Consider the following 63,939-nt stretch of genomic DNA (forward strand, 5'->3'; position numbering starts at 1 on the left):
AACTTATGCTCTGAAACATCGTCCGGATGATCGTCTCGGTTGCCGGTGGCACAAACATTTACCACCCAACCGGGCAACTTGTGGGTGACGGTCACTCCAGCCACTGATTCAATGAACTGCCAACTATCTCTCGAGCCGGCCTCGGGCTGGGCTGGGCTCGGGGAAACAGTCAACAAACAATAGCAAATCATGGACAAGGACTGTCATTTTCCTTGATTCCACAGAAAACGTGCGGAACGGCATCGGCTTTGCCTGTCGACCGTCGACCGGAGGACAATGTACTCGAATCGCTTACGATGCCAATGCACTAAGAGCATTATCGTGCTTTCATTACATTCTGCTCCAGGGTGCATTCCGGTAACTCGTCCCGTCACGGAACCATCAGCGCCATCGCAGGACAGTATTACGGTTGACGGTAGACGCTGGTTGTTGAACTCTTATCCTTCATCGGTGCAATATCCGGGATGCATTCGTTTCGCGTTGAAGCGTCTGTTCGCTTGGTCTCTGAGTTTCATTATATTATTATCAAGGATTTAAGGATACTTTATTGAACTCGAATTATCTAAAAAACATGGTCGCATCGTGTTGCAACTTCGTGCGAAATGTTGCAGAAAATCGATAACCAAAAATAGCTTATCTTTTTTCCACCGCTATACGATTTTTCACTGGCTTGTTAATAAAATATTCCGTTTTATTGGTATGCATAAAAATAATATTCCTGCTCCAGCCCTCGGCGGCGCGGCCCCATGACGGTCATTCGCCGGATGTGCCACTTCGGTTCCCACGAGTCGATTCAACACGATACTCGCTGAAAGACGATTGCATGACACGGCAACCACCGGAGAACGAAGGACCCCCCCACCCACACACAAACCACGGCCACGGTGGCTGGATCGCTTTCCCGCCGCACCTAAATCCGGCATTCGACGGCATTGTTGGGCGCCCTCGTCCCGGTGCCTCGGCGATGTCGCCGTTTAGGAGAGGCGACGTTGTTTTTACGGATCCATTAAAGCGGTTTATGGCCGTGTTCGGGGTGGTGGATGCAGTTAAGCTCGTATCGAACAGTGCTTAAGCCAAGTCCAGTGTGATTGCCGTTTAAAGCGTGCAGCGGAGGGATTTGTTGTTCTTGCGGTGGGTGCGAAACTATCGAAATAAAATGGTCCGCATTTTCTGGCCCATTTCTGGCCCATTAAAGAACATAAAGACGGGGCACCCTTCGGTTGCCTTTTCGACAAGTTGTTAACGTGGAATTTTACAGTAAATTTTAATGCCTAACTTCTTACTATTTTGGCCCGTGTTGGCTTTAAAAAAAAAGGGCCAACCACCATCAAGCAACGCCCCGAAGGTCGTAAGCTTTTTGGGATAAGTCTCTGGCCGTGTTTGGACCTTTTTTCCGCACACACACACCCCGTTGAACCCCCCGTTTTAATGCCACCGTCGTCGTTTCTTGAGTCGCAGGCACAACCTTAACAATGTTGTGGTTATTTTTAACCTCTGGCCAGCCCGCCAGAGGTAACGAGCAATCACCTACCCACCAGCAATTCGGAGGAAAAAGTGTAAATTCTTTCCCTACCTTCCGCTTGCCCTGGCCCGAGATCGTATCTATTTTCCTAAAGAGAGCGGAAGGACCTCGCTTTCGAGAGCGTCCACCGTTATTTAGTAGCGTTAAACCCTTGCCCGCCCCGGCGCTCCAAACAGTGTCGTGGACGTCATCGCCTCCCCGCATCTTCATCGCACTGTGTTAAATGTCGATTTTCAGGAAGGATGTAGCTCAACCGGAGCGCCGTTTGCGCCCAAAAACCAGGCCTAAACCCACAGGGAAAAGGATGGCCGACCGGAGCAAACGAACGATAGGAAGCAGGCGGCTGGCTATGCCTCTTGCCGCTTAATGCAAGATACATTTCAATTAAACTCGCATTTTGGGGTGTACTGAAAATAAACTTTCCGCCACAATGGAACGAAAAATTAATCGAATCTCTCTCCCGCACCTCGTTCTCGTGCCTCCGCCTTGGCCACCGCGGGGCCACTCTTCGTTTTGTTTCATCACCCAATTCATCTTATTTCCATTTCCACTTTCTGGTGGGTTTCGAATTTTTAAGGATTCACTTGCTGCTAAGAATCCGTCCATTGTCTGGCAAACGATTGACTTACCGTTTAGGACTTTGATGTGGACTCAGGTTTCCGGTTTTTTCATGGGCACCGCACCTGGTGCCCTCGGCCTATTTCGGCCACGTTCCGAAGAAACAAATCTGGAGCCGAATCTCTGCGAAAACTCAATATTGGTATTGGTCGCTTGACTGCCCATGGTCGGTTGGTTACTTCCGACCAATTCTGACGTTCACGGAACGCTATAAATAAAACCCATACCCCAAACTAATGGCTGGTAAATCAAATCATTGACATCACGCGCCATCTCCCTAGACGTTCCTCACTCTCTTTCTGTCTCTTTTACTCGACTCTCTATAGATATTTTCTAATCTTCTCTCGGGGCTTTCACTCTTGTCAGAATCGCCCAAATTCCTTACATCTCCTTCTTGATGGATCGGTTCTCGATCGTCACATTATTAACGATGTTCGTTTGTCTCAAAGGGTCCTCCTCGGGAGGTCCTGATTGAAACTTTGAAAGCAAAGCAATTTTTTGTAAAAATATTATTACAGTTGATGGCTGATGAGCTTATTATTTCTCCGCAAAATTACTCTGGTCCACTTGTCAGCCCCAAGGACAATTCGAGATGCTCTTGCACCATAACCTTGGTAACCCTTGGTAACCGGCCTTGTAATATATGGAAAAGTAGGCCACTGACTGTTAAACGCCTACTTCATAGCCGACCTGCGCTTCGCTGGGTAACTTGGCACCGTCCTTCAATCAAGACCGGATTGTCGTCTTTTATGATTTCCTCAGCTGGGATTTTTGAACGACTCTCGAAACAAATTATTTTCCCAAACTCAACGCCACCTAAACGCTCTCTAAATGGGCCTCACTTTCTGCCTGCCATCCGCGCTGTTTGATTTCCCACACCCGCCGTAACACGATACACCCAACGGACGTCAACGGCGTGGCGTTTGGCCGGGGGATTGAAACTGAGATTCGGCCTCAAACACTCAAAGTTTCACTCGCCCGCCAGAACCAGCCCTGGCAGTGGATGGAGTGATAATTACTACTTCAAAAACAACGAGCAACAGTTGGGACGACGATTATTCTCCGTTCGTTTGATAGCTCCCGAGGCCTCGGGATGCTCGGTGAGCGTGGGCGACGCCCGTTTCTACCACCCTCCCAGAGACTCCCAGAGTGGAGCTGACGGTTGAAATAAGTATGAAATCAGAAGCTTCTAATTACGATCGACAGGTGGTTTGCGGCGTCATGTGACAGCGCGCCCGGCCACGATTATCGTTTCCCGTGGGAAATTTAGAAATCGGAACCTGTGCCCGAGGCTACTGCAGCTGCATACTAGTGACGTAGAAGTAGTGGATACTTGCGGTGCAGAGCTACTTTACCCTTCGGAGCGCTTCGAACGTGACACCTGCTCTTCGACCCTCAGACACACTTCACGGCCATGTGCAGCATCTTAATCGACACGGGTTGGAACATCATGGCCCCGTTCACAATGAAACTCGCACACACTCAAGCACTTAACTGATACACGCCAGAACGGGACGGGGAGGCGGAATGAAACGGGAAAGGGTTTAACGTGTTGTACTTCCGTTCCCGGGAAAAAAGGCTCAACACGCGTCGCACGCACTTCAAATGTTACTGGGACACTCGAAACCAACTAACCGAGAGGGACAAATTCAAATAATCCTTGCTACAACAGCCATGCGGCCACCTGCCAGAGGATGAACGGGTGCTACACACCACGCAGTGGTGGTGCGCTCGAAGGATGACTTACGACTGGAAGAGGAAAATTTTCACTTTCCACCAAAAAGGACTCGCGCTCGCGTTCTCGGGCTTCGAATTCGGGCTTCGGGCCGCTCGTTCGAACCACGTTCGGTTCTCTCTCTCAATCGTGCTCTCGATTTGGCTCTCGTACGCCCTCCGATCGTGGCCCTCCCTTGACCAACGGGCCTACGGGCGGCAGAGGTACATTACATATTTATGTTTTATGCTACACTCTAACCGAAGAATCGACCGTTATGCTGATTCTGTTCGGTGCTGTGTAGCAGGCCGCATCCCGAACTATGGGGACATGCACCGCAATGGCTCCAAATTAACATATTAGATCCGGCTTGAGTCCGGCGTGGAGTTGGATTTCGAAAAACTTACTGGACTTTGGGTTCGAACCCAATTCATGATAAGTTTTCGTTAGGGACCATTGTAAATGCTTTGCTAAGTTCTATTAGAGTTTCGAAAAAAGGCGGTAAGTAAAGTATTCTAAAGTCTTTAAAATCATTATAGAATTTCCGTCATCTCAAAGCTTGATGGAACGGTCAGCACAACCATATCCAGAGCGACGCACCATTTGCATCCAGTGTGCCCAAACGCCTTGGGAACGTCCTTGGGTTTGGTCCTGGTCATTTACGAGTTATCTGCGAGCAGCAGAAGCAGCTGCTCATTTGCTCAATCTCAACACATTTCATCGAGCGGTAGGCCGACGCGGGCTGGCGAAGCTGGTGGTCCTTGGCCGAGGCCGAGCGGTTCGGGCCTTACTAACTGTTGCTTCGCCTGTTGCTGCTATTGTTGAGCCCACCGGCCACACGCAGAGCCTGTCGTGTTCCCGAGCGCAGAGGCGGAAACCCACTTCACAGGTTATTCGCTCGGCTTCGGTTGTCGCCGCGCCAGAAAAGCGGGTTCTATTCTATGGCACTACCACGCGGCGGCACTGCGATGTTGCGACACTACGAGGACGAAAATAGAATTTCCTCGAGCTCGGAATGTTTAAGGCTTCGGCCCGAAACGGCCAGCATAGAAAGAGAGAGCGGAACCTGCAGCGACACACACCGCGAGAGAGAGTCCGTCCCCGAGCGCGCCAGGCGAGAGTCAAGAGCCAATGTCCTTTGAAAGTGCGGAGAAATCATTTCCGTCGTTGCGGGCTTCGACGCGAACCCGTCCGCCCGTGGTCTGCCTTCTGGGAGTAAGCAACAGTTTTCCGCATTTTACGTTTACGGTTCTTTGCCTTCATTTGCCGCTTTCAAGCGCAAAGTTTGAAGTAATCATTTGAAAAATTTATTACAAACTACTTTGCTGCTGACGAAATTTAACTGAACTTTGGTAATCGACCGCAAAGAAACGGCCCAATGCAGTATCCGTATCCTGACAGAAGGATATGCTTAAATATGAATCCGATGTTCGATTTGTCTCGAACAGCAAATTTCGATGGTCAATCTTGAGCCAATTACATTTAATGACTCCATACCACATCCCAGACATCGAATGGTCCGCTCCGATGATGGGCGCTTCGCTGCCACGTGCCACGTACATGGTAAATCTACATAAATCATGCGAAATCATGTCAATTGGCATGATTGATGTAAGGTGAGAAGCCCGATTTCCCCAACAATCACCACTACTTCGCCGTTGACGAAAATTTTGGGCGAAACGCAAGGCTTAGAGACGAAAAAGTGAAATCGATACCCGAACGAGACGATATCCGTCTCCCGAAGGATTCCGTCGGATGACGTCAATGTGAGACTCTAGCGATGCGAAGGGTTTTCGTACGGTTTTCCTACCGCTTCACGGAATCTGTGAAACTGCCGACAAACATTAGACGATTGAAACCAAAGTGTTCCAAGTATTCCGGTCAAAGCCTGAAACCTTGTTATAGATTGCTCAGCCCAGGCCGAACCAGGATCATGCCGAACTATGTTCATGGAATTGCTGACACAACTCTTTAAAACACCCATCAGCAATGTGTTGGTAAAATCATGTTTGTAACCTTCGTAATTTTTGGGAGTGCATATCGTGCCAAAGTCCATAAAAGCGTTGTCTTCCATCACACGCAATGTCCGAGTCATTTCAGCGACGTTCTTACCAATTTTCATACAACACTAATTAAATTTTTTCATCACTGTCGGAATGTGGCTTTACTCGGGTTGCTTGAATTAAGAATTAAATTAATTTATGTACCATTTTCCCGCCGTTTTCTATGAGTTTCCGAAGAAGGAAGACGCTCTATAAAGCCATCATAACGACCGTACGAACCACGATTGATTTGTAACGTTCTTTCGTTCCAAATCGCTCCAAACGACCGGAAGTGGTAGTTGTACAGGGTGGTCAAAAACGCGTGCACATTTTGAACTACCCATTATTTCACGTTTAAAACGTCAAACTTGATTCTAAAAAATGTAGACATTTAGTAAACACTTCCAAGTTTACGAAATGGGTCACTTTACGCTCGAAGAAAGCTGGGAAATATTAAAAACTTACTTCCAAAGTGGTAGGTCTAATCTCAAACTGTACGATATTTGAAAAGCACATTTCATGTAAGCTTATTCCCAACTCGGTGGTTATGTTAACAAGCAGAATTGTCGTTTTTGGGGTTCGGAAAACCCACACGTCGTGCAAAAGAAGCCAATGCACTCCCTACGTGTGACTGTTCGGTGCAGATTTTGGTCTTGCGGCATCATCGGCCGCCGTATGAAAGAATGAAGAAAGAACCGTCGTAACCGTCGATGGCGAACGCCACCGAGAAATGTTGGTTAATTGTTTCTTTGGCGAAATTGATGCTGAGAACTTAGCCGAGATTTGGCTTCAACAGGATGGCGCTAGGTGCCCTACAACGACAGCCACGATCGGTTGTTAGCGCCGCATCTTCGACAATCGAACATTCACCGGAAATGGTGATGTGAATTGGCCTCCAAGAATCTGCGATTTGACGCATTTGGATTATTATCTTTGGGGAGCGGTGAACGATAAATGTAATGCGAACAAACCAGCAACTATTGACGACCTCAAGGCCCAAATTAATGTTGCTATTGCCGAGATAGGACAACAGACAGTCGAAAATGTGCTCAAAAATGGGGTCGACCAAATGGGCTGCTTTTAATATTTCCCAGCTTTCTTCAAGCGTAAAGCGACCCATTTCGTAAACTTGGAAGTGTTTACTAAATGTCTACATTTTTTAGAATCAAGTTTGACGTTTTAAACGTGAAATAATGGGTAGTTCAAAATGTGCACGCGTTTTTGACCACCCTGTATAAGGTCGTCCATCTGAGCTGCCTTTAAAATACGGTTAAACCGTGTCCTACCATCGGAGAGCAATGTGTTAGAGGCGAGAAGAGAAATTAGATTCGCAGACAAGGCAGATCCGCAGATGCGGGATGTGTGTGAGTGCACAATAAAAGAGAGCAACAACGCTCGCGCGCCTCAAAACAGGCCGATCTAAATCTACATTTCCTTTTTTCCGTAACAATATTTCCCCCTAACCGGGGGATGCCGAAGCCCCACGCTATCGCCGAAGCCAGCCAGAGAGTAAAACGTTGCCGCGGACGAGATCGGCATTGCTGTCCGTGGCCTCGCGGTCGGAAGGCGGGCCTAGGGTGAGGGAAACGGGGTTGATGTAGGACGCCCGTGCCGGGTGCCGGGATCAAGGTCGCGAGCGCTTCCACGCTGTGAAGGCGCACAGCAGGTGAGAATAGTAGGCCTACTATGATACAATGGCGGCCAGGCTGGTTGCGTACGGCGTAGTGTCCTGTGAGAGCGAAAAAGGATGGGTTGCGCGTACAGAGAGCAGGCCAGCGATTCGGGACTCAGGTGGCCGGGAAGAGCTAACAACAACAATCGGCACAGACCACAAGGGCGCCACGCAGCACGGAAAGCTGTGCCCAGATGAGGTCCTGTTTGCAAAGGACACACGTTACATTGACCCAATTTTACCGATGCGCTCCCGTTGGCATTGGAAACATGTCACCGGAACTGAGTATCGGTTTCCCGTAGCAGAGATGAGCTCCCAGGCGAAAGACGTCTTCCCCGCACGATGTGCATGTCGTGATTCGTGTATATTTTCTAACAATGGCCATCAAGTTGTGTCGACTGAGTGAGGGTTGTTAATACTCAAGCAATGCAACTGTTGCTTCTTCACTTATTGGCTTCGAAAAGGGAACTGCTCTGATTCAAAAGCTAGTAAATTTGATCAGCGCTATGTCTCTAAATAGCACAATTGGCCTGTAATGTACCACAAATGCTTTTGCTGGCCACTGTTTTCTCAATACACTGTTATGTTTCACCTTTTCCTTTTTCTCGTGTTCTTTCCCGCTCCCTCCTTTTCTGTTCTATCTATTGCTCTATCTTTTTTGACTCGATGAACAAATGGAGAGTTTAACCTGAAAGCTTTCGCGTAATTAGAATAATAAGCGTAATTCTATTCATGACAGTGGCCGCCGCCGCATAGGAACGACATTAGCATAGAATCGAAATATGTAAATTTCGAAGCACCGTCCTTTGTTTAACATCGTTTCAGTACCACAACGAAAACCGTAAACAGAAGGATGGTAGAACCTTGTGCTATTCATTGCTCTGGTATGTCGCAATTGGTTGGTTCCGAAACCTTTAATGGCTTCTGAACAAATTCTTTAACAACCATTCGTTTTTTTTGCAATTTTTCTCAACCTTAAAAAACTTTAGTGCCAATATGTGAACGAAACGGCCACTCTCCTGTGTGTCTACAAATTTATGGGAAAGAAACAAACGAGATCCGCTTTAACCGTAACGGATCAAATTCAAAGCAAACTGTTTGGCCGGCGTTACCAAACAGCACGCAGCCTTCTCAGTGTAACTCTGCGAACGCAGCCGTTTGACGGAATCGGTTTGACATTTGTTTGTTTACAAAAGTTTCTGTGTTTGTTGTTCGTAAATCTTTGTTCTTCGTTCTTTGGGTTAACATTTTGCTTAGGAAAGTGATCGAAAACGGATTCGAAATGATGAACCAAATGAGTATGATGATGCAACAGCAGGGCGTTGGCGTTCCTGGTGGTCCCGGTGTTGTCGGCGGAGTGGGAATGGCCGGCCCCGGAGGTGTTGGCGTTCCGCAAGGGATGGTACGAAACGTCCTTGCGGCTTTAACATCAAACAGCAACTTTCAATCGCAATCATATAGTCTCCGCAGATGCAGCAAGCCCAGCAACAGCAGCAAGTTCAGCAGCAACAACACGTCCAGCAGCAGCAGCAAGTGCAACAGCAACAGCAGCAGCAACACAGCCAAACGGCACAGCAGCAAGCCCAACAGACGGAGAAAGTCGACAACATATCGAAGGTGAAGGGGTTGGTTGGTCCGCTGCGTGACGCTCTATCGACCACCATCAAAACGGCCGCCCAGCTGATTCAACAGAACAACCTAACCGACGCAGGATCGTAAGTGGCCGAACTTGCTGGCATCATTACTCCCTTAACTTTTCGCTTTCCCTCGGTACTCCCCAGAAAAACGGTGGACCATAACAATGCAACCCCGCGGTTTGATAAGCATTTAGAAGAGTTTTACTCCATTTGCGATCAAATCGAGCTCAATCTGGTAAGTCAGTACCGCCCATGGCCTTGCCTCAGCGTTTCAAACAGAATCGTTCGTTTCGTTTGCAGAAAACAGCAAAACTCTGCATGCAGCAGTGTTCCTCGTCGCAGCAGTACCTTCCGATTCCGGTGGCCACCAGTCAACAGCCGCCGCCTGATACCAGCGCCCTGACTTACAACCAGTACCTGGAGGTGGTGAAGCTTCAGATCGGCTACGCGAAGGACATCCACGATACGCTAATCTGTGCCGCCCAGAATATCTCTCCGAGCGACTGATAAACAATTGTCTGTATTTGTTCTCTTTTATTCCTGTGTATGGCGTGTATGCGTAAATATAAACATTGAGATTGAAATCCTTCTTTTGTCGAAGACGATTCCCAACAATCACGAGTATAGTGAGTACCATCAACTGCGATTACTTATCGCTCTCGGTGAAGGCGGTATTGTCGATGCCTTGCTTCTCCTTTTCTTTCGCCGCCATGGTCGACACAACCGCCACCGTTTCCGCGTCCACCTTCTGCCGCCGGGGAATGTAGATGTCCGTCAGCTTGCGCTTGTTGTCGGAGAAGTAAAGCTCGATATCTTCCAGGGTGCGTTTCTCCGTCTCCGGCAGGAAAAAGTACACAAAGCAAAGACCGATCAGTCCCATCACTCCGTAGAACAGTATCACTCCCGGAAGCGATAGGGCACTCTCCAGATTGAAGTATGTCTTGGTCGTCACGAACGACATCACGTAATGGAGGGCCGCGGTGATCCCGCAGGCAAGGCTTCGATTCCTGCGAAATGATTCATTGGCATCGTGAACGTGTTTTTCTGCGAATTGTTCTAGAGAAACGTACCTGAACGGGAACACCTCGCTGAGTAGAATCCAGGGAACGGGCAGGACACCGACGCTCGTAAAGAACGCCAGCATGAAGAACAAAACCATTGGAATGTAGCCCTTACTGGACACGTGGCTCATGTCGGTGTGCACGTCGAACGATGTCCATCCGGCCGGAAGTGCGTTGAATGCATAAACTGCTAGGCATAGGCACGACAACGCCGTCACGGACATCGAAGTAATGGCAAGTCTCCGTTTGCCTACGAACTTGATGCTCACCATGCACACGATATTGGCCATCAGTCCCAGCAGCCCCGTCGAAACGGTGGCCCAGTTCGCATCCAGCGGTACACCGTAAGCTTGGAAAATCTGTACCAAATACGGTCGCATACCGGTCAACCCGCTCAGTTGGCCAAACACGAAGAACAGCATCACGAGCACGAACGGTCGCAGATTGCGCTTGCGCATCAGCTCCTTTAGTTTCATCCACTCGGTCAGGGGCGGATGTTGGCAAGTGGTGGCCGCATCAGCCTTCTGGCAAGCGGCACATTTGGCGGCGTTCAAACTGTATCGCTTCATCTCCTGGAACTCTTGTTCGACCGCTTTCGGTGAGACCCAACCGCGAAGCCATTGGAGCGATTTCTGCGCATCATCCGCGCGATCTTTTGAGAGTAGCCACATCGGGGTCTCCGGGACGAAACAGATCGCTACCATCGTTGCGATCGGAATCGAAGCACAGATAGCTGCCGTCGTGCGCCACGTGGTCACCGTTCCCAGCAGGTACACGGTGAAAAATCCCAGCATCACCGCCACACCGGCACACGATGTTAGAATGCCACGTATCGATGGCTGACTGCGAGGGCATAGAAATCCGTAGTACTCGCCAAACTGGGGGTCGAAATCCTTTACTTACCAAATTTCTCCCACGTACGTCACGATCGGAGCTTCCATAAAGCCAACGCCCAGGCCGAGCAGAATGGCCGCGGTGTACATCTCTTCCAGCGAACCGGCATAGTGCAGCATAAACCAGCCGACAATGTGCGGGATGTTGACGAGAATCATGGACCGCTTTCGTCCGAGCGGCTCAAGGATGATCCCGGACAGCACGCTTCCGACGGGTTGGCATATGTAGGCAATACTTCCTGCAAAGCCGAACAAAAACCATACGCGGATTAAGAGGTGGAACTGAACCTGGGCGGGAAAGGCAAGTGCTTACCAAACCACGACGCTTGCTGGGGAGAAAAGTGCAGGAACTCGTCCGGGGCTCGGTTTTTGATGCCCCGCAGCGCCGGAATGACGATGGTTGGAAACGCCACCGCCATGCCCAGATCGAGGAGAAGAAAGTTTTTCGCCGTACTGGCCAATATTTGGGGTAGGATCCGACGGAACGTGCTGGCTTTGGGGGCTTCCGTTGCCGCGCGAGATGGCTTACTCTCCGCTTCGTTCGTTCCATTTCCCGTACCGTTTATGGTGTACGCCGTTTTGCTGAAGTTGAAGTTGCCAGTGTCGTAATTTGTCGGTAATACTCGATCGGAGAAGATAATGAACTTACCCCATGGTGTGCTATTACCAGTTATCTGGTCTGGAAAAAGGTTGCCAATTGAGTATTTTTGATCGATCAGGAACTGATCAGTTCCTCAGAGTACACTTCTTCAGCTACCAGTAGTTGATAGTGGCTACCGTAGTTCGATGTGGTCTTCTATGAACCCGCCGACCAGATAAGCTCCAGTGTTATTACAGCGTCGTATGCATCCTGTCCTCGGGTCTGTCGCCCTCGAAGCCTCTCGTTTGGTGCGCCATAATAGTTGGAAAGAGAAGAGGCAACGCATCAAAAGGTCATCCCTAAGGGTTGCCTGATAGTGTGGAGGCCACCGGCCGTGGCCCACCGGCCGTGGCCCACCGGCCATGATCGGCCAGGGCGTAATAGTATTTTACTACGTTCCAGTTCGGTTCCGATTACTGACTATATTTTGTGGTGACATCTGGAGCCGGGAACATCCCTGAGTTACTCACCGCCGTGCGATCTTCAAACGAACCGCGATCGTCGTATACTAGGCTTCGCAAAGTGTTTACGTGACAGGAATTGATTTAAGCACCGCGAAGGTGTTTGGAATGGCCACGTTGCTTCTTCGCATATTCGGATGACCGTGTGTTGTAGGTTCGTCGCTCCTATTTTTGTCCGGCCCCAAAGAAGGGATGCAGCTTTTGATGGTACTCGGTTCGTGCCATGTCGCGTAAGGTCGCGCACTTTCGAAAATGACCACAACTGACTGACCCTGACCCTCTAGGCCGATGAATGAAAATAGATAATGACACGGTGCGCACGGGTTGCCTCCGATTGGGCGCATGGTAGAGATCGGGTTGTGTAACTAATTTTGCGTGAAGGTTTGCTGGCCAAACGATAGAATAATGCTGTGTTGTGGTACAGCGCGGCTATTCCAAACTTATGCACGCTGGTGACACGGTGCATTACTATTGACGTCGCGAAAGTAGAGGTCATTTGGGTGGTAAAATAAATCATCGTCACGAAATCGTTCGGCTCACAACAAAATTGCAAAATGGAATGCAAAGAATATGGGCTATGCTTTCCACTAAGAGCTGAACTGCATTACTCACGTGCCTCACAACTTCCAAGGAAGGGAACCCCATCGGCTACCTTTGCACCGCCCGGAGCGTGAATTCTGCTCTCAAGGTTTTGTTTACGGTTTACGCAAACCGTAACCGGCTCGAAACATGATCGCACATTCCGAGTCGCCGGTTGACGACAACAACGCCGGTAACTTTTCTTCTCTTCGCAATGATCATCATGATCGTCGTTCAAATGCAGTGTATTAAGCGATCGTTTAGAATCACCTGCAACTGTAATTCTAATGAGCTCTCAGCGCGATCGCCACTCAGCTACGGCTTCTAACGATCCTAAGCTAAGTCATTAGTTCTATCGGTTAATATATCTGAATTGTAAAATGTCACGATCCAATGACGGAAGACTTGCTGGAGCCAGTTTTCATCGTCAGCTACAATGTGATTTCCGTATCTACGGTCGTGAAAAGCGCGGACGAGCCGCGAAAGTGATCGAGTGGGACGAGAATGGCTCACGCCTCGATTAACCCATAGGACGAATCATCTGCTCGTAATCATATCAAGGTTTCACAACAACAATGGGACCAAAATTCCCTCCCACGATGAGCAAAATGCGTGTCGATTATTCGCTCGGCACGCTCGACCACGATCGTTGATAGATTAATGTCCCGCTACGCATATGTGCCGGTGGCCAAGTATGTTTTAAATTATAAAAGAAATAACTCGTTTATGTTAATTCATCCTTCACTCTCCGGCCACATCTCTCTCCTTCGCTTCCACGCCAAGACAGGTTATTATTGAGTGTTCGTCACCCGGCCGTTATACCCACATAGCGAATCCTGTTAAATGGCACACGATTATCGAAAAAAAACCTTGATGCTGGTGCCTTCAGCGTGTCTCATCCAATCGGTCCGCCACATCAGTCCTTGGACGATGAATAGGCAGCCTCTCTAGCGGCTTCGAAGCGGGCTTCTAACAATGGGGCTGTTCGTGGTGGCCCATGAAAAAAATCACGAAAAAGCTCGCGGTTGCGATCGTTAAAACCAACAACAATCAACAAAACAACTAACGTCGCAAAACAAGCACAAAAAACAAAGCTTTCAACTGGAACCAATTTGGACGCGCCAAAGGGCCATCTTGATTCGGATGGAATTGGAAGACGCAAATTCATCACTTCCGCCAACGTGCTGGGGCTGTGATTATTTTTAGAGCCAAAAATGCAACAGTTCCCGGATTTCGTACGGCGGCAGTGAACGCAATTTGTCTCACTAAAGCCAAACCTGTTTCCACTGGCGCTTTCGCTCGTCGTTGTGGTTTCTAAGACGAGAAAGCAAGGAACCGGCCTACAGCGGTACCCGTTCGACAGTAAAGAAGTGAATAAATAAAACCGCACTTCACAAAAAATGTAATCCCGCACCGACGGGTGGAGAAATGGGTTGCACAACACAAGTCCTACACGCAATGGACGTAGGACAGGTTTTGCGTGCGCGCCGCGGCATAAAACAGCGACTTTATTTACGTAGGAGTCGTGTCACGAGTGCCGAGTTCCTGCTCATCTAACACGGTAAATGAAATGACCGTGGCAATAATCAAGTTCAGAAAGTCAGAAAGAGGCCACCGGGGTACACATTGCCCGGAGGCGATTATCCGCGCGAAAATCCAGTACACTTCACCGATCAAAACGATGCACTCGAACTTACTATTAATTAACCTGCAATCCTGCAAACCCACTCGTTTAGTTAAAACGACACTCGGTGATTGTGTTTAAGGCATATTCTATTCTCACAACGTGTGACACAATTCGGTACAATTACGCCGACAACCAATAGGGCGCTCGAACAGCGAACCGGAGCCACGTGTGAACCGTTTGATGGCGCAATCGAAACTGAGCTTCGAACTCGAGCCGCTCTGCAGATGGAGTTTCCTATTTGAACAGTAGGCGCAAACCCCGATCGGGGCACTGATCGGAGCACGACGGCGCGCACGGACCACTACACCGCAGATAAGTGTGTCGAAGCGCGGCGGTGCTTCGCCAACACGTGTACCAAACCGACCGCGCGAAGGCTTCGATCCCTCTCGTTAGGCGCTGCAAAAACAGTCCGTTAGCGAGGCTTTTGGCGTTACAATGAATTCTCGCGAGATGCTGCGGGCAGCGATGCTGAGCGCGAAATTACGGAGGGTGCAAACGGAGGGTTACGATTTTACAACGGCGGCGGCCTTGCACTGTGACTGCAGCAAATGTTGTAATGGACATCAATTATAATTCTTCATTGCAGCGCAGAGCATGTGGCAAACGGAACAAAATGGAAGTAAAAGTGCATGGAAATGACCTAAAATCAGAACAACTTTCAGTCGTGCAGTGATGGAATGCATCTGCCATGCTCGAGTGAGCGCTCGGTCGCTGCTTCCGGTAGATTAAATTTTAGTACCTCCGGTATTCAAATGTGATGCACTACGCGCGCCTGGGCTGTCTTTTGATTAGTATCGCTTCATTTCCTTTGGAAATGCCGGATCCCTTAATGGCTTAGGCAACCTCCTCAACCTTACTGAAACACCCCTTACGAAAGCATTGCAAAATTTATCTTTCTGTAATAAACTGACAATAAGCAATTTAAAAAGATTCTCGTTGGTAATAGTGCAGAAAGTATGAAAGCGTGGTCAAGAGTTACTTAACCAGAGGGATTTTCAAAATCCTTCTTCTCCTGACTATGGCTGCGTTCGTACGCGTTGGCTGCGAACGTTCGGGCTTCGTTCACCCTTCGTTCAACTACGCTACTGCGCTCCCATATGATACAAACGTCAAGCCATAATGCGTAAATTTTGTTTTCAATTCCAGTTTGATAGCAATAGCTTATGATTTGTGATGCTCCAAACGATCGCCAGTGCTTTCTATCAGCCAGATTACTTTCGTCCGTTCAGTGGAACAGTAGAGCGATCTTCTTTCGGAAGCTACCGGAGCATCCGTCGATCTGTGTCTAGAGCGGTTACTTTGTGGTGGCACCAGTTTTAAGCAGCAGCTCCTTTTAACACAGTCAACAAGGCGCAAGTGGCACTAACCGAGTGCGTAACCAGCGGACAATCAAGTGGCGGTGCAAAGGGCCCCTTGCAGAGGCACATTCTTGACCCGAATTCTTCGATCGCCTACTGCGCCCAGCGACCTTCGCAATGGCTGTGTACTTGATGCCGAAAAATCGATTGTAAGTGAAGGCCGTTTTCATATTCTGCAGAAGACAGTTTATTTCTGAATCTAGTGAATCAACATAATCCACGATCATCGCGATCGTCGTGCTCAGTCCGAAGAACAAAGGCAACACAAGCTCGTTGTGGTTATGCTGCCTCCTTCGTCGTCGCGATCGTGCGTTGGTCGATCGCCGAAAGCATAAGCGAGGAAAGAGGAACGAACTATGCTCTTCTATCGGCGCTCTCTAATCACTTTCTCATTCACGCCGCGTGGAATCTTATGTTGCGCACGCGGGTCTATGCCCTCACCGTTATTATGTTGAACAGCATTTGGACATGCCTCCAACGCATACGCCGCCGCCGCCGCCGTCGTTCATTCCCTTCGAGCCTGGATGTGAACGATCGATCGAACGATGCGCATTTGTTTCAATTTCGAAAGTTATTACCGGTAACCGAAGCAAACGGGTGATCGTGTTATTGTCAAACCTGAAGCAATATTAATCTGCTAATAAATTATCTAACTAACTTCCCGAAAGTTGCCCCGCGTGGGGTCGTAAACCGTTTTCCGAACGGGGTTAATCTATGCGCCGTTATCAGTTCGATTTCGTCTTACGGTACGGTCTCTTTTCTTCCCAAAATCATGCTGTGTTTGGTTTCGTTCGCTGTTCGATTTGTTATCTGAAATAGTAATAAAATACGATGCTTCCGCCTCGCGCTAGTTATCGGCCCGCTGCTGATAGGTGTCGTGAATTAATTCCGTTTTTCGGCACATAATGAAGTTCCCGAACCCTTCCGCAACATATTACAGCGTGCGGGAGGTATTGACGAAACGGGATAAACTGTTTGGAACTGTCTCGTTTCGATATCGATTCCCAAGGGATCCCCATTCGGCCGACAAATTAGTCACCGATGTGCCGTGTAATCACATCAACCTTGTTGCGGCCACGATAAGCTGCAAGGTGGGCTCAAATTTAGCATTTTCCAACCCGCCTGGAAAACAGTTGCCCGATAGCGCTCGTGCGAGACGGTTGTCTAGCCCGGTGGATCCGGCCAAAGAAGTAGAGGAGGACCACCTGTAGCGTGCGACAGTCGCCGAAGAAGCCATAGATCGTGTGCGTGTTGTGAAGGTAAAAAAGGGTTTTTTATGGTGCTTTACAATGTGTCCTTTTAAGAGTTGCTTCCTGCGCCAAAGGCAGTAATGCAGTCTCACTGTCGGGTTTCTTATCAAACTTCCTGCGACGTGTTTAATCTTCGCTCCACGATATCGGTGCCTTTCGGCCCACCAGCGATAAAGTTGACGCGCCAGCAACGGTGACGACAGCAGACCCCCGCGTGAGTGGGCCCCAGAAAATCAATAGACACCGGTGCCAGTGCCAGCTGGGCCGCGGTTTGGTTCCACGCGTGTCGAGTGTCCGTTGTGCGCTGACCTCGTGGAACCCAGCACGTGTTTCTCCAGACGAAGGGCGCGACACGTGACACGTTGTGCTTGGATTTACCACGGTGCGTGCCGCTTTTCTTTGGTTCTATTTTGGTTCGTCCTGCGGCCCGTGTTCTGGAGCGCCAACGGCTTTTCTCCTCCGCTCAGTCACCCGGGACACAGCCTGCACAATGGACGCCTGTGCGTTTGATTAGAGTTTCGCGATTCCGTCCAGTTCCGCCAGTGGTGTGCTCCTAAGCGCGCTGCCCTTGGCTCGGTGTGTTCGGTTTGGTGGTGCGTTGCTATTAAATTAACCAATTGAGATCCGCAAGCGACGACGACGATGGCGCGATGCGGCGTATGATTGAAACAGAACGACCACTTTAGTGAGTTTCACAGACCCATCCGGGTGGCCGCGAATTCAAATCAGTCGCGATCGGGAGAAAAGCAACCACCCGGGCCGGGCGCGGCGTCGTCGTGATGATCGGCCTGAAGCTGACGGGTTTCGGCATTTTTCCGTTCCTTTTCTCGCTCGCCAGGTTCCCGAACCCGAACCCCAAACAGTGGACTACACGATGGACTATTGTGCAGCGCACGATCTATGGTAGCCGACATCAGCAGCAGCAGCAAAGCACCTCCAGTCATCAGCACCAGCACCAGCATCAGCAGACGGCATCAGGTAAATCTCGTAGCAAATTCCGCAGAAAGTGGAGTTGGAAGGCCGGCGCCGGCTGGACTATATTATCGGTTTTGGATTGGTGGTTACTAGCAGCGGGCGGCTGGCTAACGTGGCGCGGTGTGTTCCTACGCTGGACACCAATCAGTATCTGTATGGTGGTGGCAGCCAAGTGGCACCTTCACAATCGTGAACTCGATAAGAAGGGCCTCCCGCGAACGGCCGCCAAATGGCAGGTACGTACGGTCGCGCGATCGCGAGGTTCCTTGCCCCCCGGCGCGGTACTAATCCGCCTCTGTTCCTTCCTGTGGCAGGCAAAAGTGTACTGCTCGCTGCCGTTGCGCGTCATGAGCCGGGCGTGGGGCTGGATGGCCGATCGCAAGGTACCCAAGCCAGCACGGCCCGTCCTGTACGGTCTTTACTCGCACACCTTCGGAGTGAAGATGGAAGAGGCGGCCACAGCAGATTACAAGTAAGTTCCCTTTTCCCCCTTTTCGTTATTAGTTCGCTCGAGGTCTCTTTTCCGGTCCGATCCGCGACCGACATTAATGTTTTCTAGCGAAACTGGCCGCGATTGCCACGAAAGGTAATGTGTTACGATTGTTTGATTCACACGATGCCCCCCTTCGGAGCACTTCTTTCTGTAACCGATCTCCTGGCGATCGGTGTTTTTCGGTGTTTGTGGTTCTGTGCTTCAATGGCCTTGCATTCTCTCTCTCCCTTAACTGCTTGCTGTCTCATTTGGGCTGCTGGTGATTTTGTTTGTGTGTGTCCCCAAGACTTTCAAACGGCGCATATTTGTTAAGGTTTCGCACATTTAGCGTCGCTGCTTTGTGCCGTGCCCTTCGGCCATTCCTAACGCTTCCCGTTAAGACAGCCTGCTTTGGTCGTAATCGTACTAATTATTGTTTGCTTCTGGCTAAATCTTTAACCCCCGGCAGAGACTATCGTAGTTTGGGTGAATTTTTCACTCGACCGCTCCGGGAAGATGCGCGCCCTATCGATTCCAACACCTGCATGGTGTCGCCCTGCGATGGACGAATACTACACTTCGGGGCGGCCAACTCAAGCCAGATCGAGCAAGTGAGTACACCGAAACCCGCGGCAGATCGCACCCTAACCCTAATCCCTGGTGTGCTCTCTCGCAGGTCAAAGGTGTGTCGTACAGTTTGGAAGCCTTCCTGGGACCGCCGACGTGGTGTAAAAAGGATGCCCCGGAGATGGTGGAGAAGGTGAAACGGAAGCCGTCGCCCGACAGTGTGCTGTACCAGTGTGTCATCTACCTAGCGCCCGGTGATTATCATCGCTTCCACTCGCCGACCGTGTGGAAACCGGAACTTCGGAGGCACTTTGCGGGAGAGCTGCTATCGGTGAGCCCGAAGATTGCCGGTTGGATGCCGGGGCTGTTCTGTTTGAACGAGCGGGCGGTCTACATCGGCAAGTGGAAGCACGGATTCTTCAGTTACACGGCCGTCGGTAAGCTTATGAGGGGGTTCAAACGGTGCGCTGATAAGAACCGGCCGGCCTGATGCCGTAATCATTATCATGCGGTGTGGTGCCTGTTGCAGACAGGCATCCCGGGGCATCGAGTACGATCGTTCGATCGTCCGATCGGTACGCACGATGAATGAACGGGGCTGATAACGGGCCCTGGGAATAGGGCAGATCCGGGTGACGGGTTACCGACACACCACTCCTCCTGTGCTGAACCGTTCCTCTCTTCTTTTTCTTCCCCTCGGTCCAGGGGCGACAAACGTTGGGTCGGTTGAGATTTTCATGGACGAAAAGCTGAAAACGAACCAATGGGTCGGGTTGGCGTGCGGCAGTCACAAGAAGAAGAAAAAGGAGACACCCTACGACGAGCTGGAGCTACCGAAGGATCAGTTTCTGGGCAAAGGAGAGCTCGTTGGCCAGTTCCGGATGGGCAGCACGATTGTGCTTATTTTTGAGGCACCCAAAGAGTTTAAGTACGACAGGGCACGACGATCACAATGCGAGCCGCTTCTCATCGCCTTCCATTCCACAGATTTAACTTATTCCCTGGCCAGCGGGTACGCGTTGGCGAGAAGCTCGGAACGTTCGAAGGAACCGAGGACGAGCAGGAGGAGGACCCCGAGGAAGTGAAGCGCATCATCGAATCGTTGTGCGACTCGGAGGTGACGGCATTGTGAAAGTATTCTGTGCGACCGTGACCCACCGTTTCCAGTGTGACACACAAACACACTGCCCCAGAGTGTCCCCTGTTAGTTTAAAAGCATCCTCACCTCCGTCAACACACCGTCGTCGTACCTAGTGACACCGCACCGTTTCGCTCGGTGGGTGTTTGTTCCGCACCAGATGTTGATTCTAACCCGTGTACCTCCCCCGTTTAAGTTACCCACTCATTGTTGCTCAACACGCCGAGGGCGCGCGCCAAGTTTCTCTCGGTTCCGAAACCCGGAACCGAGTGACTGTCGCGCGGACAGTAGTACATATTGTACCCGGATGGATGGGACCGAACGTCTCGAAGCCATTGTGAAGTGTAAAGACTTTTAGATTTTAGACAGTGGGAACCACCCGGAACCATAAAGTAGCGACCCGGGATGAGATTGGCCAGCATGCGCGACCATTTACCTCAAGCTTGCCGGGCAACACGAAGACTCTAGTAAGCGTACAGGTCAGCGGCCATCAACGTGCGTACCGCGGAATCGGTACGATGATTGAGAATTATGCGGTAGCCGTGGCCGGCGAGAAAAGATTTCAAATAAATAACATATTTTTACTGTTGCTGTATGAAAATAATTTATTAACCGTCGCCCCGTCGTTCTCGGAACACCATTAGCTATCAAAGCCCCCCGCAGCGCCCTCATCATCGGCGGTCGGTTCCGCTGCCCAAAAGCCCCCGTCGTCGTCCGCGAAAGACACAGTTCCTTCGGGAGGTTGCACAATCTCAAGCTGTATATTGTACTGCTGATCCAGTCCCAAGTACCCGTCAGACAGTAGGTACAGTGTGTAAATACGGCGTCCTGAAACAAAAATAAAGGCGAATCAACGAAAGGACTCTCGGACAGTTCCGCCCGACACGCCTACCTGGATTGCTTGGTGCGTAGAAGCACAACTGATGCGTGCTGCGATTGTTCCGGTAAGCGCACCGTTTGAGGGCGATCACTTCCCCTTCGTCCTGATGGCCCAACGTGAGGAACCAAGCTTCGTCCTTCCCTTTGGGGAACTTTGGACAGTGGATGCTAAGCGAATCGAGGGGCCCGAGCCGGATGAGCTGTACGAACACTACGTACTCCTGTCGGGCGTACACTTCGAGCCACTGGTCGCGCGAAGTAGGCTGTGGTACGGAGCGCTGCGCGTCCGTTTCTTTGCCCCACGGCCCCCGGATCGTGATGTGCACGTTCAGGGACGGCAAACCACCGAGCACCTTGTGTATCTGCTCGATTTCGGGCTCCTCAAACTCTTGCCGCAACGGCCCGGCAAGACACTCGTACTGTCGGTGGCACTTTTCTTTCAACGCCGGCAGCGTGAGGAATGGAAGCCTGAAGAAGGGCGAGAGGTGAATGAATGATCAGCACGGTAGAACCTTGCCGTAGACTTACTCTGTTTTTATCTGCTTGAAAACGGATGCATTGTACGGCTCGACGTTCGGTAGCGTCATGACGACGGGATCGTCGAGCCAGCGCGCTTGGATGATGCACTGCATTAGCTGCTGGACGCGCAGCGTCGTTGCTAGCCAACCGCGCTCCGCACATATGTCAATCATAGCCTACGATGATAGATAACCGATAGTTACCATCGTGATCGTGTGTAACCTCGCCCTTGTGAATTGTACCTGAATAATTCGGATCGATTGATCGAGGACCGATTTTGTGTCGGTGCTGTAATCGGTATTCGGTAGCGGTAACCGTGATAAGTGCGCTTGCAGCAGCAGGAACACTTTCGTGTGCGCATTGTCCAGCGTCAGCGGATCCACCTTCATGGGACAAAATTTCGCCAGCTCCCTAAAAGACCAGGCGGAACGGGAATAAACAAAACGCAGCCGACCCGGACTAAACCCGATAACTTACGCATTGTACAAATCTTCGTTGTGCCGCACCGGATGTTCGGCAAATTCGGACGCCTCAGCCATGATGCGCAGTAGCTCTTCAAGGGTGCAATCACGGTGCAGTTTGTCGGCAAAAAGGCGCATGGTGAGATGGGACAGATAGTAATAGGACGCGATGCGTCCCATCGTCGTTGACATGAGCGACCGGTTATCTTCTTCCACCAGCACGCACCCGGCTTGCACCAGTTTGCCGATCACGGTTTCGATCAGCTCCGAAAGGAAGTAATTTACTTGTCGCTCTTCCGTCGTCTCCAGCCCGTAGTAGGTTGGGTTGCGTAGCAACCGGCGGAATAGGTACGTCCACGTCATGTAGTCCAACACGGCCTGCTTCGAACGCAGTGTACCGGCCACAATTTCAGCGTTCACGTGATCGGGCAGAACGGCCAGCAGGCACGACTCGACCGGAAACGGATCGTACAGGAACTTTTTGTAGAAATTTTTCTTCACATCCTGCACATACACACACGCAATGCCCTCGTTGCCGAACTGAGGCCGCCCAGCACGGCCCATCATCTGCAGCACGTCCGTGATCGGCATGTCAACGTAGCGCTTCAGTTTCCCATCGTAGTACTCCGTGCCCTTGATGATGACGAGGTGCGCGGGCAAATTAACACCCCACGCCAGGGTTGCCGTGGCGACGAGAATTTGTATTTTGCGGTTCAAAAACAGCTCCTCGGACGTCTTCCGGTCACGCTCGTGCAATCCGGCGTGATGCATTCCGATGCCGAAGGCCAGCGTTAGCCGCAAGTTGCTGTCGCGCACATTCGCTATGATCTGATCCATTTCCTCCTCCGTGGTGTGCAGGAATTGTTTGGGATTATCCTCGGCCGCCAGGAACGCCATCAGATCCATCGCCGTGAGGCGTGTCTGTCGGCGTGACGCCACAAAGATGAGCGTAGGCGTATGCGGGGAGTACTGACGGATCGCTTGGAACGCCGGACGGTTCATGGTAGCCATCCGCGGACAGTAGTGTTTGCCCGGGAAACCCTGAATGTGCACGGTCAGCGGGACGGGACGCACGGAGGGTTTGAAGTTGTACAGTCCCATGTTCCCTATGCCGAGCCAATCGGCCAGATCGCGTGCATTGGCCAACGCCGTCGAAAGGCCCACGATGCGCACCTTTTGCTCGGTGTGCGAAGCGACAAAGTTCATTCGGGACACGATCACCTCCAACACCGGGCCACGATCTTCGCCCAGCAGATGAATCTCGTCGATCACGATCAGCGCTACGTCCCGCACGTAATCACGCGTCTGCCACGATCGACTGATACCGTCCCACTTTTCCGGTGTGGTCACAATCACCGAAGACTCCTTGATCGCCCGAACATCCGGGGACACATCGCCCGTCAGTTCCACCACACGCTTGGCGAGCTTTTGCTCGATCCTCAGTTTCCAATCGTCCATTCGCTCCTTAACCAGCGCCTTGAGGGGCGCAATGTATACCACCTTCGCGGTCGGACGTGTCCGGAACACCCGGAACATGGCCATCTCGGCGGCGATGGTTTTACCCGACCCCGTCGGTGCACCAAGCAACACGTTGTGGTCCGTGTGGTAGAGGCAGTGAAAGATTTGCGTCTGAATCGGATTGTAGTGCGTAAAGCTGTACAGCGCCTCGTACTGTGGGTTGCCCAGCACGGACACTGGCAGCGGCTGCAACTCGAGCAGTTCCGTGTGCGGTGGGTGTACCTCGGGCAGGATCAGGTGCTTGAACGAGAGCGGCACCAGATTGTTGCTTCCGAGCCAGCTATCACTCGCTACGCGAATGTAATACTGCGGCGGAAGCGGATCCTTCAGCGGGATCGTCATCACCAGTTCCTGCACCTCGCGGCGCATCGTTTGCCGTTTGGTCATCAGAAAGCTCTCCGAGTGGTAGATGTAATTGCTCTCCGGGTCCTCGATCCAAATCCAGAACGGTTCCGCAGTCTTCCCGTGGACGCGATCATTCCACCGGAACGATGGACTGATGAACGCGCGGATCCGCAACACGGTGCGCGTGATCGGTTGCAGGGTCGCGTCGATCTCGAGCATCGGAAACTCGGCCACACACTGCTTCACCAACCGGGCGTACCGATGGTTACGCAGCAAGTCGCCAACCTCGCGCTCATCCATATCACGCAGCGCCAGCACGCTCAGTCCCCGCTTCTCGATCTTGTCCACCACGTCGATCGGGAGGATGCCGAACTGGAACAACGGCGTCATCGATTCCCACATTTGCTTCTCGAACATTTTGCTCACGTTCAGCATCCGCCCTGCGAGGATCGGATTGTTCGCACGCAGCACGATCGTGAACAGGGCCCGCGCGATTCGGGCCGCATTCTGCGTGATGTACGTCATGTCGGACATGAGCGAAAACGACCGGACGAAGCCCTTCGACAGGTACGTCTGCATCAGGATGTTCACCTTGCCGTGAATGTTTTCGCTCCCCCCGCGGACCGACACCTCGCAGCAGATGTGCGTCAGCTCGTCCAGCTCGTCCATCTCGTCGTCGCGCACCTTCAGCTGCTGAAACTCGTGCGCATGCGACATCATCTCCAGGATCTCGGCCTCGCTCATGATCGGTTTCATCATCTCGTTAAACACCTCCACGGTGTCGTACTTGATGTAGTAATGGGACGCCGTACGGCCCAGATCCGTCACGTTCAGGTCTCCGGTACGCTCGTTGTAGCGCAGCATCCGTGCCTTGTCCAGGGCCATGGCGGCCGTGTGGATCAGCTGACGGCACTTAAGCTCCAGCGTCGGATCTTCCTGCAGATCGCTGTAGTTGAGCCCATAGCACTGCGGATTCATGCGCATCCGCACGAACAGATACGTGTAGCTGAGCCACACGATCGCCTCATCCACGTTGCTGATGGTACCGAGCGTTACCTCCGCATTGAGATTGTCCACCAGACAGGCCACAAAGTTCGACTCGATCGGAAACTGGTTCGTCAACAGCGACAAGTAGTGATTGAGCTTATCGTGCGCCGTGATTATCGTTCCGACGCCACTCTTATCAAACTGTGGCCGACCGGCACGGCCAAAAATTTGCAACACATCCAAAATGCCCAGATCCACGAACGTGCCGTGCTTGGAGTCGTAAATTTCCGTTCCCTTAATAATGACGGCGTGTGCGGGCAAATTCACACCCCAGGCCAGGGTGGCCGTACAGCAGAGCACCTTGATGAAACCCTCGGCAAAGTACTTCTCCACGAGATTACGATCCTGGCGCAACATGCCGGCGTGGTGCATGGCGAGTCCACTCTGGAACAGATCCGCAAGCTGCTTGTTCCGACTCTTTGCCATCGCCTTCAAAGCGCTCCCGTACTCCGGGTTACTCTCCGGTACGAGCAGCGGCACGTGACCCTTCTGTTGGGCCAGATCACGAATCACCGTCGCCGTCCGTGCCGTGGCATTGCGTGCGTGGACAAACACCATCACCTGGTGGCCCTGGCGCACCATATCGATGCACCGGTCGTAGCAGATCGTGTTCATGTCGTCCAGCTGCTTGAGCGGATTGAACGTCTTAACACCGACAAAATTAGTCTCCAGCGGAACGGGCCGGAAGCGGGAATCGAAGAAAAACAACCCAATCATCGGGTTAACACGCAAGAAGCGCGCCACATCGATGTAGTTCGGTAGCGTGGCCGAAAGACCCACTATGCGGATCATACTCTGGGACGATTCCACCAACCGGAGGGTACGGGCCACGAGAGCCTCCACCACCGGGCCGCGCTCACCGTGCAGCAAGTGAACCTCGTCGATAATGAGCAGCTTCACGAGGCTAATGAACCCTGCGTCACCGGCCCCTTTGCGTGTCATTACGTCCCACTTTTCCGGCGTCGTCACGATCATCTGCGTTTGCTGCAGTTCCCCCTTGGTCAGCTGCATGTCCCCGGTCAGTTCACGCACCGATATATCGAGCGATTTTAATCGACGGCCAAAATTGGCCGTCATTTCAGCGGCCAGCGCTTTCATAGGTGCCACGTACACGATCTTGAACTGATCGCGATGGATCACTCCCTGGGCGACAAACTGGCGGATCGTGTAGACGACCGTCAGCATGGCGACGTTCGTTTTACCGGCCCCGGTAGGGGCGCAGACGAGCAGGTTCTCGTTGCTATTGTAGGCAGCCGGAAAGACGACGGTCTGGATGCGGTTCAGTTCCTCGCAGCCCTTGAACGCAATCCGACCGATCTCATCCAGTGACGCGATCTGGATGCGCTCGGCTCCGATCGACAGCGGTGGTGGATCGGTCGCCGGTATCCGGACCTCCTCGTACAGTTTATTGTCCGTCCGCTCGACGTTGTCCGGCAGCAGGAGCTTGTTGCCCGCTATAAACCCGACGTGATTGCGGGCCTCACTGTAAGAATCGTACACGTTCGGGTACTTTATTGGTCGGTTCGACGTGCGGGGCCCGCCCGCCGTCACCGCCGTGCGCGGTTTATCGTCCATCAGGAGCGGTTTCATCTGCGCGGCCAGCAGCAAGCTTTGCTGGTAGTTGACCCGTAACCGGAGCGGATCTATCTCCTCGCACGTTTCCTCCTCCTGCTCGACGGTGTTTAGGAACTTTTTCAACTTCTTCTCCTCCTTGTTGACCTGTTTGCGCAGTTGCTTCTCCGACTCGGACTGAATCGTGACGGGCATCAGGAAGGCCGGAGCATGCTGCATCGCTTCCAGCCGCTTGATGGCCTTCTCCTTGAACGCCGTGACGGTTTTCTGTGCCTTTGCCGACTCAATCAGTTGCTTCCGGTTCGGGAGAATTTCCGCTATCAGATCGAAATAGTTCGGGCCCAGAAAGTCGAACAGGTCCATCTGCAGCTCATCGTTCGTTTTGCCCGATCGCAACAGCTCGATCAAGCTGTCCAACAAATCGGGCGGAACCTGTTGCGCCAACCAGGCGCGCGTGTACGTGTCCTGCTTCGACTGCTTGGGAACGGCACCCTTGGAAGTTCCCGGTTGGTCCTGGGCTATGGTTTTTTGTACGGCACCATAATCCATGGTGAAGGTTTTCGCCGCTTTCGTCTCCTCCGGTTTGGGCTTTGTGAGATCGGTTAGCTTACTATGATCGTACACCAGTGGGTCCGTCGATAGGTTGCACACTATATGATCACCCCAGAGCGGCGGCTCGCCCGGACTTTCCCCGTTCAGTGCTTCCTTCTCTTTAAGGTACTCTCGGCATTCGTCACTAAGATTGGCGCTTATATCGGACACCAGCTAAAAATCGATAAAACACACGTTCAAACGATCGATCGATCGATCGCTCCACTTGCTTACCGTGCACATCTTGTTGATCAGCGCTTTCGCTACCTGGCCAAACACTTTCTTCAGCTCGGCGGAATGTTTCATCAGCACCACTTTCTGGTCCAGAAACAGTCGTAACACCATAATCGCTGCCTCGTCGATCAGCGCGGTGTTCTCCTCGGAACCGACCATCTCCCGGCTCATCTCCCACAGATCACGCAGCTGCTTCAGCAAAACCCCGCTCCGTTTGGGATCCATTTTTTCGTTGATAAATAGCCTCAATTCTTTCCACGTTACACCGCTGCTGCCAAATTGTCAAACAAAACCGGGGTTAGTACCCACAAAGACTCGAAGAGGTGGTGCTCGGACCTTTGCGTTTCCTTCTTGCGGAACAACTCTATGGCGGCCCGTTCCTTCGCATCGTGCGTTATGTTGCGCCGTGGATCCAGATCGGTTTTGGCACGCATAGCACGAGAAACTCTCGGAAAATCCATCTTTCTGCTCTGCTGTTTGCTTGGATGAAAGAAACTGTACAATAATGCTCCGAAGGAATTCACAGAAACCGATAGCAAACGCAGAGCGGATTATCACAGCCAAGGAAAGCGAGATTTGAGGGTGCGATCTCGGAACTATCTGGTGCAGAATGATTATTGGAACCCAGCAGGAATTGCAGGAGGATTCCCGATGATTGCGAACACAGTTGCAATGTTGCAATGTTTCGTATTCACGACAACTGTCAGACGAATTTACTGTTGTTCCGAACGCCGGTTGTCCCCGGTGGTGAAACGTTCGGTGCGTGCACTCTGTGAACGAGCTCCATTTGATAGAAAAACAATTTCAAAACATCGTCCGAGGGTTACGCATTTATTACCCTCCGTAATTTTATGATCCTTTTTTGTTACTTTTCATATCGTTTTCCAATGATAAATCGGGGTTCATAAATTCTTCGAATCCGGAGATTCCAAACGTCACGGTTCGATTTGGCAGCGCATTGTTTACTTTGATCGTCCTGTTTGCAGCATCTCTTTGAAAAGCCGGCCATTCAAATAGTAGGCGTTGTCGTCGATACTTTGCTATTTTGTGTGCACGATGGAATCCAAAGATGACGACTACTGGAACGATTCGACTAATAAATCGTTCAATTTCGACGAAGAAGATGTAAGACTTTGGCCCCAGACAAACTAGTGACCGGGTGCACTCAAACCTTTAATCTAACAGGTGGCAGTGCTGGAAATACCTTCGCACAGTAGCACCAACAAACGGAGCCTTTTCGGTGAAGACACATCATCCGAGCTGGCCTACGGAAGTGCGCATACCGAGCTGCCACTGCACATGATAATTTCGGACGAGAATCTCGAGCTGGTACTGCAGGAACAATCTCGCCACATGATGACCATCCCCAAAGGAATCTCACTGGAGGACGAAGTAAAACTTCTGCGCCGAAAGATCCAAGAGTTTAACTATGCCCCATCCACCGATTCGGTGCTCCGCAAGCTGATCTTAGGTCAACCGTGTTCGCTGGAAATGTTTCGTTCCATGTGCGAAAAGGAGCAGCTGCTTGATCAAGCGATCGCTTCCGGAAGTGGAAATGCCATCTTAAGGGTGGTACTCTTTCTCGATCGTACGCTCAAAAAGAAGCTCTTCTACAGCCTACTACAAACGCGCAACGAAGCCGTGGCCCACTACATGAACTATCTGGCGCTGCGCCTGAAAGTTACCGAATGCACGGATTTGCTGGTGTAAGTAGAGATGGTTTAGGCTTTTATTTTCACGTGCTTAAATGGGTTACGGTCTTTTCAGATTCCTTGGAAGACATCATGAAGCCAGCGTAAGCCCGAGAGGTTGTTGGTAATTACTACGGAAGGTGCTCAATCGTGCTTTCGTTTCCTTTCAGCTTCTGCAATTTTCAATATTCGTATGCAGCACGTCGAACGTAGAATTTAAGAAGCAAAGGTTGAAAAAGATTTACAGTGACTATTTTTCGCAACCCGGAACGAACACTTTCTATGCCCAGCTCGTAGTTAACTATATGAATCTGCTGGGTGAGTGCCTTTACCGTGTAAGGTTGTTCCCTTCGTGACCTTTATGTTTCCCCCACAGAGTATCAAACAAATGAACTGCATGCGACCGGTGCGAGTGGCAGAGCCGTCGCCATCCAGGACAAATCGGTCCTGGAGACACTGCACTACGTGTGCGGGAAGTACAAATGGGGCGACACGGCGCTCCAAACGAACGACAATCCGTTCAAGTTGGCCGAAAACCACCAAGTGTCGCAGGCACAGTTCGAATGGATCGCTTTAAATGAGCGTGCGAAGCAACAGGCGTGGCTCGATTTCGATCACATCTTTGAACGGAAAGCTTGGCTCAATTTGAAGCAAAAGTCCTTCAAACTGAACATTCCCGTCGATCGCAGCATACTGCGTCTGCACGCGCTGCACGCTCCCGATCCGGTGCTGAGCACATTTCTGGCGAAAGTGGAGGATCCACAGCGACGGTTGGCTTTGGCACGGAAAGTCCAATGTAAGCACGGCATCGTAGATGCACTGGTATCGCTGAAGGACCGGCCGGAGCTGGAGGAGTACCGAGGCACGCTCGAAAGTGGCACCGAAGAACGGCTCTATGCCGAGAATGCCTTAAAATCGTTGGTGAGTGATTAGTCGGGGCCATCTTCGATCCTTTTCGATGCGCTTTTAACACACTGCTTTTCGTTTTAGCAGAACAACAAATGGAAAAGTGATGCAATGAAGCTCATAAAGTAGAATCTCGACCATTATTTGGAATTCTCATGACATAAAGATCAACCCGCGTCCGTTATTGGGTGCCAGTGAATTAGATTTTATTTGAGATAATTAAAAAAAACACACATCAACTACATATAAGTATGGTGCTAGTGGAGCTTTGGCGCCTCACAATTAAGGCTTTCTAACAAGCCAAATCACAAACTACTACTTCTACTAATAATTACTGACTACTGTCCATGGGCGCCAAAACACGCGTTTGGCCAGAGAGGGTTACTTGCCGCCCGGCGTATGCCGGCCAAGTCAGTCGATTTTAACGCGCCACTTGCATAGCAAATATGGGATTCCATGCGTAGCCAGCGTTCAAATGCGGGAAGCCCTGCGCCACCAGTAGGAAGGTGGACAGCGGGAAGCACCACCGATGCTATTTGTACTTTCTGTCCGTCTCGCGCTGAACCATGTCGGTGATGATGTTGTCGAGTTTGGTGCTGAACGCTTCGAACGAAAACCGTTGCTGGACGCGCTTCCGGCCCATCGCACCCATACGCTCGCCGTGCTTGTCGTCGGTCACAAGCTTGGCCATCGCGGCGGCAAACTCCTTCGGTACTGGCTCGCACAGGAATCCCGTTTGCTCGTGAATGATGGTCTCCATCGGCCCGCCACTGTTGGCCGCGATGATCGGTTTCGACAGATACATCCCCTCCAAGGGGACGATGCCAAAGTGCTCGAATTCCGGAGTGTAAAGCAATGCTTGTGCACGATGCAGGAGACACAGCTTCTGGCGATCGTTCGGGGACTTGAGCAAGCGCACCTTCGAATGAATTTTAATGTCCTCCGCCAGCTCTTCCAACTCGTCGTAGTGCTCGACGTTTTCCAGCACACGATCATCGTACCCGCCGGCCATCACAAGGTACAGCTTGTTCCACACCGATGGCGTTACTTTCTCCTGCAGCGCCTTGAAGGAGTGGAGTGCCAGCGGAAGATTCTTCTTCCGTTCGTAACGGTTGATCGAGAGAAACACGAACGCATCGGCCGGAACCTTCACGACCTGATCCGAGTCGCCGACCGGTGTTTCGTCGAAGAACCGCGTATTTAACGACGGGTACAGCACGTCCGGATCGGTGGTGATACGTTTGAATGTCTCCTTGAACACGCGGCTGGTGAACTTGCTGTTCACCAAAATGCTATCGGCTTGGGCCGTGGTGATTTCCTCCAAATAGTTGAGCGGCATTCGGTAGCACTGCTTCAGCACACTGCCCTGGCGGGACAGCAGCTGGTCGGGGTAGTGACAGTAGAAAAGGACTTTCGGATTTGGCCGCGCAAGACGGAAGATCGGAATGCCGAGCGAGATGAGATCACAGAAAATAACATCGACGGGCTCCTTCTTGGACAGGAAAAAGCTGAAGTAGAATGCGGCATAGACCATGCGTATGTACGCACAGGCGGCGTTGAACTTTCCAAAAATATCCCTAGGCAACCAGTCGCCAACGGTTTTCACCGGCAAACGACCATCCTTCGTCTCGTCGAAACAGTGCTCCGGATCGTGGTGGTTGGTCAGGAAACTGACCGAGTGGCCTTTGCTTCGCAGGGCCAGTGCCGCATCCACAACGAGCCGCTCGGCGCCACCGATGCCAAGATCCGGATGAACGAACAGTACACGCACCATGTCTCTGTCGGTAGAAGAAAACCCCCAGTTACTCAACACAATCTGCCGGAATGCCGGAAATAAAAGCGGAATCGATCCGGACTTTTAGATTTATTTTTCCGTCTGATACGTGTTGTGTGCCAGCTTCTCAGAAAAACATAACGACGAGCTGTCAACGAACTGCCAAACAGTGATGGGTTCTGTGCGAGCGTGCTCCAAACTCTGATCAGCTGTTTGCTTGGAGCGAAACGTCAGAGTGTTGCGAACGAAATTCACAACAGTCGACAAAGCAAGCAACAATGAACGATCCGGACCGCAAAATCGAAATTGATAAATCTTCGGTAAGAATTCATCGTTTCCGGAAATATTGTTTGCGTCGTCTAATGGAACCTTCACCCCTCAATTGCAGTTGCTAAGTTTGAAAGCGGAGCTACTTCGCAAACAGGAGGAAGTCAGTAAAGCGAAAGCAACGAGCACGATTGATGATTTTGTGCCCAAACATGCTCCCAAAAGCGACAAAAGCGCCTCGGACCGCACCGAACAGCGAAAGAAGCATCGTAATCGGGACAAACCGAAGGTCACGGAGCTGGAGGATTCGGAACAGCTCGCGCGGTCAAAGCGAATGTTGGCAACGAAAGCAAAGTACTATGACCGGATGGTGGCGTCCGGTGGTGCGCTGAACAGTGACGAGAACAGTTTGGTAATGTTCAACAAGAAAAAGCAGGACACGAAGCCAGCGTATCCACTCTCGGAAGAGTCCGCCCCAGACGATAGCAGCAGCGAGTCCGACGATAGCGAAGGCACCAATGAGGGCACCGATGGCAAATGGTACGAACGGGATACGTCCCAGCATAGTACGGAATGATATACGAATTTTATTACCAACTTTCAGGGTCGAATACGTAGACTGCTTGGGACGAACCAGAAAGTGTCTTAGGGAGGACTTGCAGACGTGTCTCGAACGTGACAAAGCCCTGGCCAAAGCGATGGCTCCGCGAGAGGGACAACGTAGGGAAGATTTGGAAAATTCTGCCAAAGAAGCCCCACCGGAAGCCCCAGCCTCCGAGCGGAACCAGCCTCCGGTGGAGCGTAGTGAAGAGGAGGAAGAAGAAGGTGAAATAATCGGCCCCATGCCTTCGACGGCCATCAACGAAACGAACATCGGGGCCGGCTTCCGTGAAATGAGACAACAGTGGATGCAGCAGGAGGAGGCCAATTTGGACAAGGATTCTATCCACTATCAGGACGTACTGTTCGACGGTGAGTACAAAGATGCTTTTCGAATGATTTTTATTTTTTAGATGTTTCTGCGTTGCTAAGCGATTTTTCATCGGAGAAGAATCACTTAGCAACGAAGTTGTTGCTCAATGAACTGTTGAAGTTGTTCAATGATTACTTTGACGTTTTGTTGATCCCGCACCAAACCCTCTGATTTTTTTTGGATTCTTCCGATATTACCGGATTTTTTTAAATTCCGTAAATTTTAGGGCTGCATTGGAAGTCTTATGACCGGACACTTTGGACCACGCTCCTTCGCGGGCCAAAGGTCTCTGTCGGTTATCAGTCGTTTTGGGGAACTCCTCTCCTCTTGACAATCGCATCAGTCAAAGCAATCATTTCTTCAAAGTAAAATGCCAAATAAGTTTATGTTTTTAAGGGATTCCTTTTATTTTTAGAAACTTATCGAAAATTGTCGGATGTTCAGTTAAAGGAAGACAAGAAGATTACATTTTTCGAAAATGATTTAATGATTCATTGTGTTTCGTGTCCAATAAATACCGGGATGAAAGGGGTACCGGGCTGCAAACCGGAAATAGGTCAAACAGTCCTCAGGCCACGGCCTCTATGGTCTGCATTAAAATTATTAGCAAACGAATCACAACCGAATAATGAGCGGTATTGGTTCTCGTCGCTGATGGATCTACGCCAATCAATGCCACCGGAAGCTGATTTCTGTTCACACGAAACGCAGAACGGATCCCGAATGCTCCCGGTCACAGGCGACCCGGCGAGCATGTAATTGAATAGATTTCGCCGCAAACCTGCCGGTTATCGTGTGCGTTATGCTTTTTGTTGCTGCGTTTACCACCCGCCCTACACCGGGATTTGCCGGACCATTTCCGTGTGCTCCGGGCCCGGATCAGATTCGTGTGCTAGGAAGCACACGTTTAGCTTGCGGACAGCTCGAAATACGCACTTCCGACAGTAGTTATGCAAATTTGCACCAAATGACCCCCGGTTGGGCGGTCGGACGGGGTCAGTTGTTAGAGGTAATTGGCTGATCCCCTTCACACGCCGTATCACAGGCGGATCGCGGGACTCGCTTTAGTTGCATGGGGCCCGACATTTGCGACACACTCGGTCACAAATCGTACCAGAATCGCACTGGCTTTCGGAAGTGTTTATGTTCCCAATTGGCCGGAAATTGGGTGTGATATTTTGCACGCAAAGTGAAACAAAAGGCGACCGCATCTAGTTTGGGCGCCGGCGGAAATGTGCGATGCGTTGTGGGAAAAGAACCATCCGTTATCGGTGCCATCCGTTGTGGGGCCGTCCATTTATTAATAGTTTTTGGGTCGTCGTGGTTTATTGATAAATTTGCAATACTTTCATGCCCTTTTCCGTGACACAGTCACACGCACATCTAAGCTCAGTTTCGGTTCTCGTTCTCTATTTACGTGTATAATCCTAAGGGCCTTGGGAAGTAATTCGGAACTCGAATACTGCTGGTGGTCGTGCCTAATTTTATTAGGGAAGGAAAACTTGCTTAATGCTTCGATTCGCTTACATATTTTGTGTTTTTACTCTCGGTCTCTCTCTAATCTATATCCCGAAGCCATTAAACGCGAACTAGTTGCGCCTCGTTGAAAAGGGGCCTATCAATCGCGACCGAAGGATTGCTGGTAGGACAACACGTAGCCTAATCTAGCTTCTACTACTATCTTAAACTCGAAGGGAAGCAGCCCGACAGCGCCCTCATTTGGCGGAACACGTTACAACAATATATCCTAGCGGGAGGCGGGCGGGTTGTCTTTGAATCTCAGGACCACACCACTGGACAGGACACAGTTTGGGGGGGCCATCGTGAGCGTAGCACTATTTAGATACTTTTCGATTCCGAGCGACGCTAGAGCGGATCGGTGAGCAAATCGGTCTGTGATCTATTTACAATGCCTATGTACAAATCCGGAGATCCGCTGCGCTCTGGTGCGGTGGTAAACTCATTTCGCGACACTTACGCGGACTAGACTGGGTCAGCGCCTCTTCTGACGAACGGCGGATCGGCATTCAAAATGCGCCTCTGCATTCCTTTTTCTCTCTCCTCTCTCTGTCTTCCGGCTATGGCATCGGGCTTGGTGGCTTGTGCGGACGAAAGCGACATCGCGCCAGAATCACATCACAGATCGTCGTCGTTTCGAGCCGTCTCCGGGCCGTCCGCGCCTTGTCATTCTTGGAATGCATATTTAAAATCTGACACCCGGGGCACCTCAATATTGGTCGATCGAGGCCACATGCCGAAGCGAAACAATGTAACTACTAATCAGCATGATCACGGCCCCGAAGCCCCCGAGGATCGTTGTACTGCTGCCGGCGCTACTGCTGCTGGCCGCTGGAATGGCATTGCTGTCTCTGCTTCGATCGGTAGTCCCATTGGTGGTGCCGGCGGCATCTTTTCCATCGCGCTGCTCCGAATTGGCCACCGGTTTGAGGGTGATGGTAATTTGTGTCGTAACGTCCCGGTGTACGTTCAGCGTGCGGTCGTGGTGCGAAAGTTCACTCCGCTCGCCGTCCATTCCCGACGACTCGAGCATGTCTTCGTCGTCACTGTTGTTGGGCTGCTGCAGGAGGTGGTGCTCTTGCGAGTGGTGATGGTGGCCACTCGCAGGCCGGTTGTGGTTGTGTTGCTGCGCGTGCATTAACGTGGCGGCGATCGAGCGGCGGATCTCGGGACGGGTCAACCGGTTGCACAGCTCCGTGCTGCAGTAGCAGTAGTCGATCCCGTTGGCACTCTTGCAGTCGTTGATGGCCAAGTTCTCGCCGCACGTCCGCATTTCGATGTCGCCTGCGAAGGGAAACCGCACGGAGGCGGACAGAACAGAAACAATCGATCAATGAAACGGCCAACACGGGCGTACTGCGATATCTCAATTCCCCGTCGCATGCCGTTGGCTGTGTGTAATTAGAAGGTAATAAATTTCACCGCAGTTCCCAATGACTCATGTTATACTACTTTTTTCTGCACCCGTAATTGGAATGGCTCGCTGTGGACACCACACCGAGGTCCGTTTCGTTGCGTGTGTACCGTTGTGTTCCAAACGAGTTCCGTAGGCGCATTTGGAGGGCGCTCCAGCGGTTTGCTCAAATCCCACTGCCACTTGAAGCTCAATGAAATCCCCATTGGAATAAATATAATATTAATATTCTCAACACGTGAAATGGGAATAATTTTTAATGGCAACTCTAGAGCAGTGCCCGTGTTTTCGTTTCATTTTCTGCTGGGATCTGCTGTTCAAAGGACCGAACGGGAACCGCGCGTGTTAATGTATTGACCCTGCCTCGGGAATAAGAAAGAGTGACCTTTCTCGAGGGGTAAAAATTTGCCTACGCGTCGCGTGTCGGAATGATGTGCTTTGAAGTAACCGTGTTTCGGTTTGCAGAAACGGTTTACCCTCAGCTAAGTGGTATTCGCCAGCGAGTCCCATGCATAATACACGCATGTCACATTGCGAACAGGACCTCCTCCGCAAGGATTCGCCATTCCGCCAACACGAGGACAACAAACGGACCTTAATGGCGCGGGTAAAATTTAAACCTCATTACTTGGGCTCGTCCTCCGTGCGTTCGCTCGAGTTCCGATTTGCCGTAAAACCGCTAATCGTTTCCCTTTGACGTGTTTCGTTTTTTTCGGGCTAAGCAACGATGCACGGATCACGCCATCCACCATCACCGGGATGGGTGCCTGGCGGCACGGGAGAGGAACTAATAAACTTTCAATCTTCATTAAAAATGAAGACTGTCATCGAGAACCCCGCTACACAGAGTGGTTGGCGAATTGATGCCCCAGAATCCGGAGCCCCGGAGCGGCTTCTGTGCCGTCAGCAGCACGAACGACGGACGGACGGACGGACGGACGACGTATGGCATCCATTAAGATGTCGCCATCGTCGTCATGTCGTGAGGCTTTCTCTCTCTGGAACCCGCGTACGCTTTGGCCGGGATCGTTTTGGTGACATCGGCCCCGGTTCGCTAAAGGAGGCTTTTATGGACGGAATGTCATTAAAATTAAATTTTCATACATGCGACACACACTGCACCATCGGCTCGGCGGGGACTTTGTGGATGCCAAAAAGCGGGAATTAAATTTAATTTTCTTCTCCCGCAGCGCAGCAGCGACATGCTTGTTGCTTGCTTGCTGTCTCTCGGGGGCTAACGACGGTGTAAATGGGTTTTGGAGCAACGCATCGGTTGATTTGATCGAAACGCTCAGGAATTTATGAAAAATGGCCACATTATGTGTAACTTTTCAACCGCATTTGTGACAAAAAATTGAGTAAATTGAACAAGATGACATTCCGCACAAAAGACCACCTGCTGCAATTCGTATTGCATACCTTTAGGCGCTTTCAGGTATCTTGCGCCTGTAGTCCGGCGGTGTATCACGGATTGCATATCTTTCGTCGTACGAAAGCTAACAAAAGAACTACGTTTCGAATATTTGATTGTAAAAAAACATTACATTCTGTACATCAAAACATTATTTCGATCCTACTGTCAACTTCTTCTTTCGCCCAACTTGATTGCGGAAGCGTTCCACATTTGTTCTGGTCCATCTCCGGGTTATTTCTTTACAACGTTGGCGAAACTTTTGCTGAATTGGCATGACAAGCAAAGCAACGCCACAAACCACGATCGGCCCGCAGGTAGACGATGTAAATGGGTGGCGTGGCGTGGGGACAGAGCTCGATCATCAACCGTGAAACGAACCGGCTAAAGTTTTTCCTCGGTACCTCGTGTTTCCGGTGTTCCGGGCATCGAAAGAGGAAGCCCGCTGTAACTCTGCTCTTATCACAGTAAAGTTTCGTTCGCTGTTAAATGAGATGCTGGCTGCTGCAAAGGAGGCGTCCTTGATAAGACGCAGACGGCGCAGATAAGCGAAAAACTTGTGCAATATAAACAAAAGATGCAACGAAACCCATCCTTTGACTCTGCCAAAGAACCACACCACACGGCCTCGGTCATCGGTGAAGGTGACTGTGAAATATCAAACGCGGATTAAAACCAGCTTTTCGGCCAATAAACGGCTCTATAATTGTCCCCCACAAAGCTGACCCCACCACATTATTGCAACCTGTCGCGCTCGCGCTCCACAAATGCCAACGTTGGCGCGGAATCGCGGAAGGTTCTCATTTCGGGTTTCGCTAACTTTTGCACCCAGAACGGGAACTTCCCAAGCTTCGACCGTCACGGGGCGGTATGTCCAGTCCCCACGATGGTAACCAATTCGGATGGCGTCGTAGAGAAGAAGGGTAATTTAATTAAAAAAGTTGCACCAAAATCTGTATCATCAGCAAGCAGACAGCAACTCCGACCGAGGTCCCGAGCGCCGCGGACACACTAGAGAAGGAATTGTTCAACGCCGTTGGCGAGTTCCTACCCCACGTGTGTGCTTTTCGGAGCTTTGATTACATATTTATGCTGTGGACTGAGTTTAAACATTATAATTGTTTTGCGCTTTTGTCTATTCTGTACCAAACTTAATGCAATAATTACTCATTAGCGCCGGCTTTCTTTTCTCTCCACAGAGGCCCGTCTGCACGGTGTCGGCTACTATGGATTTTCCACCGACCAGCAGGAACGTAACCGGCAGCGGGACGAACTGGATGCGATCCGCGAATCCACGATCGAGGCCCAGAAGGTGCGGGAAGAGTTGAGGACGGCCCGCGATCGGATGATTGCCGATCGGGTGAAGGCGGCCCGCGCTCGGCAGCGGGCCCGCCAGGGCTTACCGCCGGAAGATGAGGCGGCCGAGGAGGAGCGACGACGGCAGGAGAGCGAACAGAACCCACTGTACGACACGGTGGAAGAAGAGCAGGCGCGCAAGGCAGCGGACAAGCAACGCAAGAAGCAGGAGAAGGCGGAACGACGACGGGAACGCGAACGGGCGCAACACGTGCGCCCGTGGGACGAGGGCAAGGAGCAGAGCGGCGAAGACCGGGAGTGGGTACCGGCCAAGGAGCGCTTCGTCCTGTCGCAGCACGAATGGAACGATCTGAAGCGAAGCGAACGGATCGCAGAATTTGCACCACCCTCCACCGAGCGGCCACCACATCCGGGCACCAGTCGGGCGTCGCCGCCGCCGCCGCCGAGATGGCTACCACCTCCGATGGATGTTCCGCCACCGCGCATCACATCGGACTCATCGCCCGAATCGAGTGACGAAGATTCACCGATGGTCGGACCGATGCCACCGGTAGCTCCGGTACCGCCACCAGCCTTCGAGGACATTCCGTTCCCGGAAGAGGACGACCAGCAGCAGAGCGGTGGCCGGGCTTTGTTTTTCACGACGAAAAAACAACCCGTCAAAAGGGAGCTCAAGCGTCGCAATCTGCATGTGGAGGAGGAGGTGGACATTCCGGTGAAACAGGTTCCGGTGCCGATACGGAATGAGCTGCACGAAGACGCTGAAGGCACCAGCGGAACGAGCGACGGAACGGAACGAAGACGGGGACCAGAAATAGAACCCCCGCCGACGTACGATTACTACGGCCCGTCGGACGTCGCCGGACGGCACGGTTCGTCGTATAGGCCACCGCGCACCGGGGGGCCCGGTAACCTGGAGGCATCGATCGAAGCGGGGCTCAAGTTTTTGCGAAACCAATCCGATAAAGGCACGATAAAAACGAAAAACAGTTGGTCTTCGAATGCGGATTATTAAAATAAACGTGGATCCCGAGTGTGTTTCGATTGCCTGGAGATAATTTTGTCCAATTGCGTGTGTGTTCCGAACGATGACAATTACGTTCCGAATCTTTGGTCTAAGGACAACAAGAAACGTGTGTTTAGATTGGCTAATTATCGTGGCACAAGCACAGGGTTTACGCCATTCGGTGTCTCTTAAAACTCATCAGAATTACTAGGCTCGGAATAGGCTCAAGGGTAGCGTTCTCTTAAGTCAACGAGGAAATGGAATTCTCAACCTAAAAGCATCAACCGAATCCGGTCCGACGGAACATACGCGTTGTAGGCACCGAGGCTTAATACGGCCATTAATGCGAATAGTTAGTGTCTGTCTCCGGTAAGCAGCGAGATTCCGACGTATCCGTTTTAATGAGAGCACCGAAATCACCCTCACCCGGACCATCGAGTCCATCGGTTAACGATCGCCGGGAGTTGCGCTGGAGCGACGTCGTCGTCGTCGTTGTGCTGTGTGCGGTTCTCCGGAAAATCTCGAGAAGACCTCGGCCGGGCGTACGCGGTATGTGTATCCGACAACACTCGAGTGCACTTGTCGTTCGTATATTTTGTCGAGTGCCGCGCTCGAGTGCCAGAGTGGATGGGACACATAATCTCTCACCCATCGGCATCATCGGCTAGCGTGTCTCTTCTCCTTTGGCTTTTCTCCACAGCCCGCTTCGCTGTGGGTCATGATCATTATCGTTTTTGTCACCATCATAATCGTAACGGAGCATCTTCGTCGTTCGTCCCCAACGGAGGCCCCAACGGCGAACGGTTCATCGAGTGGAGCGATTTAAAAATCTGTTTTATGATAATGTTGACGATAATAAAACCGAAGCGCTCTCTCCGCGCGAGGCTAATCTGCTCTTCAGCCTCCGCCCGGTCATTAGTTGACCTCGAAGGCTGCTGGCTCCGAGGGCCTTCTTCTACAGACCAAAGTGTCGTGTCCCACACTCGGAATGCATGTTCCGAGGTGCGGTCCTTTAAAACTAAACGGGCTATGAATATGTTTCAGCCAGAATTTGGACAACAACTTACCGTCAACCTGCGTCAAGCAGCTCGTGTACGTCGGTGGACAGTCGTAGGCGTACTTCTCTTCCGGCCGGAAACCCTCACAGGTGCCCTCGACGATGGGTACAGTGGGCAGACTTTTGAACGGGGCATCGGCCCCTTCGCCGCAAACGTAGCACTTCCTGGCCTCGGCAGCCGGCAGCGCGCGAAGGTTTAGGCATATCAGTACTGCGGGGCGGATAAAAGTAGAATCGTGTTAAAACAGGCTGTAACTGTAATGATTTATTTATAGAGGATGGGAATGGTGGATCAGTCGCAAAGCTGGAAATAGCGAAATGTGGAAAAACCAATCCGAAGAGAAAAGTCAGCAAAAGTGGTGGCGATGCAATTAATGGCACAAAACTGAACATGATACATCACGCGTCGTCAACAAATTTTATCGAGTTCCAGTTGTAAATTTCCATCTTGTCGATGATTTATCTCTTCACCGTGGTGCGGAACACACATCAGTCATAAAAGCTCAGTTGCGGCCGGGCAAAAAGGAAACGAGAAATCAATGTTTCGACGAAATGCAAAATGTCCGCTGAGGCACCATCCCAGTCGATGTCAAGTGTGGTGGCGAGCGTTTTTCAATAAAAATTGAGCCATATTTTACACGCCCGATTACACGACCCGCGAGTCTTTCGAAGCGCGCGCGCGGTCCACTTCATTTTGCAGGTTGTGCATATTTTTTTCAAAAAGTACTCCGTTACGCTGCCTGTCGCTCTTCAAAAGCGCGAGGAGAACACTAAAAAATGGACCACTTTTATAACCGTCGTCGTAAGCGGGAGCGGTGAATGGAAAAATGTAATCCTCTCGTTCAAATGATACATATCAACGCGCGCTCTTATCAATTTTTATTGAACGCAGCCATTTTATTTTTTCGTAGCCTCGAACGAACACTTCCGTTACCAGGGAGAAACGCCGGGAACGTACGTGCACTGGGCAGGGGCGCATACTTTGATTTGCAGCTTCGAAATCATTGGGACGTATTCCTCTTTGCACGAGCGAAGCGAGTCGAGTGCACGATGCACTCGACATCCGAGGATTTTTCACTGAAGTTCTAAACCTTTTTTTTATGAAAAATTATATCGAAACCGGTCCATTCGATGTTTTATACATGCAACGATACAAACCGCACTCAATCATTTTCCTCGCCAATGGTTTATTATTTACACAAATCTTCCAAAGTATACATTAATCTTACATCGTCGTGTGCATGCCCCCATCCAGAAGGTCCTCTCTTTACGTTTGCTGTTCATTAGAAAACGATCATCGATCCATCCCATATCAAGGCGGTCCGAGGAGATATTGTATTTCATCTCAACACAGACGCTGACCGCGCGTGGATATCAACCATTTGTTTTATTTTGATTTGCGCAGAAACCACACGAACCAGTGGCACACAAAAGGTGCAACATAAGCCCGTTCGCTAACGACCCTCGGCCGTCTGGATGCATCTGCATTTCGATGCATCTTTCTGATGCCTCCCCTACTTCCTCGAGGTCTCGGGGCGTGAGGTCTGGTGCAGATCCGTCGAAATGAAATTGCAATTTAAAATCCCAACCCGTCCGTGTTTTGCTGGTCCGCTGGTCCGCTGGTGGCCACCAGCGAGAAGCGGAACGAGCGTAGTTTATGAATGAATGAAAAATGACGATATGATTGAGCAATAATCGCGCGTCCAACCGCGCGTCCAACCGCGCGTTGCCCTTCCGTCCCGGCGTACACATCCGATAGCATCGGGTTTCGCTGCGGCCGTAATTGGGATCTGGTTGATGTGTGTGATGCGCAGTGGAAGTCTCCCGTGCCGAGAAGACGCTGCAACGTGAGAAGCTATTTACAGCTGGCCGCCGCCGTGTGTCGCCGCCGTAATTGAGATTTATCGAAGTGGTTCAAGCGACTGGTCAGCCGGTCCCGGGAACGAAAGCGAGCTCACACTCGACGCTCCCGGTGTCTATTGTCACCGGAGAACCAATTGTTGAAGGAAATATTCCGCATGGCCGGAACGCGGGCGGTGGTTGTTTTCGTTCAACTCAACCCGTACTCTCGCCCGGGCCCGGACGTAGCTTCTTTATTTCTTTCTTCGGATTCACGTCGAATCGGGAGCCTCAGCATCTTGGAACCGCGGTGGGTTTGCCGAGAATTCCGTCGGAGAACAACCGGTGAAGCAGGTGTAGCAAGAGCGCGGTCTCTATTCGAGCAACTCTTCGAACGTGCCCGCATTGTAACACGCGGTAGCATCCCATTGTGTTGACGAGGACCTCATTTTGGTCCGGGGCCCCAGAAAGCCGAGTAGTCGGCCGTTCTTTTCCTGATAGTAGTTCCTATAAAATCGACGAGGACTTGGGATTTTTTGTGCGGTCCTCCTGGCGCGATCGATGCTCTGAGAGCTACCACCGTCTTATGCTGCGGTCTTATTTGGCCAATTCATCCACTCAATGTCTGGTGAACCGGTAAAATGCAGTGGCGGTATCTGAAATATTTGAACGAATCGGACCCGAAAGTTGTAATAAAGTCTTCGAACGTGAAAATTAAATTCGCTCGATTTGGTAAGTTATTTGTCGCGCCATCGATTCGATTCGCTCCGCCCCTTCCCAAACGGCAATCATTCATCCAATCGATATATCCGACTTATCCTGGGCCATTCATCTCTCCGTGTGTGTGTGTGCCGTCGTCGTCGTGTACCTCCGAGTGGAGCTTTTGTCCTGTCCACGAAAGGATACACGCGCGGCGGTCCCGTGCGCTCCGTCGTGTTGTCATTACGGCCATTATTATTATCATTATTGTTAGTAATAATATTACGACACTGGCTTTGACTGGTGACTTCCTCTATCAGCCGAACCACGTTTTTATTTGATTACATTTCAGCTTTACCCAGTCGGCCCCCGGTCGGCCGGGGGGTATCCATCTTTTACCGGGTCCATTTCCGGGAATGTCTAACTCTCGGCCCGGGCCCCGGTGGTTCGCTCTTCCGTTGCGGTCGCCGCCAGCGCTTGGAAGTCAGGGCAGGGAAATGTGATAAGCCGTGCTTCATTCATGCTCCTGGCAAGATTCTCAAAGGAAAAACGCCGGTTGAAAAGCGGAATGGATCAAGCAGCGCCTTCCGGAGCGGCGCCTTGCCTCGGGGCCGAACAAATATTCACATTCACAGTAGCGACGGCTTCCGTTTGCTAATATACATTTTTCCCAACCCGTGAGCGCACGGTGGCCAGATAGCTCTGGCCATGTCTTTTCCCGTGAGCCTTTCCGACGGTGCCAATGAGGAGGATTTTCAGTCTTCGCGATGACAACCGCGCCGGTGGCGGGCAAGAAAAGTCTTAGCCAAGGTCGCGCTTCTTGGCCCACTTTGCGCGGCTCAAAACGCGACCGTGGCCTGCTGCGACGGCTGGTCGTAAATCAATTTAGTGCAATTTACTATCAACGAAGTGCAACCCTCGGGTCTCGTGCTAGGTAGGCTATGGCGATGCAAATATGTCTTTGCCGATTTTGCTCGTCGTCGTCGTCAGTGTGATGCAATTAGTCCGTAATATGTTGCCGCTGAGTATCCGGCAAGGCTTGAGTATTCAAGTCAACTCGCATCACACGACTGGCAGGCAACAGGATTTAGGTTCAGTGATGCAATTTTTCTTTTGTAGAGAAATTTCCAGCCATCCGTCCTTACGCCGGTGAGCGCTCCTGTAAGTTACGACGAGCAGCGAAGCACAGGAGCGCGTTAATTTGGCAACGTTCAGGACCACCGACCGACCGATGCTCAACGTACATTAGTTCACGTCGTCGACGTCGTCGTCCCGCATGGAAGGCCAACAATGGCCGGGTCTCGTGCTGTGAGCCGGAAATACTGAAACCCAACCGGCGGCATCGCTCAAACCATGCGGCAGCGTTGCTCTACATCCGGTCGGAGTGAATCATCATGTCACTGCCAGCAAGTGTCATTGGATTGTGTTTTCAACCTCATTTCCTGGAGGGTCCGCCGGGGCCATCACCGCCGTCCACTCGGGTAGCAAACCAACCGAGAAAAGCTCATTCGACCCGTCCTGAAATCCGCTCCGATTCCATCGGTCAGCAGCCGATGGTTTCTGTTGTTCCTTGGGTGGAATATCCTGTCCTGCACACACACACACACACCACACACTACCGGGATGCCCGGAGGGGTTGTTCTAGAGCAACCCTCTTGACTCTCTGTCCGGGTGAGGTGAAAATCGGTTTTCGGTACGGGTCGGAAAAATCGAAGCTCAGTCAGGTGTAAGAAGCCCTTCGGCGGTGTTGCTTCCGGGACCACTGTGCTCGAAATCCGTTACAAACCCCCACTGGTGCTCTTGACCTGTCCGCGTCCGGCACCGGTAGACCCGGCTCTGCCACTTGTCAAACAGCGGAAGTTCTTCTTCGTCAAACATGTCCACCGGGCCGGGGCCTGATGGTACTTGCGCACGGTGTCCTCCCGGTCGACCCCGGGCAATGTATAAATTAACGTACAACCCTTCCAACCATCAAATCGGCCTCGGAATGAGGGTTCTCTCCAAAAATTAATTTTAAGTGACATTTTGTCGGTGGTCCGCTTTCGCTTGTGTGTGACGATCACAGCCAAATTAAACAATCTCCATTCGTTCACAGGAATTATGGTGTTGGCATTAATGGACACCATCGGAAACAGAAGCACGATGTGCCTTTCCGCACGATATAATGGTCATGGCAGGAAACATCAAAGGACGACAAAATAATATGGCATCTTGTTGTTTTCAGTCGTTATTTTGTGACGCTCTCGTTGGTCCGAAACTTTCCCACACGTTAGGATACTCATCGTAGTAGGCAGACCCCGAACATGGTGACTGGATTGAAAGGCTGAGTTCGCAATGTTCCGAACATTCCAGTTCCGACTACGTTCATACGTTAACGGAACAACTAAATGCTCATTTATTCTAATCACACCACCATAGGAGGTCCCCACCGGCGCATAAAAGATCGCAAACTCAGCAAATCGGCGCCCCATCCCATTACGGACCGTACAAACAAATTATAAAAATCATAAACAACATACTTTTTCAGTCACTGATAGCACACAATTAAACATTCATACTTTGCACACGCCGGAATGCCCACCGGTGAAGGCTCCACCTCGGTTGGTGGTTCCGAGTTGGGCAACAGTTTTTCCGCATCGAGAAAACCATTTCCGGTTTTCAGTGGTCCCTCTGAGCTGAGCCACCGCTGTGTGCCGCGCTGTGTACAAAACTTTTACCATCCGTCCGCGCTGTTATCTAACTTTAGCCAGACTCCACGGCCGAGCCGCTCCGAACCGGACGACCGATTCCGAAAGCCACAAAAAGTGCTGCACGCGGCATCCTCCGAAACTCCCTCGGCCACGTGTTCACCGAAGCTCCGACGGTGTCTCCCATGATAAAGTGTGGAACTGAAAGTGTGACGCACGGCGGTTCCATGGTCCAGGAGCAAATTTTAGAAAAATCCACCACAAAACCACCGGAATAGTTCCGTACACAGGGGTTTGAATAAAATACCGATTTGGCACTAAAAGCGGGGTCATTATTATAATCGGAACGGCTTACAGACCATCGGAAAGATTCTGGCGTTGTCCCTTAAATCGCATCTAAAAGCCCTGGAACCGAATCTCAGTCTGGCCACCCGTCCCCCCCGGTGGCGAAGAGTTCATCTCCACTAATCGTTATTTAGTAATTTAGACCAAAGTTTGCGCTACTCCCGAGACCGCACGCAAACAGGGGGTTTTGCGGAACAACTTTGAGCCCGGCGGTTTGTGGCCACATTACAGATGTCGTACAGCCAACTTACTAAATCTAGTTTCGCACGCCCTTCGTGGGGTCTCATCAAACAGGTAGCCCGTCCCGGGGGGCATTGGTTTGATTTGTTGTGACCATGAAACGGGAGGGAAAACACAAGGAGGGTCCGTGTTGGCCGAGAAGTCACATTGCCGGGCGGTGCGCAAAAGAGTTTGTCGCGTAATGAAGATATATCTCTACAGTAAAAATGCTTAATGGGCGTTATTTATGGAAGGATGCAAAGGTTTCAACAATTGTGGCCCTGTTCCGGCGGGCGCGTCGTGAAATCCTGGGTCTCTGCCTCGCTCTCTCTCTCTCTCTGGGTGCACCCTCATCCTTGCTCTGAATTATGGAACTCAATTTTGATTCGGTCCCATTTTTTTTCGGGTGGACCTTCCTCAAATTGTCATTCCGTCGCCGGGTCGGCCGTCGGGCGAGCGAACGTAAAAATATTATTTGCAAACGACATTTCCTCAAACAAACTTTGCCGACCGCTTTCAATTGGGACCCGTCTGACTCGTGCGACACAAAAATCACCGCCGGCTCGGATGAATCCCTTTTTCGGTGCGGCACGTAAGGGACGAAATAAAAATCTCCGATTTTTCACCATTATTCCAGTTCCGATCGGAATGGAGCGAACTTGCGAAAAAACCGTTCGGCGCGGGGGGTGGGAAAATGTAATTTTGCCATCCTCCCGAGTGTATCCGTTACTTTTCGGCCGGGAGGAAGTTACTGGCGGGTATCGGGTTTTTCTAAGGCAGCGTATCTGGGCGCCCCGCCTTTCTTTGCAGACCGCAACCGGAAAACATCGTGTCCTAGGTGTTTCATTTCCATGTTTTACGCTGCAGCACCATTTTTGTCATCTCGCCGTTATCGGAATCGGAAAATGACACCCATAAAGCAGTATTATGTTCGCTCTCGTTACTTCTTCCGGTTCCCCCCCGGGGGGAGATAATGAAAGTGAAGCAAAAGCTTTCAATTGGGGACAGTTTCGCGCTGGTACCAACTTTGGTCTCGATGTCGGCTTCGGTTGGGGCTGCTGAAAATGAGGAGAAAGTAAGTATAAGGCAAGCAGCAGATGACACACGATACTTGCCTTAGCATTTTCACAATGAATTCACTGGTTTGCATTTTCACAATGAATGGTTTTACTGAAACGATAAGGCATTAGTTTACTAAAGAATCAGTAAATTAACCTTTTTGAAATGTGCTTTTGACAGCAGTGGCGTCCCATGTGTCAGAAACGACGATCTAGTACTCTCATCTCAAAATTCGTACTATTTGACGTCGCATTGGTAACCAAATGGATGGTGCAATGGTTGCTAGGCAATGGTACTCCATATATTTCATCGCCTTATATCCTTCCAGAACCTGGCATACACCGAAACAATGGACCGATGTTTAAACATAAACAATTAGTAGTTAATCCTATTTGAAGGCATTGAGTTCATCACCAAAAAACACCTCTTTTTTGCTCTCCCACCGTAAGGACGGAATGGTCGGCCATCGGCGGGTGGACCTCGCACGCCCGCTGGCCAGCGAAACTTTTTGATTTTAATTCCACTTCATTTGGATGCAAATTTTTTATTACAGCCTCGAGGCGATAGGCTGGCTCCGATAGCGCCAGCTCGCTCGATTTGCCAGCACCGTTAATAGCGTCCGTGTCCTGTGGCGCCCAACATAGTAGTAGGGAGTGCTTACAAAAAAGTTGTTTCCCTTTTTAAATCATGCACCGCGCGCGCCCTCTATGCAATCTTGTGCGCTACGGGCTACGGCCGGTTGAAGAAGGTTGCGCAAAAACGGGGCGCAAATAGGGACACGACAAAAAAGCATTCAATGAACGGTCAAATTGACGCTACAATAAAGCCGGGGCGATATGTAAAATATCAAAACTTGCAAGGTAAAAACAAAACCTCGGCACCGCGCGCCTCCCATTTGCCGGCAACCAAGCGACGCAACGAGCCAACCGGTCGGTCGGTCAGCTGCAAATTTTCTTTTCTCGTTTGGCAACCTTTTTTACCGTCGGAGAGTGGAGAACAAAAAACAAAACATTAAATATTCATGATCCATACGACAGCGACACCGAATGCAAACAAGTTAATTCCCAGCTACGAGCGGGAACCATGAATATATTCCACCGCCAGCGGGCAGGACGAGAGGTCCGGACCAACGTACGGACCCCATACTGGACACCACGGGGCGCGGTCCGAGAAGTCCGAGGGCTCCTGTCGGCTGTCGTTACAGGCGATTTTTGTTGCTCGAGCGTGTTAAGAAGAGGCTTTATTAGCTGGAAATAGTGCGCTCGAAGTTGCGAGTGGACACTTCCGGTACTAGGTGAGATTCCAAAGTGTGATTAATACTGCCCGCCTCACCCGGAAGCGGCCACCTCTACTTCTTCGGTAGTCCGAACATAGTTAGGAGCTACTTTTCAGTTTCTAAACAACCTCCGAACGCTACCAGGAGTAGGTCAGGTCTTGTGGGGAAAAAAATGAACTTCCCCATTGGGGCTCCACACCACAAAATGGGTGTTAAATTTGCTTCAAACACAACCAAGCGGCATGCCTTTACTTTTATAGACTCCACCGCCACCGGTCTTTATGAAAATTATGCGGTCAAAACGGCACCACAACAAAGAGAGGACATATTGGGCAGCAGCAAACGAACCAAGCCTCGGGAACCAACTTTACGGTAAAATTATTCAACCCGAATCCCCACCCGGCCCCTGCTGAACGGTCCCTGTAGTACTTTGCGTGGTGGCAAGGTAAAGAGCGCCAAGGAACCAGCCGGACCGGAAAAAGACGATACGACCACCGCAGGCCACGGCCAAACTGTGAGCGCAAGCTGCGATAAATTAATTGATTCCGTTTCCTGCCACTCGAAACCGGCAAAGAAGAACGACAACGGCTTTTGGGAAATTTTCACTTGTAAGGATATTGGGAAAATTACTTCCTGTGCGAATCCCACCCAGAGAGAGAGAGAGGAAGACAGCGTACAGGTAAAACAATACGAAACAAGTCCTCAAGAAGCCCTACCGGGCAGGACTCTGGAACGTGAAAGTTCTACCTCTCGTGAACCACGAAGCTGCAGGTAACACGAGATGATGTACCAAGCTCTATGAACACGTCTAAGCGATCGAATTTGCAATCAATGGCCAAGAAACTCCCGGAACTCGCAAGAACGAGAATGTTTGGTCCCTCCATCGCCGGTGGTCCAAGGGAGCGGAGCACCAGCAGCATGGGATGATAATCGGATTGAATTAACATAAGAATACCGGTCCAGAAGTTGATGAAATTAAATTGGGAAGAAATGGGAGGATCAACATTTTACATCTTATTAAAATGCCGGTGTCTTATCAAAAATTGTTGCCAGCACGGGCCAGCGATATTTGGCTTTGGTATATTGGAGACTCTTCAAACTGGAATCCGGACTTCAAGTTTCACCATTCAGTCCAATCTACAAAATGTCTGGCAAAAACAATCATTAGCATTTTCCAAAACTATCGCAAACTAGCTCTGGCATTCTAGTGTCTATTGTGTGTGAATCTAGCGTACATGTTGTTTGCTAATGGTATGTGCATAAATTAATGTCGTCCATTATAGAATGATTTACGGACGAAAGAAGGTCGATAAAAATGACTAATAATAACAAATCCCAGATTTTTTGCTGCGAATATAATTTTCTATGGCTAAAAGATCGAAACGATGAGAAACTTTTCAAAACGTTATGCAACTAGAGAGTCGCCGTTCGAACGGAGTATGCCCCGGTCTGCAGTAGTGCGCTGTGCTATTTGCTTAGCCGAGCGCCAAAATAGCCATGGAAACCACGCGTGGTACGCACGAACACGCCACACGGATCATCAAGTCGTCCCTGAAATAGTCGCCCCAATAAAACTACAGCCTACTTGATTTGATATTCCGAATTCTGCCGACCGACCGCGGTGTGTGCGGGCGCTTGAATATGGAAAACGTCTAGCATCAACGCCCAGGCAGTAGGCTGGTGCTGCCGCCGTTGCTCCGGATCACGATTCGTTTGGAGTGTTTGAGGAGTCGAGTCCAGGTGACATCGCACCAAATGTCAAACGGTGTTTCCTGTCACCGTTCGGTGCGCGATGAGCTGGGGACGTTCGTTTTTTAAATGGCTGTTTTATGTCCACCGGCCGATAACTCTCGGATAACGCTACCCGGACTCGCGGAATCCTTTCCGAGAGCAGCACCATGAATATTTTGAGTTTTACAAGATCTTCCACGCAGCGGCCGTGTATCTTGCCCCGAAACGGCACATAAAAACCCGGGGCCCCTTGGCTCTTGACAAACTAATTGGAGAAGCTGCCTGGCCTGGTGCGAATCCAATGGCCAATAATGATACCGGCCCATGGTTTTAACGTTTCACTGAGGAGAGGGACGGGACTTCATCCGGACGTCGGCAGGATCGTCGCGCCATTTGCGTTTCTCTCGCAATCAATTTTAATGATCCAAAAAATCAACTCCACGGCCCCAGAGCCCCAGCCCCCCCCAGTGCATAAAACAGGCAATAGAGCACCACGAGCACCATGTTAGCCAAAGCGGAATTTTAAGTCCGGACCGGGCACAACACACACACCCAAGCAGATGGATGTAGTGTGCGGGATGAATCGTCGTCGTCGTCGGTCCCGTGTGATTGAATCGAAAAACGCATCCGCACTGCAGCAGCATAAGGCACAGGCGGGACAAAACGGTCAGTTCCCGTTTAGGGTTACACGCGATGCTCATACAATGTTGCCAATTATTAGCATCGAAGTGCCCGGACTGAATGTGGAACATCAGAGAGTATTTTTTGGTCAAATGGCAAACAAATTGTTATTTATTTATTTCACTCCAATGCTGGGCCGTGCCTATTTTGTCCGCCATTCCCCTACGGTCTGGGGCCAAAATATGCAGCGCTACATAAACAAATTCCGCTCTCTGACAGAACGGGACGACGACGGTGGAGGCGTTGCCGGAGCGGATATCTAGCGATACAACTGGCACACATGCCGGGGCCGTGGCAAGCTGCCGATTACCAGGGTACACACGCACGCATTCTGCCCACGAAAGCAGATCAAACGGCGAACGGTTTGAATGTAAAGTATGTAAAGCATTGTGTTAAAACATTCTACAAGCTCTGCCTTGCTTTTGATTAATCGTTGTGTAATAACCGTGGAATTCGAGAATGTTTTGCAATTCCCCCGTCGAAACGGTTTATTCATAAAAGATAAGCCATCATTAAGGGCGGGTGTGTCTGGCAACAAGTGCTCCACGAATCGACAATCTCAATTTCAGCACGTTGATACGATTTTAAGACCACGACAGCGAACGGCGATAACCATTTTGGGAAAAGTGTCCCGGAGTGTTTTCCTTTCCATGAAGGTCCTCGGCACGCGTCCGCCGTGTTTTACATGATCAACTACATTGATTTCCATGCGCGGCCAAACGAGTCCACTGCGACAGCGAACCCGTGTCATCAGCACGGCGGTAAGGACCGCCGTGAGAGAGCTAAAATATTGTCATAAAACACAAATTGCGTGATAAAACGGCGAGCAATCGTCCCACTCGAATTCCCTTAGCAGCACGCGAGGGCGAACGCAAACAGACTTGTCCCGCCCGAACCGAACCGAGTTTGCTGGTAATTTCACCCGGAGCGTGGCCAAATGGGCGAGCACACTGATAAACACGTGTGCTGATACTTTGCTGAACTGCGGGTTATTAGGCAGGACTCTTTCGGTTGAAGCGCGCGCGCGAGACAGCAAACACGGCGGACTAAACTCCCGATCCGCTTATTGGCATAATTCCAGTCGGGAGCAAACAGGCGCGACCCAGGCCGGAAAAAAGGATCACCCGAGGTGGTCCGCGAAAGGTGTGACACACGCAGGCGGACGCGGACAGTGCAGTGCTTTAATTGCGCGCACACACCAAACACCAATTTTAGCAACTCGGAGTGGAGATGGTGTCCGCGTGTCGTACTTTGTGTTTGCGCCTTCATGACCACCACCGCCGCCGCCGATATGCTTTATAGGTGCTAATGAATCGCCTCATTAAGCACGGATATTGGTTGGTAATAGGACGACGGCCGGTGCGCCGTCAATATTGCCGGCGTGCCGGCCGTGCCGGCTGTATGCAGATGTGGTTTTGCCCGACCCGGACCAATAAATCGAACCGAATTATCGCAATATTACTGCGAACGCGCCAGGACTGAGGGCGCTGCAACCACATATGCCGGCCACCGGCCTCGGCCCACCTCGAAATTAATGAAATGCGTTACAACCATCATTATGGCAATGCTGTAATGATGATTTTAATCAGGTTGGTGGTTATTTGCTGTTCACCTGCTCGAGAGGCGCTGGTTCCGGGAGGCCTCTTGCGGACCAAAGCGTACGGACGGACGGATTAATAGATACAAAATAGCGCCCGGTTTAGGAGAGGAGAAAATTTCCTTCCACTAATTTATCACGCACTGCCTGGGCTTAGTTTTCACCCCGGATCGGAGCGGAATCGGATCGTGAAAATGACAGGTTGGAATGCCACGACCCGCGGGCCGGCCAATAAATAAACAAGATTTTCCGCATTCCACACTGCGCTGTGACGCCATCGGCGAAACAATGCACATTCTTCACGCGTAAGCGTAACACCTACTTTGTGATGCATTCCGGCGATTCCGACGCACCTACGACGACTCTCCTACGTAATCCGGCTGCGTGAGAAATTGGATGGCAAAATGCTAAAATTAAAGCCAACCTCCCGCGGTGGGCGGACGGACCGGAAAAGTGGAGCACTTCAGCGCTTTGTTTTATAAACTTTCTGACTTTGTGCAATTTTCCGCCCCAGACTGGCTTTGTGGCCCATTTAGGACGGGCCAAAGTTCGAAAATTCGACCCCCCGTTTGGACACGTTCGACAGTTTCCTCCTCGTCGTCGGGCCGGGCGGACGAACGCCGTGATTGATGGCCACCGATCGGTGCCGGAAGTCATCATACCTTCTCGCTGGTCGGCACGTTCCGGGAAGCGCTTTCCGTGTTGTAAAACGTCCCATGGCCAAATGTGCGTGATGGACAGACCCCGCTTGACGGATGAAAGCACACGCAATGTTGCGCGAATGCACGCACGCCGACCCCTAGCCTGGTGACCTCCGTGGGGTCGGCAGGCAAATTACTGCACCTAGCTGCCTGTGTAACTGCCACGCGGCCAATTTCGGGTATCGGGTGCCCCCCTTGATCGACGTCCGCGCATAGAAACTGAAATTCGATTTACGTTGTGCTACAAATCAATGTTCCGAAATTCGAACGGGTGGCCAACATTTAACATACAAACACGGTTCTAGCTCCTAAAAACCGAGAGAGCTCAAGAGAAGCTACTGGAATAAAATTGCGCCAGCATTGTGTCAGCGCCGTTTTACGCAAACGATAAACTAAACGCGTGGCCCCTGCCCGAAATGGGAGTAACGCAATATACTGCAGCATGAAAGCATGAAGCATATTGTCTGGATCGTCCTTCTAGAGTACCTCGGTACCTGTAAATCGTGCCGAACATCCCGGTCCTCCCGGCCCGGCTGCCCGATCGAAATGATCTATTCATAAGCATAAACTATGTCCAACAACATCATCGTCGGTCGGTGCGATCGGCCAGCATCGTTGGTGCATCATCCGTTCGCTAGCAGAATGCACTTTTGGTGCATAATGCGCTCGTTTACGCAGCTGACGGTCCCGCTTGCTAGCGCAACCGCCAGCTGGTCGAACGAGCGCACAAAATGCCATCCTTAGTAGGGGGGCCACTCATCCTGTGTCGCGCAAACCTAAGAGTACAAATAAATTGTGAGCAAATTTCCCATCCTTGCGACCCGGCACTCCGGAAGCCGATGCGACGGTCCCTCTGCTCCGTGAGGTCACCAAGAACACCAGCGGCCCGGCCGCCAGGAGAGCGTGTGTAACGAATTAAGAAACGATCGTTTCGACTAAACTTCCAAACAATTTGATTTATGTCTCTCCCACGACCTCACGACCAGGCGGGTGGTGTGCACCATATATGACATGTGTTGGCAGATTTTATGGCCGTTCTGGGCCGTTTCTATCACCGAGGCCGGGGCCCGTCTTCGGCAGAGCCGACCGATGCAACACGCTCCGCTTAACTCGATATTCGCTGGCGTATTTATGTTATCGGAACGATATCGGCACTGGCGGCGTGCTCTCGACAGAACGACCGTTGGAAAATTATTATCTCAGGATGCGCATACGGCGGACAACAAGTGGGCTCACCCGCCGCCGCCGCCGCCGCCAGTGCAACTCCTAATTTAATGCATGTAATGAAAAGTTTATTATGTCGTGTTTTATGACCAACATCACATTGCAGCAGCTTCGACAGTAGTTGAGGATCGTCGGTGTCTGTTTATCGGTTTTCGGAAACGAGTGCATGCCGATGCCGTTTATTGCCGTTCTTTTTTCTTCAACATCCGCTTCCCTTGATGTCCGTATGGTTCGAAGAAATTACTGGCGGCTGGCACCATAATTGAATAGGTGCCACGGTTACATGACACTAAATACCGGACAGTTTAATGTTACATAATCGCATATCCGTGAGGAGCATTTTATCTGCGGCAGTCACATGTCACCGGTCGGGCCGTATCAAGGCCTGAAGGTTTATAATTAAAGTTTTAATATCTACTTAGCCGTAAGTAGTTTCGCTTCCTTTCCCGGGGTTTCGAGAGCGCTCGAGAGCCTTGTGAAAGGATCGGCGTCATCGTGCCCGATACCAGTTACGTCCCTAATTGACAGTAATTATGATAATTCTTGCTCCCCTCCGGATAGCCCAGCCATCTCCGGGCTAGATGGGAGCAAAACTGTAAAACAAATAATCAGTATGGACGATCCGATCGAGAGATCTGGAGCGAAGGGCCGATGAAATTATGTTCAATGTTCTTGTCGGTTCTACAAAAACACCGCCCGGAGACATTGAGCTCCCTCGCTGAAGGAGTTGCGTAGCCGTTGCGGTCATGTAATTGATAACAATCCTGCAAAAGCATCGTTAATTTCATCGTCCTCGGGGAGGCTTCGCTCCGTCCGCAGGGCTCTCTATTGTTCGAGCACCGCTTCGAGCAGCGTTTCGAATTAATTTTCCGACCGACCTGTATTGTAATGAAAAACTTTATTAATTAAATGAAATTTCTTACACCATCTCAAACTCCACTGCTGCTGCCGTGCTGGACATCGTCGACACACCGTGGCCGCTGTTGGTGTCACTATCACCGATTCAATTCGATTCGAAAAATGATCAAAAACTGAACCGTCACTGGCTGGCTCTGGGCTGGTTTCTAGGCACTGACAACTTAGCTTCTGAGACAATGTGTACTGAGATGGAAAGGAACACCAAATTTTCGAACGCAATAATGCGCAGCAGCCCGAAAGATTCGATGCCGAGAAATTCGATGTGTCATTTTACGATGACAAATAATGGCCCCTTCATTAAAGACACACGGCCCAGCGGAGGGGAAAACGACCCCCTAGCAGCATCAGCTCCGAGCTCCGGTTGCTTCGAGCAATAACTTCAACCGCACCACCGCAATGTGTCGCGCCAATCATTAAACGAAAATTCATCTCCTTGCCATTCCGGCGCACACTATAGATCCTCGAGAGCTCGAGACGAGTCGACCAAACCACCGACACACCGGGATAGAAACATCACGCCCGAACGACCTGGCCCGGGGAGACACGTATCCTTTTTGGGAATGTTGCACATTCTGGAGCAGCTGTCAGGCAGCGGTGCGGAGATTAATCGTACATTGGCCCGGACCGAGAGGATGACGAAGATCGAATGCAACCCACACGCACGCACACACGCACCTTGCCGGGGGGGGATCGTAAACGAATTTAGAAATTTAGGTCCTGCGCCAAGGAAGCGTAGAGTAAGCCATCTGCACACCGGAACGGAGGAGACACCATTTCCGTGAAACAGAAGCGGAGTGTCATCATCATCCGTCATCACATCCCGTTGCTAGGGGTGATGCCCCGTCATCGTCGCTCCGTGTGTATCGTTTTCCCCGCGATGCTAATGGAAGCCCGTGGAGGTCCCGGTATGCCTTGGAGTCGCGCGATTGAACTCCGTGTGTGCTGTGTGTGTGCAATATTCTGCGGCAAGGACACCGATGTCCTACTTTCCAAAACCTGCAGCAATCCCTCCCCCCCATTGTGTGTTCCAATCCGGCGCCTTTACACAGGTTTTCAATTAAAACCAAAGTCGTCGTGTCACGTTTTTCGCCAACGCTCTCGCTAACAATGAACGCCTGTCGTCGCCTACTTGTTTCCGGGTGCCTCCCCCCCCAACACAGGTGGGGAAACTTGGTATCCAAGAAGCTAGCCAGTTGTCGGGGAACACTATTGCCGTGCCGTGGCGCGATTTTCCATTTTTCACCCCACAAGTTGGCACACACATATGGTGGCGGCCTTGCGGTAGAGTCCGAATGAGGTCTGGGAATCTGTTATGTCACGGGAGAGGCAGCTGGAACATTTTCCACACGCGTGTTGCGTAAACAACAATTATCCCATCTTAACGGACCGCCGCCGCCGCCGGAAAGGAAGAGGAACTCGTAAAATCGCGACCTATGGACAGGAATCCATCAACGCGACCAAGCTCCTGTTGTGCTGGGTGGTCCGCGTGGTGAGTCGGATAAACAGACGGGCGTTTATGAGACCATAGTTAAATCAGCATTACTTCTCTCTAGACGTCAGTCCGCCGGGCCGGCTGGCGGCCCAAAACAACTTCAACATCCGTTCCGTAGTTTCCCTCCACTCGAGCGCGCTTTACTCTGTTAATGAGTGCTCTTCGCTTCCGCCGGAATGTGCCGCGTACCGTCTGTGCGCGAATTCTGGTAACGAAGAACCGCGCGAAGCAGATACGAGGCGAACATCAACCTGCGAGAGTGCACCCGATTTAATGGTTCGCGGGACGGATACCTCCGCGTGTGTGGCGAGTCATGTTACGGCGGAATTCACAAATTTAACCAGCACTCGACGGAAGGGCCCCCGAGGGTGAAGGTGATGAAATGTTGACAACAGTGTTACGAAGCCCCGATCGGAACAACAACATAACGCGCCCCGAAAACCAACACCGATCCGATTAACGAGTTGCATCAGAAAGTCATTAAAAATTTATGACGATAATTAAAACAAACAACTGTTTGGTGTTTGCTGAAACAATACAGGGCAAATCGTCGACTAAACACTAAAGGGCGCACATATGAAAATGCGGTCGTTAGCATAATCCTTCCCAACGATCAGCTCAGTGGCACCAGTTATTTAAGCCCCCTATTTAGGGATCCACAGTGTAACTGAACCGGAACAGGCACTAAATAATGGTAAATCAAAATTAGCCGAGGGCGGGGATCTGGCTGACCCGGACTCGGACGGGGCCATCGATAATACACGATGCTGCTCCATAAATTCAGCACCATTTGGCCCCCACAATTGGCACCACCCGGGGGGGGGCCTCTAAATTCGGAGATAAAAGCAGCGCATTGGCCGCACTCCAACGGCAAACACATCGCCATCGAGAGGCACACATAAAACGGTCCGTCAGTGTGAGCAGAAAACTCCGTTGCATTGTCGTTATGGCCACCGAGGGACTCCGGACTCCGAAACTCGCTAAACAGGAAGTGGTGGTGTTGCCGACCCTCCATGGGGCGAGTTAATAAACGACGTAAATTTATTAACATTATATTTATTGCAGTGCCATAAAAAGGCAAAATGGCCCAAAGGCAACCGTCCTTGCGCTTGCGGGTAGATGAAATTTAAATTTTACAGTATGGCACCCGATTAAGACGGGGCCACATTCGTCCGGGGTGCCCACTAAGTCCCCGTCCTGAGCAGACCCTTTCTGTGTACCCCAATTAACGCAACGTATATAATTAAATCGCCTACTCTCCCAACCCCGGAACTGGTGGCCCGGAACCGGATTCCTGAGGCACAGGCACACCGTAAATTCATCGAATTCAATCAATTTTAAGCAGCCGATAGCTGCCCAGCGTGCCCACTTGACACGTTGGCCAGAAACGGCCGTTTTCTTGGGGGATGTGTCCGGCCGCAAACGGCTGCAAAGGCCCCGAAAGGGTTCCTCGAGCATTCGCAGACACAGCACAGCACAGCGCATGGCACAGAATAAATATTAATCTTAATTGGAAATCACGATAAGACGTCCGCCTTTATCTTTCGGCACACTTCCTCCGTCTTGCTTGCTGCGGAGTGTCCGTCGTCGTTAGTGCGTTCGTGTTGAAATTCAATTAACTGTCTGCTGCTGCTGCATCTCAACGCCCGGCAGGGTTTGGCTCCGCCAAATAATGCACTGGGGTTGGACCGGATGCCGCCGCCCGTCGGTCGGCCGGCTCGGAATTTTGGAAACAGACAGTCATCATCTCCCCGGAACGGCACCGAAAGTGGCCGCGTCCCTTCTCTCCAAGCCAACGTCAGCCATCCGTTTGCACATCTGCGCCATTCAAACGGGCCGACCGCTGGCCAGCCTGTGTTTGTTATTAACATATCTCGTTAATTGCCCCGACGGAAAAGCCGCTCTCAGGGCTCTCAGCCGGCCAGCGGTGCTGCACCGGAATCGATGCAGTTTAGAGGACGCTTAGGATGCGTTTTTATCGCCCCATTCCGATCCATCATCAGGCCGCCCTAATTTAGTGTTATTACGGAGCACGGAACATGGAATTCGAATTTTAAGCACGTGTTGAAAGATCGCCCCGTCGGCCGGTTTCGTATCAGAAAAGAGGGCGCGGATCTTTATGTTCCGTGACCCTCACGGCATCACTTCGGATCGCCGGGGATTGAATTAAGATGTGTCCACGAAAAACGGCAAAACCAACACCGCAGTGGCGGCCAGTGTTTCAATTCGACACATTATGCTAATCGGAATCGGTCCGTTGCGACCGAAAACGGGACATTTAAATGTGGAAACACCCATTGACCACTGGCTACTGATTCCAACCAAAGTGGTGAGCTCTCCGATTCGTGTCAGAGCGGGTTGTAGGTAATTACAAGCAGCACAGGTGGCCTCTAACGAACCACTCCGGAAATCCGGGTCTCGGTGAAGTACTCTTGCACTCTGATTACATGTTTTATGGATTACGGAATCAAAAAAAGGTAGATGTTGCAACAAAGTTCTGGCACCGACGTGTGTTTCCGATTCGTGCCAATTACGATCAGTGAGTAATACCGCTTTGAAGCGTTCCGTTGACTCAAGGTGTGCGTAGTGACTCAAATTTTGCCGTGCATAAATTAGGAACACATAAATATTTACAATACCCCACATAGAACCCAGGACCCGGTCCGGTCCGGTCCGGGAAGACACCCCTTCACTTCACTTGAACAAACATGCACCATCAATTGTAGTTCCGCACGCAAATTGCGGACCATTTTGTATCCTTACCTTTGTCAAACAAAGACCCAGCCAGTAACTTCAGCCGGGGAAAAGTTTCACCGCAGAATTAAGAGCGGCATAATTTGGCCGGAATTACAACTTTGGCACCCCGGAATCGAAGAGCACACCGGCGTAACTTTGGAGTGTATTTTCTCCGCGTTCTTCGAAAGCTTAATTAAAATTATAATAAACTTTACACCGGTGCACGGGCGCACAGAGCGAAATGCAATCGACAAATTGTACTCCCAGGAACCGGATCCTCGCGGCTTCCGCGGGTGGAGCAACTTCCTCCCCCGCCCTCCCCCTCGGGGGGGCAAAATACGTGTGGGAAGCGAGAAGAGACACAGAAGGTCATTTATATTTTATCATCCGTCTATCTATCTATCGGAAGGAGATTACTTTTTACCGGCGCACACCGGGGGAAGACTGCGCCAGGGGAAGACTTTTTAAGATGGACGGGGACAGTGTTTGAAGCATCGCCGCCCGCCAGTGCACCCGCAGCCACCGCGACACCGGAGAAAGATTGTAACAAAAATAACCAACACGAAGCCCGGGCGGCCCAGGTACTGACATTCCTGTCATTTTCATCGCCATTTCGGTTGTCGCTCGTTCGCTCGCTCGGTGTCCCCAGAGACTCACCAGCGCCACACAGAGAGATCGAGCGAGACCCGGCCTGGCTCTGACACGTTCTCCCCGAGATCCCGAGTCCGGCTGGGTGAACACACAGAGAAGAAAAAAAAACGCGATGACATTGTTGAAGTGGAGACGCCACGCTGATGTTGCGACCCAGCGGCAGCAAAACAGCAGGAAAAAAACCTCAGGTCCGGACCGTAAAGTTCCTTCCGAGGTTCATACTCTTCATCGCGGCCATTCTTTACGTCGGTGTCCCGGCGACGCCGGTGTCGCTGGAGAGAAGTGAAAAATGTGGCTTTCCCTTTGCCGCCCACGGTTGACAGTGTGAAGGGGGCAGAAAAAAGGAATACGCCCCGGAAAATCCACTACCGGTGGGGACGCCGGACCGGAGTTGCCGTTCAGTAGTTTTTCCGTCATTTTGTCATCGCCCAGCCATCGCTCACCTTTGCTCACTGTGTGGTGGGAAGCTCTTCGAGAGCCCACCATCACCACCGCGGCCCGTTATCATTTGTCTCAACAGTTTGTTCGCCGGCAAACCGGGGGCCAAATGTAATTTATTTTCATCCAGTGCAGTCGCATTCGGTTGCTTTGTAAGTGCTGATCGAGATGAAACCAAAACGACGGCTTCACGGAGGCGGTCAGTCGGAGCCTGCCTTAGGTCTCCAGGGAGAGCAGTAGGCTTTGGTCGCATGCATGTGAAGTGCTGGTATTTTAAATTTTAGAACAAGATTCACTTCAGTTAAGTTCAGCTTAGGTTTAATATTTTCAACGCCTTCTCAATCCGATCTTTCAAGAAATGCCTAAACGGGAACTAAACCGGAAAACGTTGGCCAAAGGCACACAATGAATGGCTTATCTGCAACATTTTCAGAATGTCGCTGTCAAGTTTTTACTAAAAATTCATTGAAATGTATGCTTTGCTGAATGCAAACGCATGCTTTGTTGAAAGGAGAGTTGTTGGTTTGCTACGTTGTACTCGGCGGCTCGAAAGCAAACGGACCGAGAGATGGTATGACCATGCCTACTGCGTTGAAATCCTGACACTAAGGGATATTGAAATTCTTGGCCATGTTTATGATACAGGGCCATTCATTTTGTAGCTTCTTTACAGTTTTCCAACTGTAAAACTTTTAGTTGAATATCTGCCATTATTTTCTGCCAACGCCTAACAACAGAAAAATGTGTTAAAATTATAGAAAAATTACTACGCTTACTAATGTTTATTTTTCCAGCAAAATATGCTTCATCGACGAGGCACATTTTTCTCTTGGCGGCTACGTAAACAAGCTAAATTGCCGCATCTGGGGCACTGAAAACCCTCAATCGATTGAAGAGAGGCCGTCACATCCACAGAAACTGACTGTATGGTACGTATTATGGCCTATTTGTTTCTTAAACGACAAAGGGTGGACCACTACCGTCAATTACCAGCGATATCGCCAGATGATAGTAACAGTTACCGGCAATTGAAGATATGGACGTAGAAGACATTCATCATGATCATGCGATTTGGCACCTTTGGACATTTTCTTGTGGGTCTTGGGAAAAGATTGAGTTTATGATGACAAGCCTGCAACTTTAGAGCATTTGAAACACAACGTTCGCCAAGTTATGGCCGAGGTAATACCCGAAATGTGCAAAAAAGGCATTGAAAATTATCTCATCAGAATCGACTGTTGCCATAGGTCCTGAGGCGGTAATCTGAACCATATTGTGTTTCACTTATAATGGCAAAGTACATAATTTTAAAAGAAGAAAAATTATTAAAAACTTAAACTTTTGAAACTTTTTTATGTGATTTTTTAATTCTTTTTTGAAAATAACATATCTATTTGTACATAAACCGTGCATTACCCTGTACATATTTGATTACTTACAACAAAGCTCAACTGGCTGAATGACGACGATCCTAACACTTCAATACCCACAAAAGTTGACCGCAATCAATGGAATCAACACATAGAAAGCAATTACAAAACACTAAATGCGTATCAAAAATGAATAAATGGCGTAAATAAATATCCCCGAACGGATCCTTTCGTTGCGGTTGTTGTTCCCCTGACGTGCCATTCTATTTGCAGCTCCCATTTTCTAGACGAAATAATCAGATTCGCCCCATAATTTTCCACAGTCCGCCCTCTCTCTCTTTGTGAATGTGGGAAACCGATTTCCCAAAGCCCCAAAAGCCCCAAAAGCTTTCATTGGCAGAAAATGTGTGCATATTTCAGCACTTTCGAATCCCGCAAACAAACAAATTTCATACTCCGCTGAAGCCTTCCACTGGATCCAATATGTTCTCGCTCTCGTTACGCTTGTTGGAGCACCTTCCGGCAGCAGGAGCAGCATGGCAAGGCCACACCGAGTTACAACAATATTTCCGGATTGAAAACCGGTGGCCCACATATTCGGCTCTCGGTTCTCGGGATCCGAATGTAATTGAACCGAAATGAAATTGCACTTTTGGAGTTCCCAATCGGGGCACAACAAAACCGGGGGGGGGACGGTCAACCTTCGCGCGGGGGCGTCTTCTGCGTAAGACGTCGCCGACAAGTTCGAAGTACCGGTGTGGTTGCTAATGATTGAACCCATTAATTGGTAGTTTTCGAAAGTCGCCGACCTCCACGCCGCGGACCTGCATGTGTTTGGCGACGGCTGGCTGGCGGAAGGTTCTACAATTGTTGGTCCTCGCCATCCATTAATCATCGTTCGGGACCGGCACTGCCAGGCCCATTCGGAGCAGGCAGGAATGGAAGCTTATTTACGCCCGCACCCGCCCCCACCCCCCTGAAGAAGCGTGACTCGTGATATCTTCATTTTGGGGGGGAGGCTGTGTCTGAAAATAATCACACCCGAAACCATTTTCCATTCCGCCGGTGCTCGATTTGTCATTGTCATTGCGGTATATGACTTCATGGGGTCCCCTATCTTGGGGCACGTCGATAGCGGCGCTGCAGTCGATATGGGCCAGAATCCTGGGGTTCGATGTTCGAAATAATGGCGTTGTCTCTGGCAGACCCTGCCACATTCCCGAAAGCCTCCGGTACGCCAACGCGCTCCTGTCGCTCAAGCATTTTGTGCACTCAGCGAGAACATGACCCGTTCTCGGCTCGGCCAGGGCCTTTCACCGCTCCCAACGATTCGCCGACGCCATATTTAACTTTCGCAAGAAAACCACCCCGTCGAGGGCTAAAAACAACAGACGACGATCCGGCCGGAGTTCCGGGGCTGTAGGGTGTTGTTTAAATACGCCGTGCGTTTACATAGAACGTAACTATTTATACTGAAAACTAAGCGAAAA

General features: G+C 50.9%; 8 protein-coding genes across 9 annotated transcripts; 4 read left to right on the forward strand and 4 right to left on the reverse strand.

Annotated features, from left to right (window-relative positions):
• Positions 1-8,804: 8,804 nt before the first annotated feature.
• On the forward strand, positions 8,805-9,781 carry LOC128274893 (mediator of RNA polymerase II transcription subunit 29). The gene is made up of 4 exons (XM_053013232.1): positions 8,805-8,979; positions 9,030-9,283; positions 9,350-9,440; positions 9,506-9,781. Exons 1-4 carry the CDS (start codon positions 8,851-8,853, stop codon positions 9,710-9,712), a joined length of 681 nt encoding a protein of 226 aa, XP_052869192.1. The 5' UTR covers positions 8,805-8,850; the 3' UTR covers positions 9,713-9,781.
• LOC128274474 (facilitated trehalose transporter Tret1-like) lies at positions 9,681-11,813 on the reverse strand. Its single transcript, XM_053012689.1, has 5 exons — positions 11,809-11,813; positions 11,473-11,741; positions 11,170-11,398; positions 10,276-11,109; positions 9,681-10,212 (listed from the first exon to the last, which is right to left on the reverse strand). The coding sequence occupies exons 1-5, from the start codon at positions 11,811-11,813 to the stop codon at positions 9,852-9,854; spliced, it is 1,698 nt and encodes a 565-aa protein (XP_052868649.1). The 3' UTR covers positions 9,681-9,851.
• Positions 11,814-15,819: 4,006 nt separating this feature from the next.
• On the forward strand, positions 15,820-20,823 carry LOC128271892 (phosphatidylserine decarboxylase proenzyme, mitochondrial). 2 transcript variants are annotated; one of them, XM_053009569.1, is made up of 8 exons: positions 15,820-16,033; positions 17,973-18,112; positions 18,203-18,345; positions 18,424-18,581; positions 19,051-19,192; positions 19,258-19,585; positions 19,854-20,076; positions 20,136-20,823. In XM_053009569.1, exons 1-8 carry the CDS (start codon positions 16,002-16,004, stop codon positions 20,278-20,280), a joined length of 1,311 nt encoding a protein of 436 aa, XP_052865529.1. In that variant the 5' UTR covers positions 15,820-16,001; the 3' UTR covers positions 20,281-20,823. The 2 variants fall into 2 exon arrangements, with proteins under 2 accessions (XP_052865529.1, XP_052865528.1); XM_053009568.1 differs by having other exon boundaries at positions 17,973-18,345.
• Positions 20,824-20,926: 103 nt separating this feature from the next.
• Positions 20,927-27,913, reverse strand: LOC128274476 (activating signal cointegrator 1 complex subunit 3). The gene is made up of 7 exons (XM_053012690.1): positions 27,789-27,913; positions 27,453-27,720; positions 22,162-27,392; positions 21,927-22,095; positions 21,694-21,860; positions 21,179-21,633; positions 20,927-21,114 (listed from the first exon to the last, which is right to left on the reverse strand). The coding sequence occupies exons 1-7, from the start codon at positions 27,911-27,913 to the stop codon at positions 20,927-20,929; spliced, it is 6,603 nt and encodes a 2,200-aa protein (XP_052868650.1).
• Positions 27,914-28,508: 595 nt separating this feature from the next.
• LOC128273435 (vacuolar protein sorting-associated protein 16B) lies at positions 28,509-30,251 on the forward strand. Its single transcript, XM_053011397.1, has 6 exons — positions 28,509-28,577; positions 28,638-29,158; positions 29,220-29,247; positions 29,314-29,461; positions 29,520-30,064; positions 30,137-30,251. The coding sequence occupies exons 1-6, from the start codon at positions 28,509-28,511 to the stop codon at positions 30,176-30,178; spliced, it is 1,353 nt and encodes a 450-aa protein (XP_052867357.1). The 3' UTR covers positions 30,179-30,251.
• Positions 30,252-30,309: 58 nt separating this feature from the next.
• On the reverse strand, positions 30,310-31,935 carry LOC128272642 (alpha-1,3/1,6-mannosyltransferase ALG2). The gene is made up of 2 exons (XM_053010481.1): positions 31,906-31,935; positions 30,310-31,827 (listed from the first exon to the last, which is right to left on the reverse strand). The coding sequence occupies exon 2, from the start codon at positions 31,821-31,823 to the stop codon at positions 30,582-30,584; it is 1,242 nt and encodes a 413-aa protein (XP_052866441.1). The 5' UTR covers positions 31,824-31,827; positions 31,906-31,935; the 3' UTR covers positions 30,310-30,581.
• A 166-nt stretch (positions 31,936-32,101) lies between these two features.
• LOC128272238 (coiled-coil domain-containing protein 174) lies at positions 32,102-39,738 on the forward strand. Its single transcript, XM_053010011.1, has 4 exons — positions 32,102-32,143; positions 32,212-32,630; positions 32,695-33,062; positions 38,606-39,738. The coding sequence occupies exons 1-4, from the start codon at positions 32,102-32,104 to the stop codon at positions 39,736-39,738; spliced, it is 1,962 nt and encodes a 653-aa protein (XP_052865971.1).
• Positions 34,361-45,606, reverse strand: LOC128272239 (uncharacterized). The gene is made up of 3 exons (XM_053010012.1): positions 45,591-45,606; positions 40,797-40,997; positions 34,361-35,865 (listed from the first exon to the last, which is right to left on the reverse strand). The coding sequence occupies exons 1-3, from the start codon at positions 45,604-45,606 to the stop codon at positions 35,291-35,293; spliced, it is 792 nt and encodes a 263-aa protein (XP_052865972.1). The 3' UTR covers positions 34,361-35,290.
• Positions 45,607-63,939: the final 18,333 nt, after the last annotated feature.

Source organism: Anopheles cruzii, chromosome 3 (genome assembly GCF_943734635.1).
Source record: "Anopheles cruzii chromosome 3, idAnoCruzAS_RS32_06, whole genome shotgun sequence".
In the NCBI taxonomy this organism is placed as follows: Eukaryota; Metazoa; Arthropoda; class Insecta; order Diptera; family Culicidae; genus Anopheles; species Anopheles cruzii.

Bases quoted from the DNA above. Each gene is read 5' to 3' on its own strand.
- LOC128272238 (XM_053010011.1), top strand. From the start codon at position 32,102: ATGAACGATCCGGACCGCAAAATCGAAATTGATAAATCTTCG. The intron at 32,631-32,694 runs GTACGAACGGGA...ACCAACTTTCAG, and splicing joins GAGGGCACCGATGGCAAATG to GGTCGAATACGTAGACTGCT. The intron at 33,063-38,605 runs GTGAGTACAAAG...TTCTCTCCACAG, and splicing joins TCAGGACGTACTGTTCGACG to AGGCCCGTCTGCACGGTGTC.
- LOC128273435 (XM_053011397.1), top strand. From the start codon at position 28,509: ATGGAATCCAAAGATGACGACTACTGGAACGATTCGACTAATAAATCG. The intron at 29,159-29,219 runs GTAAGTAGAGAT...CGGTCTTTTCAG, and splicing joins GAATGCACGGATTTGCTGGT to ATTCCTTGGAAGACATCATG. The intron at 30,065-30,136 runs GTGAGTGATTAG...TCGTTTTAGCAG, and splicing joins AGAATGCCTTAAAATCGTTG to AACAACAAATGGAAAAGTGA.
- LOC128272239 (XM_053010012.1), bottom strand. The intron at 35,866-40,796 runs GTAAGTTGTTGT...TTCCCTTCGCAG, and splicing joins CTGCTTGACGCAGGTTGACG to GCGACATCGAAATGCGGACG.
- LOC128272642 (XM_053010481.1), bottom strand. From the start codon at position 31,823: ATGGTGCGTGTACTGTTCGTTCATCCGGATCTTGGCATCGGTGGCGCC.
- LOC128274474 (XM_053012689.1), bottom strand. The intron at 11,110-11,169 runs GTAAGTAAAGGA...ATGCCCTCGCAG, and splicing joins ACGTACGTGGGAGAAATTTG to TCAGCCATCGATACGTGGCA. The intron at 10,213-10,275 runs GTACGTTTCTCT...ATCATTTCGCAG, and splicing joins AGCGAGGTGTTCCCGTTCAG to GAATCGAAGCCTTGCCTGCG.
- LOC128274476 (XM_053012690.1), bottom strand. From the start codon at position 27,913: ATGGATTTTCCGAGAGTTTCTCGTGCTATGCGTGCCAAAACCGATCTG. The intron at 27,393-27,452 runs GTAAGCAAGTGG...ATCGATTTTTAG, and splicing joins TGATCAACAAGATGTGCACG to CTGGTGTCCGATATAAGCGC. The intron at 21,634-21,693 runs GTAAGTCTACGG...GCCCTTCTTCAG, and splicing joins TTCAAGCAGATAAAAACAGA to GCTTCCATTCCTCACGCTGC.
- LOC128271892 (XM_053009568.1), top strand. From the start codon at position 16,002: ATGGCTGTGTACTTGATGCCGAAAAATCGATT. The intron at 18,346-18,423 runs GTACGTACGGTC...TTCCTGTGGCAG, and splicing joins GAACGGCCGCCAAATGGCAG to GCAAAAGTGTACTGCTCGCT. The intron at 18,582-19,050 runs GTAAGTTCCCTT...AACCCCCGGCAG, and splicing joins GCGGCCACAGCAGATTACAA to AGACTATCGTAGTTTGGGTG.
- LOC128274893 (XM_053013232.1), top strand. From the start codon at position 8,851: ATGATGAACCAAATGAGTATGATGATGCAACAGCAGGGCGTTGGCGTT. The intron at 8,980-9,029 runs GTCCTTGCGGCT...GCAATCATATAG, and splicing joins CGCAAGGGATGGTACGAAAC to TCTCCGCAGATGCAGCAAGC. The intron at 9,284-9,349 runs GTAAGTGGCCGA...GGTACTCCCCAG, and splicing joins AACCTAACCGACGCAGGATC to AAAAACGGTGGACCATAACA.